Source organism: Salmo trutta, chromosome 38 (genome assembly GCF_901001165.1).
Source record: "Salmo trutta chromosome 38, fSalTru1.1, whole genome shotgun sequence".
Taxonomy (NCBI): domain Eukaryota; kingdom Metazoa; phylum Chordata; class Actinopteri; order Salmoniformes; family Salmonidae; genus Salmo; species Salmo trutta.
In genome coordinates, this window is record NC_042994.1 from 24,699,293 (window position 1) to 24,770,876 (window position 71,584).

Genomic DNA, 71,584 nt, shown 5'->3' on the forward strand with positions numbered 1-71,584 from the left:
CATGAAAAACAAGATTATCTGGTCTGATGAAACCAAGCGTCACGTCTGGAGGAAACCTGGCACCATCTCTACGGTGAAGCATGGTGGTGGCAGCATCAAGCTGTGGGGATGTTTTTCAGCAGCAGGACTGTGAGACAGGCCTTTTTGCTTTGTCATTATGGGGTATTGTGTATAGATTGAGGGGGAACAATTTAATAAATTAGAATAAGGCTGTAACATAACAAAATGTGGAAAAAGTCATGCTTAAATGATCTGAAGAGACTTTGCCTACCAGGAGAGGCCGAAACTGTGGTTTACAGGTAACTAACTACATTAGAAACCTTACTCACCAGAGCTCTCACATTATGAAAACCACCCAAAAAGTTCAGGACAAAGACACACAACATATATACATATATATATTTATACACACACACACACACACACACACACACACACACACACACACACACACACACACACACACACACACACACGCAACAACCTGCCAAATAAATTCTATACAATGTTTTGTTTAAAACAGTGGAACAGGCCAATGGGCACCCTCTGCTCTATATATCTTTGACCTTTGACCCGGTAGTGCACCATATAGGGAACAGGGTGTCATTTGGGACATAGTATGGAAAGAGGAGTGTTGAGGGCGGAGCTTCACAGGGGAGCTTCCCTTACCCTCACTCTCTCAGGACTTTTACCATGTCTTTTATTTTTCGTTCTTCATCCGTTTCATTGTAGTTCATGATTATATGCAAATAAAATATACTTCAGTAAGCTCATGAGTGTGTCCCGTGTGTGTTTGGATATGTGTGTTATCCTAAGTGTTGTTTTTTGGTATGTGTGTTTTCTGGTGTCTTCCGAGGTGCCCGGATAGAATAAACCTCTTGCCGCAGACGGGGCAAGGGAAGGGTCTCTCTCCCGTGTGAATGCGCCGGTGTATCTTTAAATAGTTAGAATGGGCGAAGTTGGCCCCGCAGTCAGCACAGCTGTAAGGCCTTTCCCCCGAGTGAGACCGTTCATGAGCCCTCATGTTCCCCCTCTGCGCGAAACCCTTCCCGCACACGGAGCAGCAGTGTGGTTTCTCTCCGGTATGGGTCAAGTGATGGACTTTCAGGTCCCCAGAGCTGAAGAAGCTTTTCCCACAGTCGGAGCAGAGGTATGGTCTCTCTCCCGTGTGGCTTAGCCAGTGAGTCTTTAGGCCTCCTGACCGAGCAAAGGTCTTCCCACATTCGGTGCAGCAATACGGTTTCTCACCTGTGTGTGTGCGTTGGTGCCGTTGCAGCTTGGACTGGTTGAAGAAGCCTATCCCGCAGTCGTCGCAGGTGTATGGTCTCTCTTCATTGTGCGTCAGCTCGTGGCTCTTCCGGTGTCCTGGCTCGGCGAAGCACTTCCCGCACTTGCAGCAAGAGTAGGGTTTCTCTCCGGTGTGTCCTCGCTCGTGCCGAGCCAGCTTTGACGGTTTAGCGAAGATCTTGCCACAGTAAGAACAAGTGTAGTCGGGGGCCAGCTTCTTGATTCTGGTGTGGGTATTCTCATGTCTCTCTAGGTGTGATGGTCTGTCAAATGTCTTCCCACAGTCAGGACATGGATGAAGCTTCTTTGCGGCCTTCTTCTTCTGGTGTTGTGGTTTCCCTGTTGCTACGGTCACTTTTGGAAGATAGTCTGGGTCCGACTTTATCCTCTCTCCTATACAGATTGAATAAGACAGAGAAATAGATAAATACTTCATTTTTATTGAAGACCGTTCAGCAAGAGGAGACAGACAAGCACCTGGGGAGAACACTGAGAAAGGATTGTTGCGGGTGGGGATTAAACCCTGGTATCCATTGGGGAGAACAGTGAGAGGGGATTAAACCCTGGTCTCCATTGGGGAGAACGGGGAGAGAGAGGGGATTAAACCCTGGTCTCCATTGGGGAGAACAGGGAGAGAGAGGGGATTAAACCCTGGTCTCCATTGGGGAGAACAGGGAGAGAGGGGGGATTAAACCCTGGTCTCCATTGGGGAGAACAATGAGAGGGGATTAAACCCTGGTCTCCATTGGGGAGAACAGGGAGAGGGGATTAAACCCTGGTCTCCATTGGGGAGAATTTAGAAAGGGGATTAAACCCTGGTCTCCAGTGGGGAGAATTTAGAAAGGCGATTAAACCCTGGTCTCCAGGGGGGAGAACAGTGAAAGGGGATTAAACCCTGGTCTCCAGTGGGGAGAACAGAAAGGGGATTAAACCCTGGTCTCGAGTGGGGAGTCATACATGTGAGGTCCCGGGAGTTTTGCCACTCAATCACAGCTATGCACAGATTATTACTTTATTGTTCCTAGAGGGGGGTAATGTTGTACGGTGAACAGAAACATCTGTACTATATGAAAAACGGTTCGGTACTAGAATTTTTGGACCTTTCGGTACTTCTGCCATGTGTTTCATGTGTGTACTGATTGAGAGGGTTGAGTAGTAATGTGTCTGAATCTTCTCACGGCCTCAGTAGCTAGCTAGGCTACTTGCGCATGTGATGGGGAGTCACCTAACACCGCTCAAGCCACTTTTGAGAAGTGGAGAGAGAGAGAGAATGCCAACAGCATGGCTTCTTTTAACAAAAACATCAAACCGGTATCTCCACGCCCACAACTTGTTGACAAAACTGACTCTGGACTCAAACTATGGGAATCCTTTGTTTACAGAGCAGATGAGGGCCAGCCCAATGAAACATCTATGCAAAAAGTATTACAAAACAGAGCAGTGCAAGGGAGGTTTACTTCCAAAATGACCAGGGGTTGAATTGGGCTGGGTCCCACCTATGATCCAAATGAGAGCCAGATGGAGCTGAGACCCTTGGGTACCAGGGGACAACTGGCCACCTGGGGTAACTGGCCCCGTCCCCTGTAATTCACATTAAGACCATAAGATGTCACCAAATTATTTTCCCACTGCTCTTGCTCAACAAAAAATGTCCTCTGTCATCACAACTTTGAGATACTTAAACAAAAATGATTTTGTGGTAAGTTGATCTAATTTTTGTACATTTTTTTAAAAGTTGTAGATATATTCCAATGTTAGATCTATAATTGTTTTGAAAAAAATACAAGTAGGAAAGCCTTGAGATATAGTGCCCTCCACTAATATTGGCACCCTTGGTAAATATGAGAAAAGCGGGCTGTGAAAAAAAATAGGAATTGTTTATCCTCTTGGTCTTTCATTAAAAATATTCAAAAATCTAACCTTTAAAGTAAAATAATTGAAAGAAAAAATACAATTCTTATCATAAAACAAATATTCTCAAATATGTGTGCCACAATTATTGCCACCATTTCATTCAATACTTTGTGCAACCTCCCTGTGCCAAGATAACAGCTCTGAGTCTTCTCCGATAACGTGTAATGAGGTTGAAGAACACATGGCAAGGGATCTGAGACCATTCCTCCATATAGAATCTCTCCAGATCCTTCAGATTCGAGGTCCACGCTGGTGGACTCCTCTTCAGCTCATCCTACAGGTTTTCTATGGGGTTTAGGTCAGGAGACTGGTATGGCCATGGTAAAACCTTGATTCTGTGGTCAGTGAACAATTTGTGTTGATTTTGAGTTGTGCTTTGGTTCATTGTCCTGTTGGAAGATCCAACCACGGCCCAGTTTAAGCTTCCTAGTAGAGGCAGTTAGGTTTTGATTTAATATCTGCTGGTACATGATGGAGTCCATGATATCATGTATCCTAACAAGTTGTCCATGGCCTTTGGAAGAAAACCAGCCCCACAACATCAAAGATCCACCACCATACTTCACAGTGGGATGAGGTACTTTTCTGCATGGATATCTTTCTGTCTACGCCAAACCCACCTCTGGTGTTTGTTTCCAGAAAGCTCTATTTTGGTCTCATCTGACCATAGAACTGAGTCCCACTGAAAGTTCCAGTAACTTTTGGCAAATTGTAGGCGCTTGAGTTTGTTTGATGACAGCAAAGGCTTTTTTATGGCAACTCTCCCAAACAACTTGTGGTTATGTACAGTAAGGGAAAAAAGTATTTGATCCCCTGCTGATTTTGTACGTTTGCCCACTGACAAAGAAATGATCAGTCTATAATTTTAATGGTAGGTTTATTTGAACAGTGAGAGACAGAATAACAACAAAACAATCCAGAAAAACGCATGTCAAAAATGTTATAAAATGATTTGCATTTTAATGAGGGAAATAAGTATTTGACCCCCTCTGCAAAACATGACTTAGTACTTGGTGGCAAAACCCTTGTTGGCAATCACAGAGGTCAGACGTTTCTTGTAGTTGGCCACCAGGTTTGCACACATCTCAGGAGGGATTTTGTCCCACTCCTCTTTGCAGATCTTCTCCAAGTCATTAAGGTTTCGAGGCTGACGTTTGGCAACTCGAACCTTCAGCTCCCTCCACAGATTTTCTATGGGATTAAGGTCTGGAGACTGGCTAGGCCACTCCAGGACCTTAATGTGCTTCTTCTTGAGCCACTCCTTTTTTGCCTTGGCCGTGTGTTTTGGGTCATTGTCATGCTGGAATACCTATCCACGACCCATTTTCAATGCCCGGGCTGAGGGAAGGAGGTTCTCACCCAAGATTTGACGGTACATGGCCCCGTCCATCGCCCCTTTGATGCGGTGAAGTTGTCCTGTCCCCTTAGCAGAAAAACACCCCCAAAGCATAATGTTTCCACCTCCATGTTTGACGGTGGGGATGGTGTTCTTAGGGTCATAGGCAGCATTCCTCCTCCTCCAAACACGGTGAGTTGAATTGATGCCAAAGAGCTCCATTTAGGTCTCATCTGACCACGACACTTTCACCCAGTTGTCCTCTGAATCATTCAGATGTTCATTGGCAAACTTCAGACGGGCATGTATATGTGCTTTCTTGAGCAGGGGGACCTTGCGGGTGCTGCAGGATTTCAGTCCTTCACGGCGTAGTGTGTTACCAATTGTTTCCTTGGTGACTATGGTCCCAACTGCCTTGAGATCATTGACAAGATCCTCCCGTTTAGTTCTGGGCTGATTCCTCACCGTTCTCATGATCATTGCAACTCCACGAGGTGAGATCTTGCATGGAGCCCCAGGCCGAGGGAGATTGACAGTTATTTTGTGTTTCTTCCATTTGCGAATAATCGCACCAACTGTTGTCACCTTCTCACCAAGCTGCTTGGCGATGGCCTTGTAGCCCATTCCAGCCTTGTGTAGGTCTACAATATTGTCCCTGACATCCTTGGAGAGCTCTTTGGTCTTGGCCATGGTGGAGAGTTTGGAATCTGATTGATTGCTTCTGTGGACAGGTGTCTTTTATACAGGTAACAAACTGATATTAGGAGCACTCCCTTTAAGAGTGTGCTCCTAATCTCAGCTCGTTACCTGTATAAAAGACACCTGGGAGCCAGAAATCTTTCTGATTGAGAGGGGGTCAAATACTTATTTCCCTCATTTAAATGCAAATCAATTGATAACATTTTTGACATGCGTTTTTCTGGATTTTTTTGTTGTTATTCTGTCTCTCACTGTTCAAATAAACCTACCATTAAAATTATAGACTGATCATTTCTTTGTCAGTGGGCAAACGTACAAAATCAGCAGGGGATCAAATACTTTTTCCCCCTCACTGTAGGTGGTGTCTGATCGTAATTTGAGACTTTCTGACCCCAAGACCCAATTAAGGTCTGCAATTCTCCAGCGTTGATCCTTGGAAATTTTTGGGCCACTCGAACCATCCTCCTCACTGTGCATGGGGTCAATTTAGAAACACGTCCTCTTCCAGGCCGATTTGTTAACATCTCCAGTTGCTTTAAACTTCTTAATTATTGCCCTGATAGTGGAAATTGCCATTTTCAACCGTTGAGCTATTTTCTTATAGCTATTTCCTGATTTGTGCAGCTCAACAACCGTTTGTCGCACATCATTACTGTATTCTCGGGTCTTTCCCATAGTGGTGGATGACTATGGGAACTTGGCCTGTGTGTCACCTCATATTTATACCCCAGTGAAACAGGAAGTCATGGCTTACCACTTAAGTGTTCCTAATCACTCAGGTTAACTTAAATGTAACATATGAATGGGAATATACTTCTGTTAGATTTTACTCATAAGAATTTCTAGGGGTGCCAATAATTGTGGCACACGTTTTGGAGCAAAATATTAATTTCGCATTTGAATTTTTATTATTTTACTTCAATTAAAAGGTTTTTGTGAATATTTTGAATGAAAAACCAAGAGGAAAACAGCAAATAAATGTTTCTCAAAGCCCCTTTTGCTCATATTTACGCAGAGTGCCAATATTAGTGGAGGACACTGTAAATAATCCACTTGTTAAAGAGAAAAATGTAGATAATAACAAAAACTGTTGCGTTAAATAGCAAATGTGTCTACTCTGGAATTGGCATGTGCGCTCTAGCCAACAACTAGATACAGTGCAGGTAAACTGTGTGAGTAGGGTAGTCTACAAGATTAAATTATTATGGATAACCTGTTTGGGATAGGGGGCAGTATTTTCACGGCCGGATGAAAAAACGTACCCAATTTTAAACTGGTTACTACTCTTGCCCAGAAACGAGAATATGCATATTATTAGTAGATGTGGATAGAAAACACTCTGAAGTTTCTAAAACTGTTTTAATGGTGTCTGTGAGTATAACAGAACTCATATGGCAGGCAAAAACCTGAGAAAATTCCAAGCAGGAAGTGGCCTGTCTGAGAATTTGTAGTTCTTATTTTGATTCTCTATCGAAACTACAGTATCTGTGTGGTTATGTAGCACTTTCTAAGGCTTCCATTGGCTCTCTAAAGCCTTCAGAAAGCGGATTGAGGCGTCTTCTGTCTCTGGGCAGAGTATAGTAGCTCAGTTTGTCAGTGGTCTGCCTGGTGACAAAGAGATTGGATATGCGCATTCACGTGAGCACGCTGTTTTTTATTTTCCTCTTTGAATGAATGCACTATTGTCCGGTTGAAATATTATCGCTATTTTACGAGAAAAATACCATAAAAATTGATTTTAAACAGCGTTTGACATGCTTCCAAGTACGGTAATGGAACATTTTGAATTTTTTTGTCTCGAAATGCGCGCACACGTTACCCTTTGGATAGTGACCTGAACGCACGAACAAAACGGAGGTATTTGGACATAACTATGGATTATTTGGAACAAAAACATTTCTTGTGGAAGTAGCAGGCCTGGGAGTGCATTCTGACGAAGATCAGCAAAGGTAATACCATTTTTCTAATAGTAATTCTGAGTTTAGTGAGCCCCGAACTTGGCGGGTGTCAAAATAGCTAGCCGTGATGGCTGAGCTATGTACTCAGAATATTGCAAAATGTGCTTTCGCCGAAAAGCTATTTTAAAATCTGACATAGCGATTGCATAAAGGAGTTCTGTAGCTATAATTCTTAAAATAATTTATGTATTTTGTCAACGTTTATGATGAGTAATTTAGTAAATTCACCGGAAGTTTTGGGTGGGAATGCATGTTCTGAACATCACATGCCAATGTAAAAATATGTTTTGGGATATAAATATGAACTTGATTGAACAAAACATGCATGTATTGTATAACAATGTCCTAGGAGTGTCATCTGATGAAGATCAAAGGTTAGTGCTTCATTTAGCTGTGTTTTGGGTTTTTGTGATTTTTTTTGTTTGCTTGTCATTTAGCAGACGCTCTTATCCAGAGCGACTTACAATAGTGAATGCATACATTTCATTTCATGCATTTTTTTTTTGTACTGACATATATGCTTGCTTGGAAAATGGCTGTGTGATTATTTGTGTCTATGTACTCTCCTAACATAATCTAATGTTTTGCTTTCGCTGTAAAGCCTTTTTGAAAATCGGACAATGTGGTTACATCAAGGAGAAGTGTATCTTTAAAATGGTGTAAAATAGTTGTATGTTTGAGAAAGTTGAATTAAGACATTTTGTTGTTTTTGAATTTGCTGCCCTGATATTTCACTGGCTGTGTCCCGCAGGTGGGACGCTAGCGTCCCACGTAGCCCATAGAAGATAAGAGCGAGAATATTTGTATTTGTCAAATGGCAGTCAAGTATTCACCAGGATAAGACCCTCTACATGTATTGGAAAGGAGCTCATCACCGTGCACTTTCACCACCCTGTTCATAACTTACCTCGCCTAATAAATTGCATTGTTTCCTGAGTCATAGTGAGAGGACCACACACCATATTATCACGTGACTCCAAGTTTACTACGATATGGTTATTATATAAATATTTGCGCATAAAGGCGTTTCCACTGCCATTTCTCACATAATTAACTTTACCGACACAAAACGATCCCACCATGTCGAAAGAACAAATTATCTGTCTGCATTTATAAAATTGTAACAAAACTTCCTGTTTCCATCAGAGCTGTCGTGGGGCTAAATGTAACAAGGGTCAGGTGTAACAGGTAGAAGGGTCAGGTGTAACAGGTAGAAGGGTCAGGTGTAACAGATAGGTCTATATTATATTCACTGTCCTTGGTTGGCTGAGTGCCAGTGGACATTTTTTGGGGGGACATTCAAGTCATCAATATTTATTTATTTTACCTTTTTTTAACTAGGCAAGTCAGTTAAGAACAAATTCTTATTTACAATGATGGCCCAGGCAAAAGGCCTCCTACGGGGACCTAGGCTGGGATTAAACATTTAAAAAAATATAGGACAAAACACACATCAAGACACCACAACTCTACATAAAGAGAGACCTAAGACAACAACACAGCATGGCAGCAACACAACATGACAACAACATGGTAGCAACACAACATGGTAGCAGCACAAAACATGGAACAAACATTATTGGGCACAGACAATACATCACATGTAGCAACAAGACCCCTTGACTTTTTCCACATTTTGTTATGTTACAACCCTAAAATTGATAAAATAAATAAAAACCTCAGCAATCTACACACAATGCCCCATAGTGACAAAGCGAAAACAGGGTTATACATTTTTGCAAATGTATTAAATAAAAAACAGAAATACATTATTTACATAAGTATTCAGACCCTTTCCTATGAGACTTGAAATTGAGCTCAGGTGCATCCTGTTTCCATGGATTATCCTTGAGATGCTTCTACAACTTGATTGGAGTCCACCTGTGGTAAATTCAATTGATTGGACATGATTTGGACAGGCACACACCTGTCTATATAATGTCCCACAATTGACAGTGCATGTCAGAGCAAAAACCAAGCCATGAGGTCGAAGGAATTGTCCGTAGAGCTCCGAGACTGTGTCGAGGCACCGATCTGGGGAAGGGTACCAAAAAATGTCTGCAGAAATAAAGGTCCCCAAGAACACAGTAGCCTCAATCATTCTTAAATTGAAGAAGTTTGGAACCACCAAGACTCTAACTAGAGCTGGCCACCCGGCCAAACTGAACAATCTGAACAATCCTCTGTGGAGATGGGAGAACCTTCCAGAAGGACAACCATCTCTGCAGCACTCCACCAATCTGGCCTTTATAGTAGAGTGGCCAGACGGAAGCCACTCTTCAGTAAAAGGCACATGACAGCTCTCTTGGAGTTTGCCAAAAGGCCCCTAAAGACTCTCAGACCATGAGAAACAAGATTCTATGGTCTGATGAAACCAAGATTGAACTCTTTGGCCTGAATGCCAAGCAACACGTCTGGAGGAAACCTGGCACCATCCCTACGGTGAAGCATGGTGGTGGCAGCATCATGCTATGGGGATGTTTTTCAGTGGCAGAGACTGGGAGACTAGTCAGGATCGAGGCAAAGATGAACAGCGCTAGGTACAGAGAGATCCTTAATGAAAACCTGCTCGAGAGCGCTCAGGACCTCAGACTGGGGCGAAGTTTCACCTTCCAGCAGGACAACGACCCTAAGCACACAGCCAAGATAACGGGGGAGTGGCTTCGGGACATGTCTCTGAATGTCATTGAGTGGCCCAACCAGAGCCCAGACTTGAACCCGATCGAACATCTCTGGAGAGACCGGAAAATAGCTGTGCAGCAATGTTCCCCATCCAATCTGACAGAGCTTGAGAAGATCTGCAGAGAAGAATGGGAGAAACTCCCCAAATACAGGTGTGCTAAGCTTGTAGCGTCATACCCAATAACACTTAAGGCTGTAAATCGCTGCCAAAGGTGCTTCAACAAAGTACTGAGTAAAGGGTTTGAATAATTATGTAAATATGATATCATTATTTAAATTTTTTACATTTTGAAACAGTTTTCTTTGTCATTATGGGGCATTGTGTGTAGATTGATGAGGGGAAAAAAAGAGTAATACATTTTAGAATAAGGCTGTAACCTAACAAAATTTGGAAAAAATCAAGGGGTCTGAATACTTTCCGAAGGCATTGTATGTGCTTTTGTCAGTATTATATTGTTTAGGCTAGTATATTATATCATGAAAATAAAGGAGAGCCGCACACTCTAGGAGCTCAGATGCAAAAATTGAATTACCAACGTTTCGACATCCAAGCTGTCTTCATCAGGGTATAGTGCATGCTCTTCAACCGATCGCTGCCTGCACCTGCCTGCCCGTCCAGCCTCACTACTCTGGACGGTTCTGACTTAGAATATGTGGACAACTACAAATACCTAGGTGTCTGGTTAGACTGTAAACTCTCCTTCCAGACTCACATCAAACATCTCCAATCCAAAGTTAAATCTAGAATTGGCTTCCTATTTCGCAACAAAGCATCTTTCACTCATGCTGCCAAACATATCCTCGTAAAACTGATCATCCTACCGATCCTCGACTTCGGCGGTGTCATTTACAAAATAGCCTCCAATACCCTACTCAATAAATTGGATGCAGTCTATCACAGTGCCATCCGTTTTGTCACCAAAGCCCCATATACTACCCACCACTGCAACCTGTTCGCTCCTGTTGGCTGGCCCTCGCTTCATACTCGTCGCCAAACCAACTGGCTCCAGGTCATCTACAAGACCCTGCTAGGTAAAGTTCCCCCTTATCACAGCTCGCTGGTCACCATAGCAGCACCCACCTGTAGCACGCGCTCCAGCAGGTATATCTCACTGGTAACCCCCAAAGCCAATTCCTCCTTCGGCCGCCTCTCCTTCCAGTTCTCTGCTGCCAATGACTGGAACGAACTACAAAAATCTCTGAAACTGGAAACACTTATCTCCCTCACTAGCTTTAAGCACCAGCTGTCAGAGCAGCTCACAGATTACTGCACCTGTACATAGCCCATCTATAATTTAGCCCAAACAACTACCTGTATTTATTTTTTTATTTTGCTCCTTCGCACCCCATTATTTATATTTCTACTTTGCACTTTCTTCCACTGCAAATCTACTATTCCAGTGTTTTACTTGCTATAGTGTATTTACTTCGCCACCATGGCCTTTTTTGCCTTTACCTCCCTTATCTCACCTCATTTGCTCACTTTGTATATAGACTTATTTTTCTACTATATTATTGACTGTAGGTTTGTTTTACTCCATGTGTAACTCTGTGTTGTTGTATGTGTCAAACTGCTTTGCTTTATCTTGGCCAGATCGCAATTGTAAATGAGAACTTGTTCTCAACTTGCCTACCTGGTTAAATAAAGATTAAATAAATAAAATAAATAAAAATAAATCAAACACTGCGGGATGACTCATTTTTATAGTGTCAAAAGACACACGGGTGTCTAATCATGGCCAAGTGTGGCCTAATATCATTGGTTAATTCTCAAATATTAAAATGGCATACAAACAACAGCATACAAAAAACAAATGGATAGCATACGATCGTAGATTCATTTTAGACTACACAAGCTTACAAACAATTACAATGGCAAAGTCACAATAATCACAAGAATGGCATCAGATCAAAGTCTATGTTGAGACCGAAGGGTGCAAGGGTCTTTAAATTAAAGATCCAGGCAGCCTCTCGTTTTAACAATAAAAACGAGAGGCTGCCTAGGGAGGGTGACATGTTCGATGCCAATATAACGCAGAGACGAAATCGAGTGGTTTGCTTCCAAAAAGTGGGCCGCAACTGGGTAAGTCGAGTTTTTGCATCTAATGGTGCTACGATGCTCTGAGATACGTACTTTTAATTTGCGCTTTGTTTTACCCACATAATTTTTACCACAAGGACAAGTTATAAGATAAATAACTGCCTTAGTGGAGCACGTAATAACACCTTTTGATAGGGATCGATTTCCCTGTTTGTGAGTGTTTGAAGGATCTACATTTGTAAGTGCCATTTGTAATGGCATCCAGTAGGGGCGCAAATAGACGTTGTTCGGGAATATCTTGGGGTGGTAAATCAGAGTGTACCAATTGGTCTCTGAGATTTCTGCCCCGCGAGAATACAACCAAGAGAAGGTCAGAAAACACATTACCGAGACTATCATGGGATTTTAGAATGTGCCAATGTTTGTGAACGATTCCCTTAATTTGTTCAGAGCACTTTGAATATCGGGTAGTGAGAACGCAAGAATGCGTCTTTTTGTGAGACTGATCTTGAAAAAGGTCATGTCTCGTTTTGTTTTGAATTTTCTCAATGGCAATATTAATCTGATCATTTTTGTAGCCCCTCTCCTTGAATTTTCTTTGTGTCTCAGCCATATTTCTGTCGAAATCTGATTGTTTAATGCAAATTCTTTTGATTCGACAGAATTGGCTGTAGGGCAAACTATTTTTCAAGGGAAGTGGGTGACAGCTATCAGCCCTCAACAAACTGTTACGATCAGTAGGTTTCCTGTAAAGATCAGTGGGTGACATCTATCAGCCCTCAACAAACTGTTAGTATCAGTAGGTTTCCTGTAAAGATCAGTGTATAGAACATAGTCTTCACACAAGATCAGAAGATCAAGAAAACTGATTTGACGTGTATCAGATTGCATAGTAAATCTCAAATGTTCAGAACAGGAGTTTTATGAAAAGCATAAAACGCCTGGAACTGTTTTGCATCACCCCTCCATAGAACAAAAATATCATCAATATACCGTTTCCAAATAATGATGTTAGGCAAGAAAACATTTTTGAGAGGATTAAAAATAGACTGTTTCTCCATGTAACCCACATACAAATTAGCATAGTTAGGAGCCATGGGGGATCCCATAGCAGTACCCTTTGTCTGAATAAAGAAGTAATTTAGAAACATGAAGTAGTTATGTGTGAGTACTATTTCAGCCAATGTTATAATGCAGGCACTGGAAGGTAGTTCATTCGGGTCACGTTGCAGAAGAAAATGTTCCATGGCTTCAATACCGCCCTCGTGTGGAATATTTGTGTATAACGACTCAACATCAAAAGTAACTAACAAAGTATTCTCAGGGAGAGGATCAAGAGATTCAATGATAGAGATCATACTGCTGGTGTCCTTTACAAAGGAGGGGAGCTGTTCTGAGACCATACTGCTGGTGTCCTTTACAAAGGAGGGGAGCTGTTCTGAGATCATACTGCTGGTGTCCTTTACAAAGGAGGGGAGCTGTTCTGAGACCATACTGCTGGTGTCCTTTACAAAGGAGGGGAGCTGTTCTGAGACCATACTGCTGGTGTCCTTTACAAAGGAGGGGAGCTGTTCTGAGATCATACTGCTGGTGTTCTTTACAAAGGAGGGGAGCTGTTCTGAGATCATACTGCTGGTGTTCTTTACAAAGGAGGGGAGCTGTTCTGAGATCATACTGCTGGTGTCCTTTACAGAGGAGGGGAGCTGTTCTGAGACCATACTGCTGGTGTCCTTTACAAAGGAGGGGAGCTGTTCTGAGATCATACTGCTGGTGTCCTTTACAGAGGAGGGGAGCTGTTCTGAGATCACACTGCTGGTGTCCTTTACAAAGGAGGGGAGCTGTTCTGAGACCATACTGCTGGTGTCCTTTACAAAGGAGGGGAGCTGTTCTGAGATCATACTGCTGGTGTCCTTTACAAAGGAGGGGAGCTGTTCTGAGACCATACTGCTGGTGTCCTTTACAAAGGAGGGGAGCTGTTCTGAGACCATACTGCTGGTGTCCTTTACAAAGGAGGGGAGCTGTTCTGAGATCATACTGCTGGTGTTCTTTACAAAGGAGGGGAGCTGTTCTGAGATCATACTGCTGGTGTTCTTTACAAAGGAGGGGAGCTGTTCTGAGATCATACTGCTGGTGTTCTTTACAAAGGAGGGGAGCTGTTCTGAGACCATACTGCTGGTGTTCTTTACAAAGGAGGGGAGCTGTTCTGAGACCATACTGCTGGTGTTCTTTACAAAGGAGGGGAGCTGTTCTGAGATCATACTGCTGGTGTCCTTTACAAAGGAGGGGAGCTGTTCTGAGATCACACTGCTGGTGTCCTTTACAAAGGAGGGGAGCTGTTCTGCGAGTGGTCTAATAAAAAAGTCAACAAAAGTAGATAGAGGGGCCGTTACTGCATCAATGCCCTCTACAATAGGGGCCGTTACTGCATCAATACCCGCTACAATAGGGGCCGTTACTGCATCAATGCCCGCTACAATAGGGGCCGTTACTGCATCAATGCCCGCTACAATAGGGGCCGTTACTGCATCAATGCCCGCTACAATAGGGGCCGTTACTGCATCAATGCCCGCTACAATAGGGGCCGTTACTGCATCAATGCCCGCTACAATAGGGGCCGTTACTGCATCAATGCCCGCTACAATAGGGGCCGTTACTGCATCAATGCCCGCTACAATAGGGCGCCCTGGAGGGTTTGTAACATTCTTGTGTAATTTCGGCAAAGTATAGAAAGTGGCAATTTTGGGGTGTTGAATAGCCCAAAAGTTGTGTTCTTTTTGGTTATCTGACCAGAATTTAAATAACCATCTAGGACAGTAAAGATAGTATTCTGAAATTGGGAAGTGGAATCACTTCTGAGTTTCTTGTAAAAGCTGTTGTCAAGTAGTTGTCCATGACACTCATTTACATAAGCTGTCCTATCCATGAGTACAACCGACCCACCCTTATCAGCAGGACAAATAAGGACTGATGTATCAGATTGTAAATCAAGCAAAGCTTGTTTTTCATCCTGAGGTAAATGATGGAAAGATGTGGACTCCTGTTTGTTAAGGAGATGAGCAACATCTTTTCAACAAGTCTGCAATACGTTTCAATAGAGTGACTGTGATTGGCTGGAGGTACAAAATAACTCTTGCTTCTAAAAGGAGTCGGAGTATGTGCAGGTGAGTAACCTACTGGTTCAATAGAAATGTCAGGATTAGGGGAGCTAAAGTATTCCCTTAAACGGATGTTTCTAAAAAAAGTTGAACATGTCTACCTTAACATCAAAATCGTTGCACTGGGTTGTAGGCACAAAAGATAACCCTTTTATTAAGCAAAGAGACATGGGCAGGGCTCAATATCTTGCTTGATAAATGAAAGACACTCAGTCCCGTGGGTTCTGGGACCGTGTGAACGGTCTCCTCTGTCTCGTCGTTTCTTCTTACCCCGTCGGGTGCGGCATCTCGTCGAGGCGCGTGTCCACGGCCACCTGCGCCCTTCCGTCGGCCCAGTCTCTCGTTGAATAAAAACCTGCCACTGGAAGCCGATGAGGCGCTGGTTGTAGACTGTTGGTCAGACGGGGGTGGATGGAAGTAAGCGTCATCCCTCCTGCGTCTGTCATGGAGAGGAGGAGCAGGACCTCCTCTGTCAGGGTTTCTCCAGAAGTAGACTTTATCCTCGGCCTTGTCTGTTTTGTCTTGGTTGAATTTCTTGATTTTAAGTTCCTTTATTTCTGTAGAGAACTTGTCCTGGAGCGCTTGGTTAGTTTTCATCAGTTCATTGAATATGCCATCATCATTAACAGCTATTTGTAGAGCTGTGCGTTTGTCTTTAATCGTGTTATCCATTTCAATAAAATCCACCAGTTTTTTTTTAAATTGCAGACAGCACATTGCCGTTTGTATTTCAACGAACATTGCATGGAAAATATGGGAAAATCCAACTGACAAATCACACTGTCATTCAGTGGAGGCTGCTGATGGGAGTACGGCTCATAATAATGGCTGGAACGGAGCCAATGGAATGGCATCAAACACATAGAAACCATGTGTTTGATTTATTTGATACCATTCCACTGATTCTGCTCCAGCAATTACCACGAGCCCATCCTCCCCAATTAAGGTGGCACCAACCTCTTGTGCTGTCATCGTATCTTTGGACTCCCTGACGATGGCCATGCTGCCGAAACACGCCAAGGTTTTAAATCTTTGTTCTATTGAACATGCCGTAACAATAAATGCATTTTAATGATATAAAGAGTGCCTTGGTCCTTCTTGTTTCTTTGATGACAAATTAACCGCTCTACCAAAGAGCGCCCATCTAACCGCTCTACCAAAGAGTGCCTATCTAACCGCTCTACCAAAGAGCGCCCATCTAACCGCTCTACCAAAGAGTGCCTATCTAACCGCTCTACCAAAGAGCGCCTATCTATAGAGACCTACTATTGTGTATCCTAGCAACCCTTCCTTCCTTCGTCACAAATCACACTGTATCGATCATGATGTTGTTGTGATATGAACATTATTATGACACTAGCTTTCTCCCGACACCCCACAGGCCCACCTACAACGGGTGGATTCAATGACCATAAAACAATCTGAACGTTGCAGATAGAAATGGAATGAAAGGAGCTGACGTGATTCCCTATTCCCCCTCAAGGTCAACTCTGGATCTCGAAGCCAGTTCCACTGCTTGTTTTCATTTTCCCCCTCTAACCAGGGTAGTTGAATTATCCGGTAGAACAGAAGACCAGCAGGCTCCGGACCTCGTAGGGTAAGAGTTGAATACCCCTGCTTATTCAATCTGACAGGCAATCATTTCTGTTCGACACCATAGATTTCTACCTGATCCGAACTTACATCCTCTGAACAGGCCTCTGGACTTACCTGGGTAAACCATTTCATCTTCCTCTGCTTCTGCTTCATCATCTTCCTCCTCCTCTTCTTCTTCTTCTTTGATAATCATATTAAATCTGGGTCTTTCTGCCACGGTGAGACCTGGGAGGTGGTCTGAAATAACCAAACCAATATAATTAATTGCCAGCTAATACTGTAATGCTGGAGATGCACCGTTGGGGCCCTATGTTCAACTAGCAACTGAAGGGAATAAGTAAGGGAGAATCTCAGTTTAATTTGCTTGATTCCTTGTGTCCTCCTTGCTTCTTTCTCAAAACCCATTGGATGAGGTCAGAGGTCCCTCCCCTCTGACCTTTCCTTCTGAAAAATTATCGGATGTAGAGAGGATGCGAGGAATCAAGGAAATGTAATTGAGATTCTCCCTAAGTCAACATAATGCTCTGGTTAGGCCTACCTCTAGGTGGGATTCTCCCTAAGTCAATATAATGCGCTGATTATTTATTTATTTATTTAACCTGTATTTAACTAGGCAAGTCAGTTATGAACAAATTCTTATTTACAATGACGTCCTACACCGACCAAACCCAGACGAAGCTGGGCCAATTGTGTGCCGCCCTATGGGGCTCCCAATCACGGCCGATTGTGATACAGCCTGGATTCAAACCAGGGTGTCTGTAGTGACGCCTCTAGCACTGAGATGCAGTGCCTTAGATCGCTGCGCCACTCGGGATGCCAAGTGGTTAGGTTTACCTCTAGGTGCCTCTACTGTTATCTTTGATCAGTCCCGGATCCAACTCTTTTTTTCATAGTATTCCATTCATAATCATTTTGTTCACTGCTTTATATTTTTTACACTACTAACCTCTCTCCCATAGGTACAGATCTAGGATTAGCCTAATCTCCCCCAAGCCTCTCTCGTTGGTGTGAGAAATGCAAAACTGACCCAAGATCAGTGTCTAGGGCCAACTTCATGCAACATGGACTCACCTGGGTCAGCCATGTCACTATCTCCCTCCTCTTCCTCTTCCTTCACAGTCACACTGGGTTCAGGTTCTGGGGCAGTGGGACTAGGAAGGTAGTCTGATTCTGACTCAGACCCGGGGTTCTCGACAAAATCCATTTCTGAATCCTGCTCTGCTTTTGGGTTTGTAATTGTGTATTCTAGTGTAGATCCATGATTATCTGTGGGTTCAATGACACGTACACACAATGATGTGAGGTTATTTAACACAGGCTTTCCCAAACTGGGTCCTGGGGCCCCCCATGGGGGCACGTTTTGATTTTTTTGCCCTGGCACTACACAGCTGATTCAAGTATTTGTGCTAGAGCAGAACCAAAACCTGCATCCGGGGGGCCCCAGGACCCAGTTTGGGAAACCCTGGTTTAACAAGCATGCACTCTTAAACCACAGCCTCATGGCCTGTTAACACAGGTGTGCCTTATTGTTAATTAGGGGCGTGGCATCAGGTATAAATGTTTGGCCATCAGTTCAGTCAGGGGATTCCCTTGCTGGTGTCGGTTGGTGCGCCCTGGAAGGATGGGAGTGGTGATGGCATGCATGCATTTATTTATTTATTTAAATCAGTTGTTTTATAGCAATGCTCTTATTCCACCTAGAACCGGTCTTCTGTGGACACGCCCTGGACACTGTCAAGGCTGCTAATAAGGACTACTTGCATTGACTGTTTTTTTTAAACTAACACCCTTTCACTGACTATACACACACTCACCACATAAGCTGCTGCTACAGCTCAGTCTTATGTATCTTGATGCCTAGTCATTTTACCCCCTTACCAGTATGTACATAATTTACATGGTATCCCTGCACATCGACTTGGTACTGGTACTCCCTGTATATAGCAATGTTAATGTTATTCACTGTATTTATTCCTTGTGTCACTATTTTTATAGGACCCCGTAAGTAAGCATTTCGCTGTTAGAGGCAGGTGACAAACCACATTAGGATGTCTTGTTTGTTGATTAAAGCAAATTGTCAGCAACTGTCTCTAACCTTGGTCATTGTCTTATAGGCATACTACAAAAATGGATTTATTTTTATTTTACCAGGTAAGTTGACTGAGAACACATTCTCATTTACAGCAACAACCTGGGGAATAGTTACAGGGGAGAGATGAATGAGCCAACTGTAAGCTGGGGGTGATTATTGTGCATTTGAGAATGAACAAAAAACGAAAATAGTTTTTGCAGCATATCTTTGACTTCTCATGCTCCACCCCTGATGAGAACCTGTTGTGCAATTGCTTAGTGCTAGTTATTTACCAGAGGACCTCGCCTCATTAAACAGGGGGCGTAGATCGGCTAGCTTCAAAGATTCATAGTGTTACAAATGCAGGTTTTTGACCGTCACACTCTAATTTACATGTGATTGTATTATCATAGACACAAGGAGAGAAAAGACGCTAAACAAGATTTATAGTGGTGATGCTACACAATAGTAGCTAACTGAGCTAGCTCTCGCCGAAACTGACCCGTCCTTTTCGTAGCATTAGCCATCTAGCGTTGTGGTATATAGTGGGTTGGGTGAGCACCTTTTCAATATAGCTGCGTACATTTAATTGCCCGTTAAAACAAAATTAGTTAACTAGCCAGCTAGCTGTTACTCACCTCGACTTCTATAGCGGATGTTTAGACTGGAGATCTACGTCGACATTCGATTGTTCTGGCCTGAGAGCGCAGACAAACAGGAAGTTGTTGCCTTATCGTCGATTCCTCTAGACTGCAACTGTGTTTTTCTCTCAATATACAATGTAAAACACAAAAACTTGAGCAACAAGACAACTTTATCTGGACGCACAGAAGAACCACTAAGCGAAAATAAGGTGATAATATTTTAATGCCACGCAATATAGTCGTAGAGATAATTGCTAGCTAGGCTGGCTAGCTATCCAGCTAACGTTAGCCAGCTAGCTATAACTATCGACAATGGGTCCGGGTAGCTATAGCTACCAACGTTTATAACCGATATCTAGCTCGAACCCTACATTGAATCCCGAATTAACCCATAGCTCATTATGCACTTAGCTATGTAGCTAGAACGGAGAGGATTGGATAGGAGTCTGTTTGCAATACAGCAATAATTCCACCAGCCTGGCCTTTCGAAGGGCGAGAGAGTACAGTAGTAGAGCTACTAGGCTATATTGCTTTGCTACAACACCTATCGGATCAACACACGTCTAAGGGGTATCTTGTCTAACAATCACCTGCAGTTGAGCCCATGACAAAGTATTTATTTAATGGTAATTAAAGGAGTATCAAATTATTTTATTCTTCAGGAACAGAGGACAACGAGTGAAAGACCTTGGAGTAGCTTACTAGAGAGCACCGAGCGAATTTCAGCTGTTCAACAACTTCATCGTTTCTGATACCGCGTGAGCAGGACAATATGAATCATGAAAGAGAAACGTTGATGGATGAAATCGAAGAGAGTTTATGGACTTTAACAGAGGACAATTTACGCTCCCTTTGTGAACGCAGTGGAATAGGTGGCAAGGATGGATCCGAAATGAAAAGAAAGAATCAACGAGCACTACGGCGTAAAATCATGGAGGAAACATGGGAAAATGAGGATTTAATGAAATCTGAGGATCGGGGAATGTCATGGTTACTCCAACTGAAAGAGGACATCAAAAGGATACAGGATGCTGGGGGTGTGGCCTCCAGACAATCAGCGTCAGCGCATGTGGACAACGGGGCACAAGGAAGCTGCGATGCAGAACGTAAAGAGGATGGAGGGAATCTTTATAGTTACCAGAACAACCCTCACCTGTCCCCCTTCCCAGAGTCCCCGGGTAGTGCTTCACTTGGACTCGAAAGCAGGAAAACACCGGGGCTGAGTGGAACGGTGAAAGGAGGAGAAGAGGAGGAGGAGGAGGAAGAAGAAGATTTGATTGAGGCAGCAGAGAAGAGTGTTAAAAAACGCCAGCCGAAACGCACAGTGAAGAAACCCCACTGCTGCTCAGACTGTGGCAAAAGCTTTAGTCACAAAAGTCATTTGACTGTCCACCAGCACACGCACACCGGAGAGAAGCCTTACCACTGTACGCAGTGCGAGAACAGTTTCTACTGCTCGTCTTATCTGATATCACACATGCGAACACACACCGGTGAAAAGCCCTACCGCTGTTCCGACTGTGGGAAAAGGTTTGGCCAATCAAACGCCCTGAAGCTACACCGCATGCGAAGGCACACCGGCGAGCTGCCATTCTCTTGTTTGGAGTGTCCGAAACGTTTCGTCACGTCGGCACACTTGAAATCCCACCAGAGAGTCCACACGGGAGAGAAGCCCTACCACTGCTCGGACTGCGGGAAGAATTTCTCCCACTCGAGCGCCCTGAGACTCCACCAGAAAACCCACAGCGGAGAGAAACCTTTCATATGCGAATGTGGAAAGAGCTTCATTAACTGGGCCCACTTAAACTCCCATCAAAGATCCCACACTGGTGAGAAGCCTTACTGCTGCGAGCAGTGTGGCAAGTGTTTCTCTGAATCCGGCACCCTGTCAAATCATCAGAGAACCCATACTGGGGAGAAGCCTTACAGCTGTGATCAGTGTGGGGAGAGGTTCGCTCAGTCGGGATCTCTGACGATCCACCAGAGGACACACACAGGAGAGAAGCCCTACGCCTGCGATCAGTGTGAGAAGAGGTTCATTACCTCTAGCCACCTGAGACGCCACCAGAGGACTCACACTGGAGAGAAGCCTCACCTCTGTGATGAATGTGGCAAGAGCTTCACGCGGGCCGGAGCCCTGGCGAGCCACCGCAAAACACACACCGGAGAGAAACCCTACAGCTGTGATCTGTGCGGGAAGAGTTTTGTTCAGTCTGGGCAGCTGACAAGCCACCAGCGCACACACACAGGAGCCAAACCGTATGGCTGCGATCAGTGTAGCGAAAGATTCACTCAATCAGCCACCCTGGCCAATCATCAACGAACACACACGGGAGAGAAGCCCTACGGATGTAATCTGTGCGAGAAGAGCTTCGCTCAATCGGGGCACCTAAAAAGTCACCAGAAAGCCCACGCCAGAGGAGGAATGTGTCCTCTTCCAACCCTCTCCTCTCCGGCGTCTGTTCCGGTACCTTCTGTAAGTTCTAAATGGTCCAAAACTCAGCTGCCGGACTCCTCAGCCACACCAAGTTCTGAAACCACATCGCCAGTGTTCTATGTGAACACTGGCTACCCGCTACACACAGCACCTTCTACTGCTAAACCCCCTTATTGACCTGTTTTCTGCACCAGTGGTTGTCAAACCTCTCCTCAGGGACATTTCGTGTATTTGATCTATTCCAGAACTAGTACATCTGATTCAACTAGTCAACTAATCATCAAGCCTTTGACTAGGTGAATCAGGTGAGCTCGTTCAGGAATACAACAAAGTTGTGAAACGTCTGGGGGTGTCCAAGGAGAGGTTTGAAAAACACTGCTCAACACTGTGGACACTATGGGGCGGTTTCCCGGACACAGATTATAATTTAAAAAATAATTTAATAGAGATTCTCCATTGAGCTTGTTTTTTTAGTTTAGGGCTAGTGTAGTGGGGTAATATTTATCATATATGCATATATTATATATACCTCACATGCGACTCGTAATAAGACCACAACAACAACAACAAAAAACATTCAATTAGTTATGACTCCATAAGATAAATGGCAATATGCAAGAGACTATAGTTAGTGTTACAAGACATTCTTCTAGGCATGGTCAGAGAGAGAAAGAGGGAGACAAAGAAACCATGGCCCATAGCTCATGGGAGAGAGAAATAAATAATTGAGAGAGTATCTCACCACAGCAGTTCAGGAACCAAAAAAGAGAGAGGCAATGAATGTAAGACCTTTTATAATGTCAGAGTTGTTTGAATTCAAAATCTGAGTTGTTCATCATTAAAGGAAACATATTCACTTCCTCAATGCTCTTTATTAAAGAGTGTTTCTTTTAGCTTTTTGTAAAGCTAACCTCCAATCAGATATCATACCTACAGACCTGTAAAGACAACAGAACCTCTGCTTGTCAGAGGTCTGACAATGGGGTTGGAGAATAACAGAGAAGGTGACACAGAGGACATTCTGGCTTGCAGTTGATAAGAAGGGTCTCTTCTGGGGCTGGCCTGCCCTGAACTAGTATTAAGCGTTGTCTCGGAAACCGGCTCTATGGGCTCAACAACATCATACTGACCTGTTTCAATGTCATAGACCATGTCATAGTGAACTGTGTGTGGAGTGGTGGATGTTTGGGTGAGTGAGTGGGGTGGGGGGGTTTGAGGGTTGTATCTTTCATGTACTCCCATTATCAATTAAATTGTTATAATGTAGAATGTTTTAACAATAGTAGGTATGTATTCATGTATTCAATTGATCAATCAATTCAACCTTTTATCTTCTCAACAATGTCAGCTTATCACCTTAATTGTTTAGTATACTTAAAAAATATATATCTGTTTTAATATAAGTGCATTGAGTGTGGGAAATGTGCTCTACAAAATAGAATTATTGTTATTAAAAAATTATGAAATGACTCATAAAACTGGAATAAAGGATTCATCTCATAATACTATACAAGGTCAAGCACTTTTCATGCTTTGTCTTCACCCGATAAAAACGTCAGGACTCTGAGACATTCATGTTCCAAGTGGGTGTCAGGTAAAAGTAGACGATGGCAGACAACAGGATTCTTAGTGAAAGGGCTGTTGTTGAATGTGTTCTTGACTTATAGATCCGGTAAAATCTTATCCAGGATGTTTCTGAAGTAAGATTAGCCTTTATGAGACGCTTATTTATCACTACTTTAGTCAAGTTTTTATATCTAAATCAACGTTTGATTGCTCTGCTATTTGAGCGCATCAGACTTGAGATCAAGGAATTATTTCCCAGAAACCCCCTAATCTTTATCTAAAGGCTGTGACTAACAAAGTAAATGTAGCATACTTACTTCTTTGTCATGTGAATAAACTCTGAAGAAACAGTATCTTCCACAATGGATCAGGTGAGTTTGTATGCTTTTCAACAGCATAGGCATGCTGTTCTGTATAAAATGTTGTTTCAAATATGTTTATTTGTAGAGCAGAGGAAAAATGGATACAAATGTACATTTTGTTGTGAACAATTATTTTTACATAAATGGCATGAACATACAAAACATCAGTATAATACAGCTGGAGATCAAAGTTAACACATTTAAACAAAATGGATACATCAAAAACAGTATGAAGAGAAAAGGACAAACTGAGACTCAAGACAAAGTCACTGAAAAGAAACCTCCTGCACCTTGTTCTGTGGACAATAAAAGGCCACTCTACAATGTGCAGTTTTCACATGCAACACAATGCCACAGATGTCTCATGTTGAGGGAACGTGCAATTGGCATGCTGACTGCAGGAATGTCCACCAGAGCTGTTACCAGATAATTTAATGTTAATTTCTCTACCATAAGCCATGGTAGAGATGACGTTTTATATTTTTGTTCAGTATTCAATAACATTTTCGGTAACGGTTACAAAAATATTTTTTTCTTCTTAACTGTGATGCTGTTTATCTACATTAGTTGAATGCACTGACTATGTCACTCTGGATAAGAGCTCCTGTTGAATGACCAAACTGTAAAAGTAAAAACAAACATGTTCAAAGTGTGCTGGGTATTATTCTAATGAGCTCCGCCCCTAAAAAGCTAAACATTTGTTCGGTCTGGACCAGACCAAATCTGAACTAATTATAGACGTCTTGGCTATGTTTCACAAGTTTCAACAGCACAGCTCAGTACGGTACAGGACGGTAGAGTTTTAGTCAGTAGAGTACAGTACGGTACAGTAGAGTTTAATTCAGTTGTGTACATTAGAGTAAAGTAGTGTACAATACAGTACATTATACTGGACTATTCTACTGTACTGAACTATACTTTACTTTCCTGTACTGTGCTGCTCTCTACTGGACTGTGCAGTACTGTGCTGTCCAAACTTGTGAAACATAGATGTCTATGTTTGGGTCAAATCAAGGCCGTACCGTACCAAAAACACATGGCCGGAAGACATTGGCGTCGGTCCGTGCTTAGTGGAATAATCTATCCAGCCTTGTCTAGCGTATTTTGTTTTGTTGACATTTGGAAAGTCTACAGACAAATTTTCTGTTTCCATCAGGCTTGTTATTACATGCATTTTATTCGCATAAGGTTAGATAGAAACCTGGTTACTGACTTGCAGTGGCAACCCATCATTCAGGGCAGAGCCCCACATTTTTAGCAACATTTCATTATATTTTTGGGACTTGCCTGTTTTGCATGTTGTTTTGCTATTAATATGTGTTACATATCTGTTTGCAAACAATGTTAAAAATATATATATATAATTGAGTTAATAAAACCTCATACAAACATGGTCTCTTTTTTGTTTTCTTGAGTAAGGCAGCTCCAAAATGCAGGAGTTTCAGCCTAGCTCAGTGCTTTCTGTGGTGGTGGCGCAAGTGTTCTGTCGCTCAGTGTTCTGTCACTCATTGGGACACTACGTCACCACCAAGTCTAAGGGGAGAGCTCGAAAATTCAAGCCCCTTGGAGGCTACCATAGAGTTACATTAGAAGTGGCCATCCAAGAAGGCTCAAGGTCATTGACCACAGAGATAATGACATTAAATCACATTATATCTATAGTAGCTTTGATTGGACTGATCATGTCAACATCATACTTTCGAAATCTTAGCTAGCAGTCATCATCATATATCAAGTCGACAATCTACTGGCAAATCCTTTTTAATCCTTGTCATATGAAGAGAAATAATGAAGAGAAATTATAGATAAAACGTATTGGTTCTCATCGGCTATTGGACATAAACATTACACAACAAGTTGGAAATCGCAAATTCTACAATGAGTGCTTTGGAAGGAATAAGTGGCTAACTGCAAGCATTACAAAGCAATCATTAGCCTGCTATTTAGTGGAGTGGCTGTGTTGTCCCAAGTCTAAGATTAAGGGTCTCTTTTCCTAGTTTAAAATTATAAACATTCAACATTGGCCATGCTGTCAATGAAGCATGATTTGTGCCACGCTCAAAACAACTGTTAACTCTGAACTACAAAATCTGACTTTAGTGAGTTCAAGACAACTGGGAACTCGGGGAAAAACGAGCTACGACTGGGAAAATACGTTTTGAACTTTCATCACCTCGGAATTGTAAATCGGGAACTCTGACTCTTTCTAGCGCTACGACCTGAAGATCACTGACGTCATTATGATTCAACCTTTTTTTCTTTCTTCGAGTTCCCAGTTGTCTTGAAAGCACCATAAACCCAGAGAATGCCAGACTTTGATTACAAAGTTTGATGACAAAATTTGCCCACGAAGGACCGCCGCGCCACCTTCCTGTTCAAGTGAGCACAGCACAAGGTGAGTCCAAAAATGTATTGTATGCTGCTGCATAAATGATGTAATATGCCAGGGAGATATGTATACTGTAGCTAAGAAAGTAATACTAAGTGTATGTTGTGTAGTAAGCTGTTAGTAGACCATGTGCCTCACCCTAATTTGGTCTATCTTCACCTCTTAATTTCGCCTACTGTTCTGACTTAGTGGTGCACATGTAGCCTATAACCTGTTTTTGAGAAATGTAATCATTGAATATTGTAAGAGCTTTCATTGTCTGCTTATGTGCCCCCTTTACTTATCCTACGGTTCTGACTTAGTGTACAGGGAGAACACTGTAACAACGGCCCATGTTCTGAATTCTGTCACTGTACATTTCAAAAGTGCTGAACAAATAGTTATATTGACTACGTCCGTCCTAGCTCACTCAGTATTGTCTAAATCGAAATTACGGATTGCCTCTTATCCACTTGTCGTCCGCTTATGCCATAGTTTGTACATCTCAATTGCCTGTATAACCAACATTTGTTTAAGCAAGTCAGCCATATCAGCTATGTTTTTTTAAAAGGCAGTAAATGAGGCTGAATGTTTTGCTGCCAGACAAGGCTCCGCTGATAGCCAGGTGTAGGAGTGGTAAGGTGTTGGGACTGCTGTTGGGACTCTGTTGTTGGGACAGCTTTATGTAGGCCCTAACAGTTTGTGGGAACCATTTGTCACCGTTACAGTGCAATTAATGTATTGTTTAGTGTTGTGTTGTATTGTGTAGTGCCCCACCAAGATGTACATGCTAAAATCGCCACTGCTGGAAAGGTAATGATTGGTATTTAAAATAAAAAAATAAAAACTCCCACTAGCCCATGTCTCCACCAATCCAATGATTTTAGATTTGTGGGAAGTAGAATGATTGCACACTTAAGGAGATATTATAACAATGCACCCAATCAAGCAGAGGTTTGAATTCTTCCTGTGGTCTTCAATCTTCACCCAATGAGAACATCTGTACTCTCAACGAGAACTTTGTGGTCCAAGTATATGGAAATATAAACGCAACATGTAAAGTGTTGGTCCCATGTTTCATGAACTGAAATAAAAGATCCCAGAAATTTTCCAGACACAAAAAGCTTATTTCTCCAAAATGTTGTTCACAACTTTTTTACATCCCTGTTAGTGAGCATTTCTCCTTTGCCAAGATAATCCATCCACCTTACAGAAAACACCTAGTGGTCGGTTCCAGATCTCTAAATAAAGGATCTATAGAAAACATCTAGTGAAGAGGTTCGTGATCTCTAAATAAAGGTTCTATAGAAAACATCTAGTGAAGAGGTTCCAGATCTCTAAATAAAGGTTCTATAGGAAACATCTAGTGAAGAGGTTCCAGATCTCTAAATAAAGGTTCTATAGAAAACATCTAGTGAAGAGGTTCCAGATCTCTAAATAAAGGTTCTATAGAAAACATCTTGTGAAGAGGTTCCAGATCTCTTAATTAAGGTTCTATAGAAAACATCTAGTGAAGAGGTTCCAGATCCCTAAATAAAGGTTCAATGCACTGGTTTACAGGACACGTTGAAGGGGGTTTGTGCTCCCGATGGGTTATCTTATTTCATATACTTTCCCATACGTAAAAATAATATATTGACATATTTTATATGTTTAATTCAATTTTATTTAAATATTCCAATATATAATTTTTCCATATGGGTTTATCATTTGATGTATGCTCTAAAGTTGAATTTAGTAATATATGTTAGTGTTTTGATTACATTTTTTACCTATGCACGCCTTTTTTCATGTTAAGAAGTACGTAGTAAGCCTTAGACAAGTAAGCCTCGTAATGTTAATAAAATCACAGAAAAAGCTCTCTCCTCTGAACTTCAAAATTCATTTTTTTCACACTTTATATTTGCCTGAGAACATTCTAAATGCAGCAAAAAAGTCTCCTGAAGTGAGATTACACGAAGCATCATCAGTCATATCTGCTCTAGCAATAGAGTTTAGCATTGGTGGGGAGAAAGAGAGTGTCCCAGCTAATGGTGGATGACGTACAGAGCTGGTGGAAGGAAGTCAAAATTGGAAAGTGTCGCAGTAGCTTAAAATAAAAAATAACATCAAGACTAAGCAGCTGCATTATTAGTGGGATGCGCTGTTGAGCGCTACATCCCGAGGGGTTCGTGCTGATTGTACAGAGATTGTGACAGCCGGTTAAATGGCGTCCCTTGAGAAAGCAAGAACAAGATGTATGTCAGGACAAGTGCAGTATTATCATAAGGAGACGTATACTTGGAATAAGGAGGAGGAATGCAGGGGAAAAGAGAGGCAGGGGAGGTCTAAGAAAGAGAGAGGGAGGAAGATGGTGAGCTTGAGTCAATCACCACCTTCCGGAGACACCTGAAACCCCACCTCTTTAAGGAATACCTGGGATAGGATAAAGTAATCCTTCTAACCGCCCCCCCTAAAAGATTTAGATGCACTATTGTAAAGTGGTTGTTCCACTGGATATCATAAGGTGAATGCACCCATTTGTAAGTCGCTCTGGATAAGAGCGTCTGCTAAATGACTTAAATGTAAATGTTAAAAATGGCGGAAAAAAGGGAGATTCTTTGGTAAAGAAGAATGGTAGAAAGTGTAAGCAGAGGGAGCTGAAGACAGGAGGAGAATTGGAAGTGAATGAGGGCGAAGTATCGGAGGTGGTAGGTGTGGTGAAGTTCTCAGGCGCCCGAGGCTTGAACCGAGGGTCAGGATGAAGATGAGTCTATGACAGTAGGAGTGAAGTTTTTGGAGAAAGTGGACCCTTGCCTTTTTGCTGATCCATTTGTGGTTTCATTGTGGGTGAAAACAGAGTTGGGTGCCTTGAAATCGTTGAGGGTAATGAGAAGTGGTCTTGTGATAATTGTTTGTGTTTCTGCTGGTCAGAGGGAGAAGGCGCTCGGAGTTAAACGAATGGGGGCAAGAAATGGGAATTGTTTTGCTCTCAAGAGAAGGGTGCCATTGAAAGGAGTGATTACTGGGGTAGCAGTAAATGTAAAAGTTGACCAACTGAAGGAGAAGATTCCCGGTGTTTGTGATGCTCGTTGTTTGCTGCGAGGCAGAGTGGTGAAACAGAAGAGTCATTGTCGGTTCTTTTGAGTTTTGATGTTGAGTCTTTGCCCGACAAAGTGATGTTAGGATATATAAGTTAACCTGTGCAAGCTTTTGTACCGAATACATTATGTTATTACAGGTGTCAAGCTTATGGGCATGTGGCAGCAGTGTGTAGGAGGGAGGTTCCTAGGTATGAGAAGTGTGCAGACGGGCATGAGACAAAGGAATGTGTAGCATTGGGGAATGTAGTGGTATGTGTTAATTGTAGGTGTCCCCATGTGGCTGGGGATCAGAAATGTCCCATGCGAGAGAAATATTTATATTTTATTTATTTGTAGATTTTTTTTCGTGAGTCTGGTGTTAGATGGTTGGGTATTTGAAAATATTATTGAATTTTTTTTTTTGAAATCAAGCAAAGTATAAAGAAGTTGTACTCCAGTCTAGTAAGTTGCGGTAATGCAACATATTGGATGCCAACCGCCGTTAAACCTAATCGAATAAGACGTTTACCATTGATATATCGATACTCGATTGGTCTGGTCTGTGTGTGATGACGGCATAGCATACATTGGAACCAAGTAAAGAATGAGGAGCTAGCCCTAACTAGATTAGTCTTCCAACATTGTGGGAATTCCTACATTCAATCTCCAAAATACAGCTTAAAACTGATCTCAGAACAACGTTATCGAAGGAACGTCAAGCGAAAGTCACGAGGTATACTTCTTGTTCAGGTTGGACAGAGACGCGCTAGCCTGTTAGCTAGCTAGCCTTTCTACTGTACCTGGTAGGTAGCAAAGGTTACTAGCACTTCTACTGGAGCCAGTTTGATGTTTTTGTACACCGCCAACCCTGTGAACGATTAGCTAATTTAGGGCTTTGGTTTGATAATAACTTGCTTAACCCTAAAGTGGAACCGACAGCGTTTTAACTACTTTGCAGATATGAAACAAACAGAATCATATCAGTCTAAAATATCAAATTCCCAGTGTATGCTACACAACCAACTTTATAAGAGGTTTTATAAATAGGTACGATTTGACTCAATTCAATGACGTATAGTAAGAATGCAATTCAATGCATGATCGATATAATTCACCAATACATTTCTTGCTATTCCAAAAAATATTGATATCAGGTTGTAAATCACAGCTGGACTGGTACATTGTTTGCTGCATCCATTCGGAATGCACCGTTTCAGTTTCAATGACTCAATATTTCAGACAAAAACGGACGAATGTAACAAAGGCTGGGAATGTCAATACAATCAAACTGGCAATGATCACAAATCAGTCATTACGTGGCTAATAGGCTAGCGCATCTATTTATTTAACAAGTTAAAAGCACGGAACCTAACATTAGCTAGCTGCTGGGAGGATGTCATGTCATTGGAGGAGTGGGTGAGTGACCGACTTTTCCCCCGCATATCGTTTTTCGGTTGCAACAACAAGATGCAGGTGTCATTTGGTTAGCTAGAAATAAATATGAATCGCTTTGCTAGCTAGCTATGATGAACTTGAACGGCTCTTATCCAGTTACCATATCTCTTGCGGTCGTAAAAGTCATTCTTGCAATCTACTCCGATTTCAGAGCACTCTGGTCTGTGTGCGCCTGATGCAGAATAGGTGAATTTACCAATACGCAACACCAGCTGAATATATTACTTTAGAATTTTAACAAATGCCTTGTTCTACACCAGGAGTCGCCAAACCGTCGATCGTGGTCGACAAGTCGATATTGGAAGCATTCCAAGTCGATCGGGAGGAGTTTTCAAAATCAGAGAAAGAAAATCATAAATGTTTTAATTAATTCATTATTTTTTAAGGAGGCTTTTATCACCTTGTTACTATTGAAAGGGAGGACAAGAGGTGAGAACATTTACAACGAGTTTAAACGTTAGGTGCATGATAACAGCATTCCCATTCATAAGCTGGTAGTGAGTTCACTACAGATAGGGCACCAGCAATGCATGGGGTTCATTCGGGCTTCGTTGCAGTGTGCCGTCGTGATTCCGATTTCTCAGAGTTTTTGAACTATCACTGTGTGATCCATCAGCAAGCACTAGCTAGTAAAGTAGTGGACTTGTCTCATGTCATGACACTTGTTGTTATGATTGTTAATTCGATTCGCGCAAATGGACTTCAGCACCGCTTGTTTAAATCTTTATTAGATGAGCTTGACGCCGCATATGGTGACTTGATTCTCCACGCTTGCGTAAGGTGGATGAGTCGCGGGAAAGTACTGCAGCGATTTGTTGACTTGCTGCCCGAGATCAAATCATTTCTGGAGTCACGAAATGAGGAGTATGAGGAATTGTCTGATGATGCATGACTGCTAGACTGAGGTTGCCTCACGGATATTTTCTATTGTATTTCACCTTTATTTATTTCACCTTTATTTATTTCACCTTTATTTAACCAGGTAGGCAAGTTGAGAACAAGTTCTCATTTACAATTGCGACCTGGCCAAGATAAAGCAAAGCAGTTCGACAACATACAACAACACAGAGTTACACATGGAGTAAAACAACATACAATCCAATGATGCAGTAGAAAAAAATAAGACTATATACAATGTGAGCAAATGATGTGAGATAAGGGAGGTAAAGGCAAAAAATGCCATGGTGGCAAAGTAAATAAAGTATAGCAAGAAAAACACTGGAATGGTAGATTTGTAGTTTGAAGAAAGTTCAAAGTTAAAATATAAATAATATGGTGCAAAGGATCTAAATAAATAAATACAGTAGGGGAAGAGGTAGAAGTTTGGGCTAAATTATAGATGGGCTATGTACAGGTGCAGTGATCTGTGAGCTGCTCTGACAGCTGGTGCTTAAAGCTAGTGAGGGAGATAAGTGTTTCCAGTTTCAGAGATTTTTGTAGTTCGTTCCAGTCATTGGCAGCAGAGAACTGGAAGGAGAGACGACCAAAGGAGGAGTTGGCTTTAGGGGTGACCAGAGAGATATACCTGTTGGAGCGCGTGCTACAGGTGGGTGCTGCTATGGTGACCAGTAGGCGGAGATAAGGGGGGACTTTACCTAGCAGGGTCTTGTAAATGACCTGGAGCCAATGTGTTTGGCGACGATTATGAAGCGAAGGCCAGCCAACGAGAGCATACAGGTCGCAGTGGTGGGTAGTATATGGGGCTTTGGTGACAAAACGGATGGCACTGTGATAGACTGCATCCAGCTTGTTGAGTAGGGTATTGGAGGCTATTTTGTAAATGACATCGCCGAAGTCGAGGATTGGTAGGATGGTCAGTTTTACGAGGGTATGTTTGGCAGCATGAGTGAAGGATGCTTTGTTGCGAAATAGGAAGCCAATTCTAGATTTCACTTTGGATTGGAGATGATTGATGTGAGTCTGGAAGGAGAGTTTACAGTCTAGACACCTAGGTATTTGTAGTTGTCCACAAATTCTAAGTTAGAACCGTCCAGAGAAGTTATGCTGGACGGGCGGGCAGGTGCAGGCAGCGATCGGTTGAAGAGCATGCATTTAGTTTTACTTGTGTTTAGCAGCAGTTGGAGACCACGGAAGGAGAGTTGAATGGCATTGAAGCTCGTCTGGAGGGTTGTTAACACAGTGTCCAAAGAAGGGCCAGAAGTATACAGAATGGTGTCGTCTGCGTAGAGGTGGATCAGAGATTCACCAGCAGCAAGAACGACATCATTTATGTATACAGAGAAAAGAGTTGGCCCAAGAATTGAACCCTGTGGTACCCCCATAGAGACTGCCAGAGGTCCAGACAGTAGGCCCTCCGATTTGACACACTGAACTCTGTCAGAGAAGTAGTTGGTGAACCAGGCGACGCAATCGGTTGAGAAACCAAGGCTACTGAGTCTGCCGATGAGGATGTGGTGATTAACAGAGTCAAAAGCTTTGGCCAGGTCAATGAATACGGCAGCACAGTATTGTTTCTTATCGATGGCGGTTACGATGTTGTTTAGGACCTTGAGCATGGCTGAGGTGCACCCATGACCAGCTCTGAACGAGCTCAACTATGAGCTTCAGGGAAAAGACAAAGACGTGGTACACATGATCAGCGCTGTCAATGCCTTTAAGGCCAAGGTGGGTGTGTGGGGTTCTCAGCTGAGGAATGGAAGGCTGGTGCACTTCCTAAACCTGGAGAAAATGTAGCAACACATCAGAAACAAAGATGCTTTTCTCCAGCAAGAATTCTGTTCCCACCTGGAGAAACTGGCATCTGAATTCAGGAGTTCAATGACGTAGGAGAGGTTGTTGCATTCATCTCAAACCTTTTCCTCCCCATTGAGATTGAGGGGGTGTCTGCCAAATTCCAGCAAGTATTTGCTTTACCAATCTGAGTTGACATGGAGATAATTTAATTGCAAAAGGACATAGAGTTGAAAGCAAGATCAAGAGACAGTGACTCTTGGGTTCTTGTAAACACTGAAAAGTTTCCCCTCCTTTCATCCTGCACACTTAAGGTGAAGGCCTACTTTGGATCAACATATCTCTGAGATGGCCTTTTCACAGATGAAAATGATCAAGTCAAAGAGCAGGTCTTGTCGAACTATTAGACGTCTCATGCAGTGTCAGACTTGCTGTGTCAAACTATGAGCCAGACTACAAAGCACTTGCTGATCGTGTGCCATCACATTGAATGTGTGTGTGTGGGGAGGGGATCTCATCCACAGCCATCAGTGAGTGAGTTTTGCCAGTTTGAAATCTATTGTAGGCTATATTGTTTACAAAAGGTTATGATCTGTGTTGTATGCTGTTCAAAAAAGGGAAAGTGAAACAGTACTGTACATGATTGGTTTAAGCCTGTAATTGACTGATTATTGAGGTTATATATGAATGGTAGTAGGCCTGTAATTGACTGATTATTGAGGTTATATATGAATGGTAGTAGGCCTGTAATTGACTGATTATTGAGGTTATATATAAATGGTAGTAGGCCTGTAATTGACTGATTATTGAGGTTATATGAATGGTAGTAGGCCTGTAATTGACTGATTATTGAGGTTATATATGAATGGTAGTAGGCCTGTAATTGACTGATTATTGAGGTTATATATGAATGGTGAATGGTAGTAGGCCTGTAATTGACTGATTATTGAGGTTATATATGAATGGTGAATGAGTAATAGGCCTGTGGAAATATTGAACAATGTAATATGACTGTTATAAAATGTTGAATGATAGTTGCACTTCTGATTATACTATTTGCATAATTAAATGAATACTTTGCTTGTGACTGACAGGTAACAAAATAAAGAATGTCAAAGTGGAACTATATTGTGGCCTTGTGTTTTCGTAATTCTTTTGCAAGTGGTAGATCTTGGTTTACATTTGGACTTGGGATGTGATCTTAGGCTTGAAAAGGTTGGGGACCACTGTTCTACATCATTCCCAAACATTCTATGAATTCAGGAAAATGATCATATCTAAGTGCTCGCTTGTCAAATGTGAAGAAAAAAAAAACAGTGTCATTCTTCCTGGGGGTGTAGTGAATACTACATGAATAAAACCATTTGGCAGCATTTGCATATGCATTTAGATCTTCTTGAATTACTGTTTTGTGAGAAAATTAGAAAAGATGGTGTAAAACTAAACAGCCTTCCTGTATTTTGTTTCAATCAAAGCACGTTCTGCCTGCTGGTGCACACTGTTATCTAACCTTACTAGGAGCACCATTGTGAGAAGTGGCGGAGCTCTGGCAGCACTACACACCCGCAGCCTGCTGCACTGAACCAGCAGGTGAAGTCTAGCCATTTATTTTGCCTTGTGCAAAATTTGGGGATGCAGAAACGAGACCACACGTTTAGCTGTTATATGAAAATCTGGGAATATTTGTCCAAGGAAGTATTTCTGGTTTGTCTCAGGGAATGTAAAACAGTTAGGATGGGAGATGTTTAAAATTGAGTGAAGTAGCAGAAATGTTAAATGACAACTATTGAGCATGGAGAGCCTCTCAAGTTTGACAAAATGAACTTATATCTTTCAGTCTAATATGGCTTTTTGTAGCTCTTACTCAGAAGCTTGCTTTTTAGGAGGCCTACCTGTCCTCTCCAAGTTCAGCTGGAATTTAGCCCGAATAGATAGGTAGAAATATTGTTTGACGATAGGCCTATATACAGCATCCTATGTACATAAATGGACATTATAAAGAGACATATTTTTTGCAAATACAGCAATGGCAGTTGGGATTGCATGCAGGTTTTATTTACATTTTTACCTAATAGGATATGTCTGGCCTGCGAATTCGTAGTTTTTTTAATATGGCCGTGTTCTGATTGTTTGACAAGCCCTGGTTTAATTTAGCATCTGAAGCCTTAGACCCACCCATCTCTTAAATAATTCATTTGGAAGCATGTGACTGTGGCCATGTGCTAAAGCAGGGAGGTAGTGCTTAAAAAACTGAAAAGATTTCAACAATAAAATACTTTATTAACTTCACGTGCTAAAGGTAGTAGTCTACAATTAGGAAAAAATTAAAACACAAAAGGTAAAAGCACTATCTAGTCCTAGGCCTATATCATAAACTCCTGAGTAACTTTGGTTCATGTTATGATGTGGACAAAGCAATCTAGCCTGTGAGCATATTTCTGTCCTGCCCTTTTGGAGCAGGACATGTAATGTCCATGGCATTTTCATTGCAAAAGTCCTGATCTTCTCAAATGTTTGCCGGGTTGTGTCCAGTCCTGGGGATGTTTTCACATCTCTGGGAGGAAGGACGTCAACATTGCACAGCAGCTGAAACCTGGTTCCATCTGAGGGAAAGCTCATTGGCCACAACAACACCACGCTTCAGACAATTAAACCTGTAAAGGACGAAAGCAGACTAAAATAGACAAGACATTCAAACCTTGCATACCATAAATAACACTAATTGACCCCCAAGTCCAAGAAATAAGCTCAAAGACAAAATAGCTGAAGTGTTTCTTGTTCACCCTCGATCATCTCCTTGTACTGATGGTGGAGAGCAGGTTTATGCTGAAAGACAAATTACAGAAAAAGGTGTTGAAACATCTATGAATTAATCTCTTATAGATTGTTTTTTCCTGTTGACCTCTACAGCTGTAATAAAGCACCCTTTACACACTTAACCTGCTTTCTGTCCAATAATGGCAATGCAGACACAAGATTACTAGCTAGATTTACCAAACATTTAGCTTCATAATTACCAGCTGGCTAGATGTAAGTGGTATTCATCTAGCTGGCCAGCTAGTTGAACATGGGAAAAAAAATACCTTAATCTAAAATCTAATAGCTAGCTATTTAGCTATCATTTTATCGTGGCTCGCTAACTAGCCAACTTAGCATGTGTACCTAATCACTTAAAATGGGGTTTGATTAACTTGATAATTGATTAGCATTCGCACCACAGTGGCTATTTTCGGTAGCTAGCTCGTTGATCAAACATTAAAAATATTTTCATAATGTCATGCGTGGCTTAGCACATCAGCAATCAACATTAACAGCAGAATGCAACTGGTCAGCTCAGCTAGCTAGCTGGCTATAGCTTTACCTGTATGCAACTGTCTATCTAGCTAGCAATATAGCTAACAATTAAAAAAAAAAAAAAAAAAACAGTTTGCATAACATATGTAGAATTATGTATATGTCTTAGCATTTTAACTGTAGACTCTTACCGGTGTATGGATAATGATAATTCACGTCAGACTGAAACACTTTCAAAATAATCCTTCCCACTCAGCTTCAACCAGTCCAGACTGCTTTAGCCACAAAAGACAGAGCTGCATCGATACCAGCAGCTGTATTCAGGACAACACTGGTATTGAAAGCTGTAGCTACACGTTACATGTTGTCCATGATGAAAATATGAGTAAATCCAATGGACCTTTCAAATATCTGCTGCAGCAGAGAGCAGGAGGAGCCATTGACAGAGAAGCTTTCCACCCTATTAAGCGCCATCAACAGCTCGATTAACAAGTCTGGTTGTGCTCTAGACTTCCCTTCTCTCAGCGTGACCAGGGCAGCGGCAGTCTGAACACAAAGTAACCCTTTTAGGCCCCACTTCATCCACCCACCCCAATGCCCAGACTAGTGCCAACAACACAGCAGAGAAGACTGAAACTGTATCAGACATCTGCCTCCCCTGGTGTATCTGAAACCGGGGAACATGTATACCAAACCCTGCTCTCCCACTGCCTGGGCTCCTCTGTGAAGGTCTGCAAGTAGGGACCCCATGCCCGCCGTAATTGAAATGGCTCCCTTCCACAGATCTCCCTATATGATGTCATCTTAGTTCCTAGGTATTGATCCAACTAAGGCAAAACACAACAGACGTTAACCACGATCTCATCTTGACATGCATAGCCTTTTCATGTCATTTTGTGACTATACCAACATTAATATTTAATTTTAAAGATGCCTGTATATTCCTAAACCAATTTAACACTCAAAGTAAAAAGAAACAACATTTTAGGGTGAAATGACGGATGCAATCGTTAATGTGTTCTAATCTTTCATTTTCATTACAGGTCATCTAACTGAACTATATCTGTCTTGACATTGACTTCATTGCTGTTGTTGCCACGTGAGCAGGACAATATGAGTGGAGAGAGGGAAACGTTGATGGAGGAAATGGAACAGCGTTTATACACTTTAACCAACGACAGTTTACGCTGCCTGTGTGAACGCAGTGGAATAGGTGGCAAGGATGGCTCTGATGTTCAAGGAAAGAATCACCATCACTCATTGTGCCGTAAAATCCTGGAGGAACTTGGGAAAAATGCAGATTCAATGGAATCGGAGGAGCAGGGAATGTCTTGGTTACTCCGACTGAAAGAGGACATCAGAAAGATACAGGAGGATTGTATCGGTTCACCTTTGAGTCCCAGCCAATCCATTGATGATGATGCTGTAGACTGTGATGAAGAAGGGAACCAGAAGGACATGGATTGGTTACCTAGCAAAAGGTTGGAGGGGGAACCCATGAGTCCCAGCCAATCATTTGATGACGACGCTGCAGACTGTGATGAAGAATGGGATGAGGAGGACAGGGATTTGTTGCGTAGCAAAGGGCTGGAGGTGGAGTCAGCTCCAGAGAGACAGACACCAGAGCAGAGGGAGGAGAGCGTGAGTGGGTCCCCCTCTCTGTCCTCTCCTGGTAATGCCTTACTGCTGGGTCTGAAGAGGGTGTCTGTGCGGCTGGTTGACTGCAGGAAAACACCAGGGTTGAGCGGAACTGCTGGAGGAGACGAGGAGGAGGAAGGAGACGTGATTCATCGAAGTAAGTTTAGCAGGATACCTTTTGTTTTGGTTCTAAGTACCATTGTGAAGTTTAGTTGTTATCTAACATTACAGTGCAGTCCAGGGGCCTCTGATATCAACGTTTTGTAAGTTGCATCAACACATTTTTTCATTGTAGAATCCTTAAACATAGAAGAGAGCAACATGTTGCCAATGGTTTTGATACAATTAACGTATAACCGTGTATCTGACAGTTGTGGCTGAAGACCGAGACCCAGCATGCTTTGAACGTGTTTTGTTTTTACTTTTATATTTTGGTCATTCAGCAGGAGCTCTTATCCAGAGCGAATTTAGTCAGTGCATTCAACTAATGTAGATAAACAACATATCACAGTTGTAACAATAAAAATATATTTCTGTAACCGTTACTGAGAATGTTATTGAATACTGAACAAAAATATAAAATGCAACAGGCCCTGCCAGTCAGAGTTAGTTTTTCCCCATAAAAAGGCTTTATTACAGACAGAAATACTCAGTTTCATAAGCTGTCTGGGTGGCTAGTCAGACAATCCTGCAGATGAAGAAGCCGGATGTGGATGGCTTGGTCTGGCATTGTTACACATGATTTTCACTTGTGAGGCCGGTTGGACGTACTGCCAAATTCTGTAAAACGACTGTAAAATGCCTAGAAGGCTAGCATCCCGGAGTCGCCTCTTCACTGGTGTCGTTGAGACTGGTGTTTTGCGGGTACTATTTAATGAAGCTGCCAGTTGAGGACTTGTGAGGTGCCTGTTTCTCAAACTAGACACTCTAATGTACTTGTCCTCTTGCTCAGTTGTGCACCGGGGCCTCCCACTCCTCTTTCTATTCTGGTTAGAGACAGTTTGCGCTGTTCTTTGAAGGGAGTAGTACACAGCGTTGTACGAGATCTTCAGTTTCTTGGCAATTTCTCGCACGGAATAGCCTTCCTTTCTCAGAACAAGAATAGACTGATGAGTTTCAGAAGAAAGTTCTTTGTTTTTGGCCATTTTGCGCATGTAATTGAACCCACAAATACTGATGCTCCAGATACTCAACTAGTCTAAATAAGGACAGTTTTATTGCTTCTTTAATCAGGACAACAGTTTTCAGCTGTGCTAACATAATTGCAAAAGGGGTTTCTAATGATCAATTAGTCTTTTTTTAAATGATAAACTTCGATTAGCTAACACAATGTGCCATTGGAACACAAGAGTGATGGTTGCTGATAATAGGCCTCTGTACGCCTATGTAGATATTGCATTAAAAATCATCCGTTTCCAGCTACAATAGTCATTTACAACATTAACAATGTCTACACTGTATTTCTGATCAATTTGATGTTATTTTAATGGACAAAAAAATGTCCTTTTCTTTCAAAAACAAGGACATTTCTAAGTGACCCTAAACTTTTGTACGGTGGTGTATAAGTCAAGCAAACGTTCAACAACAGCCCTTTCGCTAAGAATCCTGTTGTCTGCTATCGTCTACTTTTACCTGACACCCACTTGAAACATAAAGGTCTGAGTCCAGATGTTTTTATCGGGTGAAGACTAAACATGAAAAGTGCTTGACCTTGTATATTATGAGATGTATCCTTTATTCCAGTTTTGTGAGACCTTTTATAATTTTTTAAATCCTAATTATGATTTGTAAAGCTCATTTCCCACACTCAATGCGCATACATTAAAACATATTATTATACTTACAAAATATATACAGTACCAGTGAAAAGTTTTAGAACACCTACTTATTCAAGGGTTTTCGTTATTTTTACTGTTTTCTACATTGTAGAATAATAATGAAGACATCAAACCTATGAAATAACACACATGGAATCATGTAGAAACCTAAAATGTGTTAAACAAATATTGATGACAGCTTTGCACTCTTGACATTCTCTCAACCAGCTTCATGAGGTAGTCACCTGGAATGCATTTCAATTAACAGGTGTGTTTGTGGAATTATATTCCTTCTTAACGCGTTTGTGTCAATTCAGTTGTGTTGTGACAACGTAGGGGTGGTATACAGAAGATTTGGTAAAAGACCAAGTCCATATTATGACGACAACAGCTCAAATAAGCAAAGAGAAACGACAGTCCATCATTACTTTAAGACATGAAGGTCAGTCAATCCGGAAAATTTAAAGAACTTTAAAAGTTTATTCTAGTGCAGTCGCAAAAACCATCAAGCGCTATGATGAAAATGGCTCTCATGAGGACCGCACAGGAAAGGAAGACCCAGAGTTATCTCTGCTGCAGAGGATAAGTTCATTAGAGTTAACTGCACTTCAGATAGCAGCCCAAATGAATGCTTCACTAGTTTCAAGTAACAGTCAGATATCAACATCAACTGTTCAGAGGAGACCGCGTGAATCGGGCCTTCATGGTCAAATTGCTGCAAAGAAACCCCTACTAAAGGACACCAATAATAAGAAGAGACTTGCTTTGGCCAAGAAACACTATCAATGGACATTAGACCGGTGGAAATCTGTCCTTTGGTCTGATGAGTCCAAATTTGAGATTTTTGGTTCCAACTGTTGTGTCTTTGTGAGACGCAGAGTAGGTGAACGGATGATCTCCGCAGGTGTGGTTGCCATCGTGAATCACGAAGGAGGAGGTGTCATGGTGTGGGGGTGCTTTGCTGGTGACACTGTTGGTGATTTTTATTGAGAATTCAAGGCACACAACCATTATGGCTACCACAGCATTCTGCAGCAATACGCCATCCCATCTGGTTTGCGCTTTGTGGGACCATCATTTGTTTTTCAACAGGACAATGATCCAAAACACACCTCCAGGCTGTGTAAGGGCTATTTGACCAAGGAGAGTGATGGAGTGCTGCATCATATAACCTGGCCTCCACAATCCCCCGACCTCAACCACTTTTAGATGGTTTGAGATGAGTTGGACTGCAGAGTGAAGGAAAAGCAGCCAACAAGTGCTCAGCGTATGTGGGAACACCTTCAAGACTGTTGGAAAAGCATTCCTCATGAAGCTGGTTGAGTGTGCAAAGCTGTCATTAAGGCAAAGTGTGGCTACTTTGAAGAATCTAAAATTACACTTTTTTGGCTACTACATGATTCCATATGTGTTCATAAATTTGATGTTTTCACAATTATTCTGCAAATATAGTGTCCCGTGTGGCTCAGTTGGTAGATCATGGTGTTTGCAACGCCAGGGTTGTGGGTTCAATTCCCACGGGGGACCAGTACGGAGAAAAAATGTATGAAATGTATGCATTCACTACTGTAAGTCGCTCTGGATAAGAGCGTCTGCTAAATGACTAAAATGTAAATGTAAAATAGTAAAAAATAAAGAAAAACCTTTGAGTGAGTACGTGTGTCCAAACTTTTGACTGGTACCGTGTGTATATATATCTTTGTTTTGTTATAAAAAAAAATGTTTTTAACGGTAACCGTAGTCCTTTAGTCGGCCTATAACCGTTATTCAAAATTCCATGAACTATTTGATAACAATACTTCTCAAGGACTGGTTTTGCATGAAGAAGATTTTTTTTAAATCCTAAATTACAGTGCAGTCTAGGGAATTCTATTATCTGATGAATGGTTTTGACAATACCTCAATATGATGTAACTTCTCTAGGACGATATTCAATGTTTTGATTGTTTTTCATTGTTCACACAGGAAAAAGACGTGGCTATTGTCGATCCTCTGGGGAGCCTCAACAACATCATGATGCTGATGACCCAGACTGGAGTCTCTCCAAATCAAAACACGTCAACAAACAACTGCAGAGACGTAAAGGGAAGAAACCTCACTACTGCTGCACTCAGTGTGGGAAGAGTTTAGCTGGTCCAGCGCAACTTAAAATGCACCAGAGAATCCATACAGGAGAGAAACCTTACCGTTGCTCACAGTGTGGAAAAAGTTTCAGTCTAAAAGGTTATCTTGAAATGCACCAGAAAACACATACAGGGGAAAAAATTCACCACTGCTCTGACTGCGGGAAAAGTTTTGCACAAAACTCCACTTTAAAAGCACACAAGCAAACACACAAGCCTGCTGCAGAAAGGCCTTACCAATGCTCCTTCTGCGAGAAGAGGTTTTGTATTTTGGCAACCTTTAATTTCCATATGAAAATGCACACCGAAGAGAAACCGTTCCGATGTTCTGACTGCGGAATGCGGTTCATTCATTTCAGTTTACTGAAATCACATGAACATAAACACAAGCCCTCCACCGAAAGGCCCTTCCACTGCTCTGAATGCGGGGTGCGTTTTACTACAAAAGGAAATCTTAAATTTCACCAGCTGACGCACAACCGGGGAGAGAGACCTTACCGCTGCTCTGAGTGTGGGAACTCTTTCTCTCATCCGGTGTATCTGAAGAATCACCAGAAAAGGCACAGTAAAGAGAAGTCTGTTGTCTGCGACCTGTGTGGAAAGATCTTCAACCATCCTGACGACTTCAGAATTCACATGAAGATACACCGAGGAGTGAAACCATACAACTGCTCCGACTGCGGCAGCAGCTTCATATTCCACCGCCGTTTAATAACACACCAGCGTGTGCATACTGGAGAGATGCCTTATGTTTGCAATCACTGTGGGAGGAGGTTTTCACTGTCTCGTACTCTGGTGAATCACCAGCGAACGCACACTGGGGAGAAACCTTACCACTGTTCTTTCTGCGGGAAGAGCTTCAGTCGGTCACAAAACCTAGCTGCACACAAGAGAACTCATACTGGAGAGAAGCCTCACGCTTGTGATCAGTGTGGGAAGAGGTTTTCCCGAACCGACGCATTGGCTGTACACAAACGCACCCACACCGGAGAGAAGCCTTACAGCTGTGATATATGCGGGGAGAGGTTCACATATTTAGTAGCCATGTTGAAACATAAGAAAGGACATGGACATCCTGCCGATGCACTCTATGCTGAACAGCCTTAGAATGATCGAAGCTCTATGAATAGACTTTTTTGTCCATTGTTTTACTTTTAAACTAAAGTGATTTGTCTTTTTGCTTACAATCTACCCCTCTAGAGAGACACAAGCCCACAGTGTGGCAGGTAGCCTAGCGGTTAGAGCTTAGGGCCTGTAACCGAAAAGTCACTTGTTCTAATCCCCGAGCCGATAAGGCAAAAAATCTGTTGCTGTGCCATTGAGCAAGGCACCTAACCCTAATTGCTCCTGGGTCGCCGTTGATAATGGCTGACCCTGGCCGCGACTCCACTCTGCGATGGCATTTCAGGGGAAGTTGGGATATACAAAAAACACATGACCAATTCACACGTGTATATAAGACACACTTGTACATGTGTGAAATAAGGACAATATAAACACCAAATTATTATTATTGTTACAAACACACAGGAAGACACACACACACACACATGGGTTGGGAGCAGAGGGTCCGCAGCTTTGCATTTGAGAGTGGTTACTTAAGGTTACGTTTCCTCAGCCCCGTCCCACAGCTGCCGTTGGACTGAAACACAAAGCCAGGATTGTGACTTTAAACTGCCTGAAATTACAGGGTTGTGTACATACATTCAGTATCTGACAGGGAGACCTAACCTCTGAGGCTCTCCTAGTCCTGGGTGGAGTTTCCCATAGCTACAGATCTATATAGGATCAGCTTCTTCACCACAAATCCTAGCCTTAAAGCCCCTGTCAGTCTTTGTAATTTTACACTATGAGGTCGAAAGAACACTCTGAAATTGTGAAAATTATGATAATGCCCATTTTGTGTAAGTGCATTTTATTTATTTATCAAAATGCCTTTTTGGGCAGAAATGCCTTCTGGAACATGTGAACTTTCATGTGCCTTAATAACAAACTTGTATTCCATCCATAAATATGAATACAATTGTTAAATTACGAGCCTAGTTGGTTCAACCACGGAAAAGACAGGAACCTTCCCGGTAGCCATGATTGGCTGAGGTAATGGATGGGCTGGACATGCCGGGAGATGAGTGTGGATTGGTCTGCCATGTAGCATGCTTCTGTCTATAACGTGAGCTGTTCAGTATGTCTTGATAGTCCTTTCTACCGTGCCGTTTTTGAAAGATATAACGTTAGCCATCGAGAACTACGAAAGTTTTGCTACTTTTCTCAACAACATTAATGCCCTGAATTTAGCAGGTGCTATCGACAAATCAGTTGGAAAAAGTGATGGGCTACTTTCTGCACACGCCATGGTCAGTGTGAACCAGAGTGACTTGACACAACGCTGGCCAAACAGGATGTAGCTACAAATAAAAGGGAGTTAAATGGTTCCAGTCTGCCGTGAAGCGTCTATGTATACGGGTAAGAGTCTAGCTCCATTTTCAGACACAAGTTTCTAATTTTGTCAGAAAGTCGCTTTATTGCAAGTTAAAGCGTACCGTTAGTTAGCTAGCGAACAATAGCTTGCTGGCTCTCTAGCTAACGTTACGTGTATGATCTGTGAAGTAACATTATTCTAATCAGAAAACCATTTGCATTGCTAGGTATAGCCTAATGCTACCTAGCTAACATTGAACCTAGTTTGTTAGCTTTAGCTACCTGCCGATTCATACCACAGCTAGCTACATGTCTGAACAAAAGACTCCACTTCAGCCGGATTATTACACGACCCATCAAATTAGCCAGGTGTGTCTTGGGGTGATTATGGCCATCTATTGTATTTCATAAACATGTGTACATGTCTAGACAAAAGTGACCCATCCACTTAGCTAGATGTGGCTGGGGAGTGGTTTGGCATTTCTTTCACATGACCCATCAATTTAGATAAATGTGTCGAGTAAGCTTCATCTAACAATTACAAAATATTTAAAATATTTTTATCTGGACACTTCCTGTTTTTGATATTGCTACTATGCAAGTAACCATTTCACTGTACCGTTTACACCTGCTGTATGCTGTGCATGTGACAAATAAACTTTTTGATTTGATATAGCGTGTGTTAAGGACATGGTCCACCCATCCTTTATAAAGAGCACACAGTGCCACCTACAGAACAGAAACAGATTAACTGACAAAAGCATTTCCAACGCGCTCCCCTCGGTTGAGTTAGATACAGTTATTTAAAAATATGCATATATATTAAAACATCTTGCATATCTTAATTTATTCCCACAATTAACAAATAATATGCATAATAAAGTTGGCAGTTCATACAAAGGATTGTTACCTATAACCTATAGTGTAAGGAAACCAATGTTATTTTGTCTTTCTTAACTACGTCTTTGTTGATTGTAATTGTGTGTTATCCTAATCTGATGGCAGTGCAAGTGATGTCCAATGTGATGGTTGATGCTGCTACTCTCATAGCTACAATAATATTGGTTTACACTTCAAATGTTGCATTGATATCAACTGTATGCAGATATGACCTGTATTTACTGTTTGTCTGATGTTCTCGTTCATTAACAAAGAACTTCAGTTAGTTTCAGAATGGGTGGCGAGGAATAAGTTAGTCCTAAATATTTAAAAACTAAAAGCAATGTATTTGGGACAAATCATTCACTATACTCTAAACCTCAACTAAATCTTGTAATAAATAATGTGGAAATTGAGCAAGTTGAGGTGACTAAACTGCTTGCAGTAACCCTGGATTGTAAACTGGCATGGTCAAAACATATTGAGTCAACAGTAGCTAAGATGGGGAGAAGTCTGTCTATAATAAAGCGCTTCTCTACCTTATTAACAACACTATCAACGAGGCAGGTCCTACAAGCTCTAGTTTTGTCGCACCTAGACTACTGTTCAGCCACAAAGAGGGACTTAGGAAAATTGCAATTGGCTCAGAACGGGACATCATGGCTGGCCCTTGGATGTACCCAGAGAGCAAACATTAATAATATGCATGTCAATCTCTCTTGGCTCAAAGTGGAGGAGAGATTGACTTCATCACTACTTGTATTTGAGAGAGGTGTCTGTTTAAACGACTAGCACACAGCTCAGACACCCGTACATACCCCACAAGACATACCACCAGAGGTCCCTTCACAATCCCCAAGTCCAGAACAGACTATGGGAGGCGCAAAGTACTATATAGAGCCATGACTACATGGAACTCTGTTCCACATCAGGTAACTGATGCAAGCAGTAGAATCAGATTTAAAAACAGATGAAAATACACCTTATCGGGCTCCCGAGTGGCTTAGCGGTCTAAGGCACTGCATCTCAGTGCTAGAGGCGTCACTTCAGACCCTGGTTCGATTCCAGGCTGTATCACAACTGGCCGTGATTGGGAGTCCTATAGGGCGGCGCACAATTGGCACAGCGTCGTCCGGGTTAGGGTTTGGCCGGGGTAGGCCGTCATTGTAAATAGGATTTTGTTCTTAACTGACTAGCCTAGTTAAAGGTTAAGTAAGGAACAGCAGGGACTGTGAAGCAACACAAAAAAGGCACAAACACATGCATACACACATGATAACAGATTTTGTGTCAGAGATATGTGGTAGTGGAGTAGGGGTCTGAGGGCACACACTTAGTGTGTTGTGAAATCTGTTATGAATGTATTGTAATGTTTTTTAAATTGTATAACTTCCTTAATTTTGCCAGACCCCAAGAAGAGTGGCTGCTGCCTTGGCAGGAACTAATGGGGATCCATAATAAATACAAGTACAAAATAAACGGCTCGGGGTAAGGCTTGAAATTGACATGCATATTTAGCCAGTGTCAGATTTTTACACACTAGAGTCATTATTTCCAATGGCAATCTACCAGCATTACCTTGTATAGAGAAGCAGCTTAAATGCCGAGGCTGGCTGAACTACATTGAATTCAATAAGTGTGACTAAGCAAGAACAAAGTTGCAGTCCTTGCATCCATACCTCAGTCTGATAATTTGAGAGTGGTTACATTTTTCCAGCCTCATCCCTCAGCCTTTTACACAAAAAACGGACTGCTTTTTCAGGGTGACCACTTTTGCTGTTGGAATCCCAGATTGCTCCATTATTTAAAGTACAATATTTGATGGTATTAAAAAGCTGTTTGCTGAGTAATAAGTCCACAGTCACAAAGGAAGTGTATGTAGATCCACATGTTTTTAATCAATGCTCAACATTTCAACATGAAAATCATATTTTATGCAACACAGGAAAATGGTAAGACTTTGATCTTCACTACTTTGGTCTTGTTTATTCAGCAACTTCTTTTCCCTGTAAGAAGAAAGATAGAATATAATGGAACAGTAATAATAATGAACATGATAGATATATGGATAGAATATAATGGATCAGTAATAATAATGAACATGGATAGAATATAATCGATCAAGTCTTTAATGCTCAGTGCTCAGCTTGGATTTTAGATGTTGAAGTACAAACTGAATTACTCTTATTAGATTGTTTAGCCCTTCCTGAAATGTTCTTCTTAGAGATCTTAAATACAGTTGAGTGTAAAAGGTCAGTATTGACATCTGAGAAGACTGAATCATAGGTAGTGTTGATGTGGTCATATCTGAACATGAGTCAGGTACAGGTTTAGAAGCAGTTCTGTACCTTTCCAGAGTCACGGGTCTTGGCTCTGAGCTTGTTGACCTGAGTCTCAGCGATGTCAGCACGCTCCTCAGCCTCCTCCAGCTCATGCTGAACCTTCCTGAACTTAGACATGTGCTGGTTTGCTGCTTCCTCCTGGGTGAGGAAAAGAGAGGGAGAGCAGAACATCAGCATTTAAAGTTTGAAGCTTCAGGTAGCAAATTAATAATCTGTTTTTAAAGGTATTTAAAAAACTAAATACAAAAAAAGACAGCTTTAGGATAGCAATGTATACAGGGAGATAGATGATACAGTAGAGTAAGTGAGTTAGCGGAACGGGGGATCAAACCGTTGCCTCCAGCACGATCACGAGACCAGCCCCCAGCGCAGCAAACACTCAGAAATGTTGATATTTTCTTAAGCAATTACTTGTAATATCAATTGAGTCATTGCTGACTGGTGTGCTGTAGCAACACTTCAACTAAACCACATGGACATTACGTTTTGTACGGAAAAATATTTTTTTCCCAGAGTATTTGACTGTGACTCACCGCTTCCTCAGAATGCCTCTTGTAGGCCTTCACTTTCATCTGCAGCTTATCTACCAGGTCCTGAAGTCTGTTAACGTTCTTCTTATCCTCCTCAGTCTGTGGGAGAAGAGCAAAGAATCAATGTCACAATAGTTTTATACACAAACCTGTCTGTTAGTGTCAAGTGTGTGAAGAAGGCACTTTCTCTTACCTGGTAAGTGAGCTCCTTGACTCTGCGCTCATACTTGCGGACTCCCTTTACTGCGTCTACACCTCTTCTCTGCTCTGCCTCCACCTCAGTCTCGAGCTCACGCACCTTTGTGGAGAAATACATTTAGGCATTTGTTTGAGGTGGTGAAACAAATCTTTGTAAAACAGAGGTAGAGTCTTCTACTCAGTCAAGTCATTTTATTATTTTAATTCAAGGGGTCTGTAATAATAACATCAACTTTTCAATATCTGGGTCAGTGGTTCTCAAAGTAAATCTAAATTTCAATGTGTTTATGAATTGTTATAGCAAGAACAGATTAAACAGCCAGGGATCTTTGGAAAACGTTTAGAGGGTGCAATACTGTACAATGTAATATTATTAATCCACAATTTATGTTATTAACTCTTAGATAAACAACGGGCCTGGGAGGCTCACAACTCAATTCTTCTTGTATTTGTAACATGACTATTTATCGATGTTGTCATGCGTTTAGTGGTGTATGGTGCAGTACCAGTAAGGCGACTAGAGGCCGCCACTCGCATGTTTTAATGTTGTGACATTTCTTCCATTATGGAGCTCGCGCTATGGCAGTTGAGAGTAGTTTGCCAAGTGAGCCAACAGCAAGAGAGAAGCACCGACATAAATACATTTGTATATCTTTATTTTGAAAGTAAGCGAGTGGAAAAGCACCATATTTAAGACGGCAATGTTTCTGGAGTGTGTACATATGTTTGTTAAGATGTTATGTTGTATTTTCAGGTTTTATGAACTTATTAAAGTCCGCTAGCCTACAAGCTAATTCAGCCATTAGCCCGCTAGCTGGTAGCCCCGCATAGCAACGCTAGCTTCCCTAGCAACGGCCAGTGAATGAGAGGTAACAAGAGAAATTATTACTATGACATTAATCGGATGAATGTATATTATATTGTGTGTTGATATTCATTGTGAATTATTATTATGAATGAAATGGCAGATTAGAAGAAGTCTGCTGAGACAACAATTTAAGCCTGAAGGAAGCAACTAGAGTAATACATTTGCGTTTATTTAAAGGTCTTGGATCAACTCCACTAAATAAGTGTAAAATTGTTATAATTGGTTTTGTTGTGATCATGAATGCACTGTAATGTAAGCTTTAAAACTGCAACATTTTCTCTCTGATGCAAAGAGGGGGGACTTAAAATGTTTATTTCCCAGGGCCTGAGACTTGATTAGTCCAGTCGTGGATGCTATTTGCTATTTTTATTGCACTTTAAAGTAGACGTTGTGTTCTGATATTATGAGGGGGGTCCCTGATGAATTCGCTATCACAAAAGGGGTGGTCCCCGATGCAAAGAAGTTTGGGAACCCCTGATCTAGGTGGGTTATTGAGATAAAAAGTAATTACAAAATGCTCCAGTGTATTTTTACATGATCAAATACATTTCCAGCAATCAGTCTTTCAATCCACCCTAATCCCCCCTGCTGATAACTCACCCTGGACTCCAGTTTCTGGAGCTGCTTCTTGCCTCCCTTCATGGCCAGATTCTCCGCCTCATCCAGGCGGTGCTGCAGGTCCTTGACTGTGACCTCCAGGTTCTTCTTCATCCTCTCCAGGTGAGAGCTGGTGTCCTGCTCCTTCTTCAGCTCCTCAGCCATCATGGCCGCCTGGAATAGTAGTTTGTTTAATTTATGCACCAATTGGCACCGATCATAACGTTCCTCTGAGATCTTTGTTGTTCTTAACCAGCCCAGCTACCATTGGCCCTTAGGAGCAAATCAAGATGATGTAATTCAAGGACTCACATCAGTGATTGCCTTCTTGGCCTTCTCTTCTGCATTCCTGGCCTCCTGGACGATGTCGTCTACCTCTCCCTGCACCTGCACCAGATCAGTCTCCAGCTTCTTCTTGGTGTTCAGAAGGCTGGTGTTCTGAAGAAGGAAACAAGATAATTTGTTTGTCTCTCAAGAGAACTTGCAAGTCACAAGGCTGAAATTATGAAAATCTAAGACACATTCCAGGTGTGTTTAAACTGTATGCTTGGTTGAGTTTCATTAGAAATGGCTTTGACCCATACCTGGGAGTGCAGCAGTCCAACACGCTCGCTGGCATCTACCAGCTCAGTCTCAGCCACTTTGCGGCCTCTCTCTGTCTGCTCCAGAGCAACTCTCAGCTCCTCGATTTCAGCCACCATCAGACCGTTTCTGCGCTCCACCATGGCTGCCTGCTCCTTCATGTCTTCTGCGACACGGACGGCGTCATCAAGGTGCAATTGGGCATCCTGTGGTTCACAATGACATACGTTCATTAGGACTTGTGGAAGTAGGGGTGATTCACAAACAAATCCCTAGCCATGTTCAGGTTTTTGAGCCTGATGTCCCAGTCCCTTTACCTTGAGCTGTCCCTGGACGTTCCTCAGTTGTTTCTGGGCCTCAGCGGCCTGCCTGTTGGAGTGGCTCAGCTGGATCTCCATTTCGTTCAGGTCTCCCTCCATCTTCTTCTTCACCCTCAGGGCATCATTCCTGCTCCTGACCTCAGAGTCCAGGGTGCTCTGCATGGAGTCAACCACCCTCTGGCTGTTCCTCTTGATCTGCTCCATCTCCTCGTCCTTCTCAGCGATCTTCCTGTCCACCTCACCCTTGATCTGGTTCAGCTCCAGCTGCACACGCAGAATCTTGGATTCCTCGTGCTCCAGTGTTCCCTGGATAAACAGAAGCAGTCAGGAAAGTTTTGTTCAGTACATTTGGATGTAGGAATTAAATATATATGACTACAATAAACACCAATACAGAGAGCCTTTCACTGTAGCTGGCATTGGTTAGTTAACACTGCTTTTCCCATCAAACAGCTGTAGTTTGTACCTCAGCCTCCTCCAGAGCGGTCTGGATCTCAGACTTCTCTGTCTCCACGGTCTTCTTGGCCTTCTCCAACTCATGGATGCTCTTGCCAGTCTCTCCGATCTGCTCAGTCAGGTCAGAGATCTCCTCTGCACACACACACACACACACACGAGCAGTTTAGACTTGGGGGATTTTAAGTGGATATGTCAATGTACTGAAGTTGATATTGAATCATGATTACACTTATTTAATTAACAGCAATTCATCTTGCTAATCAAACATAAGCCAAATAGAATCGCTGTCAAATAATCACGTTGCAGGTTCTTGTTCTCTCTCTTCAGAGTCTCCAGATGATCCAGAGCCTCCTCGTAGGAGTTCTTCATCTTGAAGAGTTCAGTGCTCATAGAGCGAGCCTCCTTCTGAGCTCCTTCCAGCTCAGCCTGGCCCTCCTCATACTTCTGCTTCCACTCTGCCAGAACCTAGGGGAATCCATGGGATTTTCATCAGAAGTCTTTGGTGAAGAGTTTTGATTTATAAATATGCAACAATTATAAAATTGATAAAAAATATAGCTTAATTCATTTTCACCTTGTCAAAGTTCCTCTGCTTCTTGTCGAGGTTGGCGGCCAATGCGTTGGCTCTCTCAACATCAATCATGAGGTCCTCCACCTCTCCCTGCAGCCTCTGCTTGGTCTTCTCCAGGGAGGCGCACTTGGAGTTGGTCGCCTCAATGGTCTCCTCGGCATCCTGCAGACGCTGGGCCAGCTTCTTCCTGTTGCACAACAGAGGGTGGTTTTGTGGAGTGGGAGATATGTTACAATACATATTGATGTGACATTTTGTCAGAGCCACCTACCACCCTCACCATCCACACCATATCTGAGTTTTTTCTGTTGCGTGTGACTCACTTGGCCTCCTCCAGCTCCTCTGTGCGCTGGATGGCATCAGTTTCATACTTAGTCCTCCACTGAGCCACCTCACTGTTGGCCTTGGACATGCCGCGTTGCAGCTCTGCCTTGGCCTCCTGCTCCTCCTCAAACTGCTCCCTCAGGAGGTCACAGTCATGGCGGGCAGACTGGACACCGTGGGCCAGTGCGTTTTTAGCCTGTGAGAGAGAAATACAAAGAGAGATTAGAGAGATAGTCAAACAAATTATGGTCGAAGTCTCTGAGTGTGGATAGACATTAGGAGTCTCAGAGGGTGGCGTAGTCACCGTCTACATGAAGATATAGCTCTAAACTCTGTGGACGTGGAGTCCGTTTTGGGTCCCTTACCTTGACCTCCTCCTCAATAGCCCTCTTCAGCTCCTCCACCTGCTGGGTGAAGGCCTGTTTTCCTCTGGTCAGCTGAGACACCAGGGCTTCCTTCTCCTCCAGCTGGCGACCAAACTCACCTGCAGGGACAGAGGGACATTTTGTTAATAGGGTCTCTGTTCTCTAAGATTGAAAATCTATTTTGAGGTATTTTAGGGCAATTGGGCAGCGAATAGTACAGTAGAATCTGTGTGGATACAGCCCACAACAAGTTTTGTTTTCTACTAAAGGAAAGCATTGTCTTGTTGTTCATTGTTGATGGTACCATTTTCTGTCAGGAGTCTGGCTCTCTGTCCGCTGATGTCGTTGACCTGGCGAACATTCTCATCATTCTTAGTCTTGAGCTCGCTCAGCTGGTCCTCAAGAGTACGGCACATCTTCTCCAGATTTCCCTGTTAGTGAAACATGTACCATCATTACTTTATATATGTGACTCCTGTCAACTTCAGTTCACTTGAATGGTAATGTAGTTGACCATCCTCAACACTGCTTGATCAAAACATTACTACTCACCTTAGCCTTGGCGACAGCCTCCATGTTGCTGGAGAGGTCATCAATCTCCATCTTGTACTCGCTCTTCTCCTTCTCCAGCTTCTGCTTGACGCGCTGCAGGTTGTCGATCTGCTCCCCGAGCTCAGCCACACTGTCGGCCTGCTTCTTGCGCAGAGCGGCAGCTGTGGCCTCATGCTGCAGGGTGGACTCTTCAAGATCACGACGCAGCTTCTGGAACTCAGCCTCACGCTTCTTGTTCATCTCAATCTGAGCAGCAGTGGCGCCTCCGGCCTCCTCCAGCCTCTCGCTGATTTCCTCAAGTTCCCTGGAGAGATCGGCCCTCTGCTTCTCAACCTTAGCCCTGGCAGCACGCTCAGCCTCAATTTCCTCCTCTAGCTCCTCAATACGGGCCTAGAACAGGGGGTAGGAGCAGGGGGATGAACACTACAATACAGTTGAAACAATTGAACCTCACAAAATAATAATAGTATGTATATTTTGCATAAATGTTGTTTAATACAAAGCCAGTTACACTAATGTATTCAGTAGATAGTGTCCCATGCAGGAGCCAAAACCACAATGTTAAGAAACACCATCTTCCAACCTACTCAGCTATCAGAAGCCACCTGGAAAAATGTGTGGTACCAGAATAATGTTTTTCAAGAAATGATTCAAGTCTGTGCTTTTCTGTACTGGAGCTTATATCCTCTACTGTACCTGGAGTTCCTTGATCTTCTTCTGCAGCTGAGCTCCCAGAGACTGCTCATCCTCAACCTTGCTGAGGAGCTGGGTGGTCTCAAACTCCTTCCTAAGAAACACAAACACGTTGATTGCAGAGTTGGTTTTGCTTTAATGTGTAAAGGGGGAGGATCATACTTTGCTTTTAAGAATCACATGTAAATGCTAATTCATAATTACAATAATTAGTCAAGAACAACCATTATAGCAGCTAATACTGTAGTCATTTGTTTGTGTTTACTTCTTGATTTTCTCATCAGCTTGCTGCTTGTCATTCTCCAGGTCCATTATGGACTCCTGGGCCAGTTTCAGATCTCCCTCCAGCTTTCTCTTGGATCTCTCAAGGTCCATACGGAGCTTCTTCTCTTGCTCCAGAGAACCTTCAAGCTAGAAGATAAAACACATATATTGTTCAAATCTAAACAACTGAAGATAATATCATCTTACATGCTATCGTGGCCAAAATGTCCAACTCCACTCACGTCGTCCACTTGCTGTTCCAGCTTGGTCTTGGCCTTGGTCAGAGTGTTGACTTTGTCCTCCTCTGCCTGCAGGTCATCCAGTGTCTGCTGGTGGGCCTCTTGGAGGGCTTTCTTCTCCTTGGTCAGCTTGGCAACACTCTCATCCATAGATGCCATCTCCTCAGTCAGGTTTTTAACCTGAAAACGGCAAAATGTGTCTTTTGTCACTTCACCGTAAATGGGAGGTTTAGTTTAATATACCATATATTGCATTAATTTCATTTAAATTAGAAATGTGTCAACAGTTACTGTACTATAGATTCAACACTAGATGGAAGTGTACACCATGCCAGTGTACTGAATTGAAGTCATAAATGTGGGCTAGCAGAACATACAATGAATGTGGGGAGTACCCCGCAACTGAAATTCCACTATTTTGTCAGAATTTTTTCCGCACCCACAATACAACTTGAATTCCATTTCTGTTAAGCTATGTTTCGAGTTGATTATTGTTTGGTTTGGCTGTCTATGGCAAGACACAAGACCTTGTTTTCAGTGGCATGCTTCTCCTTCTCCACTTTGGCCAGGGTGAGCTCCAGGTCATCAATGTCCTTCTTCAGCTCAGAGCACTCATCCTCCAGCTTCCTCTTCTTGGCAGTCAACTCAGCATTGATCTCCTCCTCATCCTCCAGCCTCTCGGTCGTCTCTTTGAGTTTGGCCTCCTGCTGGATCTTGCTCTTGATGAGCCCCTCGCACCTTTCCTCAGCATCGTTCAGACTCTCTCCTTCCTGATTTCAGAACAGGAGAAAAAAAATCAGAGGCCTCACTTTGTGTATTGAAGGTCAGAGTAAATCAATAGAAATTCATGGAATATATAACATGGGCAATAAAAATGTGTTAAACACATGCTTCACAGTGTGTTCATATGGGTTTGTATGTATGTCTGTGTGTGGATTTGTGTGTGTAGATGTGCCCTTATGAAGCTTGTTGCTGTCTCACAGATGCTACTTGGAGCGCCAGGTCGTTCTTCTCCTGCGTCAGGGATACCAACTTCTCCTCCATTTGCTTCTTTGTGGCCAGAGCCTTGGCCAGGTCTGCTGTCATCTTATCATAGTTCTCCTTCATGTTGGCCAGCTCCTTCTCAGTCTCAGCGCTCTGCAGCAGGGGCTTGATCTTGAAGTACAACTTCATCCATGGCCAGGTTTTCACATTCATGAATGAGCGGATGTTGTACTGGATGGCGTAAATTGATTCTCTGGTTGACAGAAAGGATAGAGTGGCATGGTGAGTGACATGCTTAAAGGTACATTCTGTGATTAGATGAACAACATAATGGGGCCCCACACCACTGTTTGTTTACAGCTGAGGAATGGGGCTAGGGAAATGTAACCCCTATTAAATTCATAGTGAGTGACCTAGATGCAACGACTGACAGTCATGCTAAGCTCATGAGACATTTTATATTCTTCAACAATTAATGGATCAATACCACAAATGTAAATGCCAATTGAACAGCTAAATCCCAAACTGCAACTATAAAGCTAGAATCCTTAGTTGCTACATCCATTTCTGGACTTATAAATGAATTAACCCAAAAGCTTTAGTAGACCATTATAAGACGTACTTTCTCATTCTGAACAGCTCACAGCATATACAGTATGTAATCATAATGCATTAGATACAGCTGGTTGACAGAAAGCTTTGCCAAGATGTCTACTATTCCTCACCTCCTCTCCATCATCTTGCTAAACTCTCTCCTCATGAGGAATCCACGGCTGAGAGCCTGGACCATGCCGACTAGAGAGGCCAGCTTCTCATCTCTCATCTCCTCTAGGACACCCAGCAGACCGGCTTTGAAGAAAACCTGAGACACAGGTTAACATGGTCAATGGAACCACAGATGGTGACAGATAGAAATGTTGGAATCAAAAGAGGGGAACAACACAACTAGATTGATTTAAACAACATTAACTTTGCTTTGGCTACAAACAAACCATGTGATATGTTGTTTCTAAGTTGTTAGTTATTGTACAGTTGTAGATTAATAATGTACACAGAATCAGATAACTGCAGCCATACCACTCTAACACAATGTACATGATAATGAGTTTAGTTTCTCATCTATACTTGTGATGAATGACTGACGAAAAAAAAACTACAATGTTTTTCCACCTTTTCCATTAGTGAAATGAAGAAGAAAGAACAAAAGGATGGATAGATCACCTGGAGAGATTTTATATGGTACGGGTTTAAATTATCATTGAAGTTGTGTTTTGTTGTCAGCTTTTGCTGGGGGTATTTAACTGACCTTGGTGTGTCCAAACTTGTAATCCTCGTGATTCACATCAATGGACCCAAGCAGCTTCTCAGAAGCCTTCTTGTTGTCCATGAACTGGCCCTCAGGGATGACACTGGCATTCAGTACTTTGTACCTGAATGAGGACAAATGTGTAATATATGTCAAGTTGTTTTTGTTTGGTTATATTACGTAAAAGGTAAGCCTATTCTGATGCTGGGAAAACCCTTGGAGCAGATATTTCTGTGGTTGTGTATGTATGTGTGTGTGTGTGTCAGTGTCTGTGTATGTGCGTGCGTGTACCTCTGCTTGAAGTCAGCATAGATGATTCTGCTAGGGAAGCCCTTTCTGCAGATCCTGATACCCTCCAGTACACCATTACACCTGAGCTGGTGGATAACCAGGAAGTTCTCCATCAGACCTGGTAAAACAAAACAAGTCTCTTTTAATACTCATAAACAGGTTAAAGATTGGAATGGTTGAGGTTACTGGTACTGTACTGATAAGATGACATATTTAACTCAATATTTATTGTACCTGGAGTCTTTGACTCGTTGGGGATCAGGCAGCGCACAAAGTGAGGATGAGTGCTCCTCAAGTTGGTCATCAGCTTATGTAAGTTCTCCTGTAAGAGGGTTACAAACCATTTTCTCAGAAACCATTTATAATAATTGCACCTTTGAAAGGACTGAATATGCAGATTTCAAAAGCTCACCCTGAACTGGGAGGACACAGTCTGCATGGAACCACCCTTCTTCTTGCCTCCTTTCTTGGCTTTATCTGTTAAAATGGGGGAAAGTAAAAGATAACTAGAAAAGTACATTTCCTAGAGTGGGTGGAATAAATAGAATAATAACACGATTATGTAAGAAATCTATAGTGGTCTTGTCTTCAGCAAGCACACTAATTATAAACCAGAGAATCTCTGGTTATGTCACGACTACCTCCGAAATCGGCTCCTCTCCTTGTTCGGGCGGTGTTCGGCGATCAACGTCACCGGCTTTCTAGCCATCGCCGCTCCATTTTTCATATTCCCATTTGTTTTGTCTTGTTCCATACACACCTGGTTTTCATTCCCTAGTCACACTGAATGTATTTAGTCCTCTGTTCCCCTCCATGTCTTTGTGTGAAATTGTTTTGATGTTATGTGGGTATTGTTATGCGCCAGACTTTTGTCTGTGTTCCGTGTTTTGGACACGTTATATGTACTTATGTGCTTTCGTTTGGACCGGAATAAAAAGTGTGCCTGTTAACTACACTCTGCTCTCCTGCACCTGACTTCGCTTCCAGTACACACCCTTAACAGGTTAACTTCACACTTATCTAGAGGCAAATGCTGCCAATGTCATTGTGTAAAATAACACCTATTGTATGATTTGAAAAAACAAGTGTATGAATAAATTAACCTGGTGAAAACACCCTGAGAAATTGGTATACATTCAAAGACTTTAAAGAACATTTGGTCTAAGTTATAAGTAGTGCTTAATTAAATAATTTGACGCGATGCTATTCTTACCCTCAGGTGGGGGAGCAGGATACAGGGCAGCCAGAATTTTGACTCCGGACTTCTGGTACAGCTGACAAACTGAGTCGTTCAGGGGGTCCTTGTTCTTCTCCAGCCAGCCAGTGATGTTGTAGTCCACAGTTCCGGCGTAGTGCACCAGGGAGAAGTGGGCCTCTGCCTTGCCTTTGGCAGGCTTGGGCTTTTCAAACGCCTTTGTTTTGCCAAGATGCTGGGCGTACAGCTTGTCCTTGAAGGTAGTGTCTGAAGACTTGGGGAACATGCACTCCTCTTCAAGGATGGAGAAGATGCCCAATGGCTTTACGAAAAGAGATGTATATCAAATTAGTAATATTTACATTTAGTTAACATGCTATTATAGGATTATATTCATTTAGGGACACATTATAGGAAACATATTGAGTTCTCAACAGTCAGTGGCATATATTAATGGGTGCCAAGGGAAGCGAGGTTTCCCACAAAAATTGACATATAATATAATGTATGTTTCGTCTCGCTTAGCAAGAGGCTGAATGTGTCTCACCAGGTAAAGCAAAACTGCGCTCCTCTGTCTCTGTATTTGTAGCCTTTCTATCTGATGCTGTCTGGTCAAAAAGAGTATGATATTGTAGCATTGAATGCAAGAGAAGCCAGAGAGCATTTGGCCTCCATTTATATTTTTTTAGGATGACATTTATTCCATTAGTAAACATGCTATTATAGGATTATATTATTTTAGGGACACATAATAGGAAACATATTGAGTTCTCAACAGTCAGATAACTTGTCAGTGGCATGTATTCATGGGTGCCAAGTGAAGCCAGGCTTCTCCCCCAAAAATGACACGTTATTTTATATATTTCGTCTCGCTTAGCAAGAGCCTGAATGTGTCTCACCAGGTAAAGCAAAACTGCGCCCCGCTTTCTCTGTATGTGTAGCTCTTCTATCTGATGCTGTCTGTCAAAACTAATATGATATTGTAGCATTGAATGCATGGGAAGAAGACGACGAACATTTGGCCTCTGTTTTTTTTTTATATACAATAACAGCGAATCAGAGTTGAGCTAAACTGAGCTTATCTGTGAATGGTCCTGGTGCACCAAAAAATTTGTGAAATGAAGCCAGTTTGAATTCGGCTTCACATCAATCCAAACATCATTGACAAAAAGAAAAACTTTATTTGTTGCATCTCATTGTTGTTGTCCTCCGGTGGATAGCTTGCTAGCTAAAATGGGCCCTTTCCTAAATTAGCCATGGATAGAGATAGGGATTTGTACTCGAAGTATTACTTAATTTGCTGTCCTGGCCAATGATTCTAACAGCAATTCTGATCCAACCATAAATTCATACATTGTTATTTTGGTCTGAGAGTATGGAAGTTCAATATGTAGCAAGGTGTAGAAGGCGAATGTTAACTAGCTGGCTAATCGTTGCCCAGGAAAGGAAGTTAGAATAGCGAGCAATGGTTTTAGCCAGGTAGCCTAGGACAACAAAAATGTAAAGCGTGTACTGTATGACAGAGACTGTTTCAGCAACATGAAAGACAGGAGGTTGGCATTGGCATTTCTCTACAAGTAGGGTGAGTCAACATGTTTTTTCTACTCGCATAAATTAGTACCATGGACACCCACATAATATTTAGCTGACATTGATTGGAATAAATTCGTTTTTGGAATCTTTTAGTTGTCACTGTATTAGACTAAGCATAGGTTATTTGATGACATTGAAAGGTTGAAGTTGAAATGGTGCCAGAATAGTGGAGGGAGGCAGGTCCTGTTTTCTTTGCAACTTGCAGTAACTCTCCGTGGTTCTAAATCAATAGATGTTTAGTGGTCCGAAAATGGCAGAGAAATGTACTTGACTGACCATGCTGTAGGTCATGTAACTGTTTGTTACATGCATTATGCTTTGTGGACTCCACGGGACAGATGTTGCTCTCCGGTTTTGTGATGAATCAAAGATGTGGTTGAATTTATTCTTATTCTATTCTTCTTATTGTCTCAGCCTTAGGCCTATATATCATGGTGGCAAGGCATATAAACTAACAGGTTATAGAGCAAACAATGCAATTATCACAACACATAGGTTGCAATATGGATTTATTTTGACTGGTTTGGCTTTCCCAGTAATTTAAACGCTACGCTGCTACTGTACGTTGTACCACAGTGATAATATATCACACAGTGCTCCATATGAGCTTTGCTGTTATGGTCCATTAAAATCCCCACAGACAGCTTACCTTCTCAATAAGCTCAATGCAGGCAGCCAAGTCCATGCCGAAGTCAATGAAGGCCCAGACGATTCCTTCCTTCTTGTACTCCTCTTGCTCCAGGACGAACATGGTGTGGTTGAAAAACTGTTGCAGTTTCTCATTGGTGAAGTTGATGCACAGCTGCTCCATGCTGTTGTACTGTTGATGGAGTTTTCAAAGGGATCATTTCATCATACAAGACTGTAATCAATCTGAATCACAACTAATTGTCTTGTTCTGGTCTCATACTCACATCAAAGATCTCAAACCCGGCAATGTCAAGCACACCGATATAGAACTGCCTTGGATTCTTGGTGTCCAACATCTCATTGATACGGATGACCATCCACAAGAACATCCTCTCATAGATGGACTTGGCCAGAGCCGAGACTGAGTTATTAACCTGCAATGATAATACCTCAAATTAATATGTGAGATATTGACCATGTCTAGTGATAAGGTGATACAAGCTTTGGAAAAACAAAAACAATGCACTCGCCCCAACAATAATTCCGGTGCTCAGAAAATGGTAGATTCTGTGTTTGGCCACCTTACCTGAGGCACAGTCTGTCCTTTGGTCACATACTCGTTGCCGACCTTCACTCTTGGGTAGCACAGAGCCTTCAACATCTCAGCTGAGTTCAGGCCCAGCAGGTAGGCGATTTTATCAGCCACTGGAGAGAGAACCAACAACAACAGACTCAGGGACACAAGATCACTTGTTTCTGATTTCACACTGACAAAATAGTTTGGTTAATTTCTTTGTGGCTTAGGTTTTGATTTACCCACATTTGTGGAGGTTGTAATTTGTTCTCCAAAAATGATCTCCTGCCTCACTTTCATGTGGCACTGTCTGTCTTAGGTGTTCTATTTCTATGTTGGGGACTGGGAATGGGACTAATGCTCTACATATTGTATATCTATGAGTGGGACTCACCCTCTGTGCCATCTGGCTCGGCCTGCTCCTCACGCTGCTTCTGCTTGAATTTCAAGTTTCCATGGTGCAATACAGCTCCTGTCAGCTTGTAGATGCCAATCTTCTCTTCATTAGTGAAGCCCAGGATGGTAATGGCATCCTGGCATTAAAGAGGAAGTACAACAGTGATGAACTGAACGGTAGTTTGCTCAGTTACACTACATTTCTGTGCTGCTCACTGCAGAACAAATGGGATGGATAGATTTGACTGGCTTCTCTGTTCCACATGATAACACTTGGCAAACACATTAGTAGATGGCAGCACAAAATTAGTTTTACACAGTTCCACAGGGCACTTAGTGGTGCTCTCTTGTGGAAGGCACGAAGAGTTCCTTGAGGCACATGCCTTAACTAACAAGACATTTAGTATCAAACAAAAACATACATGAACATTCACAGCTGCCACCAAGTTGGAATTGCACAGTACATTCGGTGTGTATGGTGGTCCTATCAATTCCATATCTAGAGTTTGTTTAACCCTTTGTTTTACTCACATCTGTGGCATCCAGCTCTTCATTGTCATTGATGCTGGCCACAGTGATCTGTCCCTGGCTGCACATGGGGAAGTCGTAGGGGTTAGTGGTGATGAGCGCCATTTCTGTGGACAACAGAGAACAGCTTGTCAGTTAAATCTCTTAGAATTCTGCTGTCCTACCTTTACAGTATCTCTCCCTCCTTTACTAAGTAGATGGACTCAATGATACATGTAGTATATATTGAAGTATATATAGCATCAAAAGAGGAGACTGAGACTTGTGGACTAGTGCATCACATTGATAGATCTTTCCCAAAGACCTTCCAAATGTCTAGATGCCTTGTTACCTTGGATGTACTCATTGTAATATTATTATTAGTGTGGATTATGAATATTGTATATATATTCCATAAATGGGGATGGGAATAATTTCCTCTGGCGTACCAACTAGCTCAGGTTTGTGGCCTGTCATCATCTGGAAGAAGATGTGGTAGCCTCTTTCATCGGGCAGCTGGAAGGATACTCTGGACTTCTCCAGCAGGTCTGAGGGAGAGGGAGAGAGCGTGAATGACACAAATAGAAAGAGTAGAGACAGAATGACACAAAGAGAAAGAGTAGAGAGAGAATGACACAGAGAAAGAGCAGAGAGAGAATGACACAAAGAGAAAGAGTAGAGAGAGAGAGAGAATGAGAGAGAGACACAGAGAGAGACACAGAGGGAGAGAATGACAAAGAGGAAGAGTAGAGAGAGAGCGAGAGAATGACACAAAGAGAAAGAGTAGAGAGAGAGAGAATGAGATCATTTGTTGGATATCATTACATTTAAATGTATCTGTGTGAATTTAGGAAAGCATTGAGAAACAGTCAAAACCAACTCACAGGTTTCAATGTCAGCTTTAGCCAGTTTGCCAGCTTGGAAGTGAATCCTGATGAATTTACCCTGTAGTAGAGCATGGGGGTTAGAAATAGGTCAACAAATACATCTAAACTTTTACTTTGATAGACCCCTTTAAATGTTACAGTTTGTTGGACAGATGTTGGATCTATTGATACAGATGTAGGATATTGATGTAGGATCCAGTTTGCTACAGCAGGAAAACAAATCCTGCAGCAACAGGAAATGTGAATTATTATGTGGTTTATAAATAATGGATTTGATGTTTTTTTTTTGTTCTTTTGTAGGGGTTGATGAAACAAAAATAATACAGCAAATCAAATCTGACATTTTAAAGAGGAAATTGCAAACTTTAGAACCTTGAAAACACAACAAGTTTGAATTTCAAATTTTCAGCAATGGAAAATATCTTAAATGTGTATAACAATAGGGAACTACTGAATAATAATTTTCCAATGTAAGGTAACTTCCACAGTTTGCCCTTCATACTTACAAAGCGAGACGAGTTGTCGTTCCTCACTGTCTTGGCATTACCGTAAGACTCCAGCAGAGGGTTAGCTGCAATGATCTGATCCTCAAGAGACCCCTGATTGAGACAAACACAAGTTGCTCAAAAACTGGTAACATTGTCAAGTTAGTTTCTCTCAATTGCTTGAAAGAGGATTCACCACTGGAAAACAAGTTTACACAGCCAACCAAACTGAAATGTGCTAAAAAGGCAAACATAAGAACAACCTACCTGCATTTTGCCAGGTTCTGCTTCCTTCTTGGCCCCAGACACTGCAATGGTGGCAAAGTACTGGATGACACGCTTGGTGTTGACAGTCTTTCCTGCACCGGATTCTCCACTGGTTTATATGACAGAGAAAGAGGGGTTTTAGTGAAAGCCAATCTGACACTCAAACATGTAACTAAGAAATAGCATAGAACAATACACTGTTAACCTGTGTTCTGACACAAGTCTTTAACAAATACTCCTTCTCATCGACTCGTTATTACACATAGCCTAATGCTCTAATCCATTCATATTGTCATGTATTTCATCACACCAAGTGACCCAACTTATTACAATAGAAACACTTTCTCAAGTGACATTTTAGTAAACAACTTACGTAATCAGGACGGACTGGTTCTCCTTATCTGGAACCAAAAAACACATTGCTTATCATACTCAAGCAACATTATGGGGACATTATTTAATTCATAGCATCATCATGAATTTCACTTTGGAACATTTTCCATACAAGGGTTAGTGAGATCAGATTTTCCAAGCAAACTGTTCTAACCTAGACTAGAAAACAGTAGATACCTCTCAAAAGCATATTTGAAATTTTATTGATACATACATCCATCCATCCATCTATAAGCACTTATGGACTTTGAGATCCATGCGCATTTATGGACATTCATCCCTCCCTCCCTCCCTCCCTCCCTCCCTCCCTCCCTCCCTCCCTCCCTCCCTCCCTCCCTCCCTCCCTCCCTCCCTCCATCCAATCATCTGTCCATCCCTCCATCTGTCCATGCCTCCCTCCATCCATCCAATCATCTGTCCCTCCCTCCATCCAACCAACCATCCATCCATCCATCCATCCATCCATGAGATATCGTACCAATCATCATGAACTGAAAGGCGTTGTCAGAGACGGAGAAGATATGGGGTGGAGCCTCCACTCTCTTCTTCCCTCTGTAGGCGTTTACAACCTCTGCGTCGTACACTGGGAGCCACTTGTAGGGGTTCACCGTGGCACAGAAGAGCCCAGAGTAGGTCTGGATGAAAGAATAATTAAATTAGGAGATTAACAAAGTCAGATTGACTTTTACCTGGATTTATGTGAGAATGTGGGTGTACTTTGGTATACTAATGTGGGTCTACTGTATTGATATGTTTTGGTTTCTACCATTCATTTATGTGTAGTACTGTATGTGTGTATTTCTTATGTTCATGTATGTGTGTGTTTGTATGTACAGGTTTCTTACATAGATCATCCATGCTGCATAACGCTCTTTGAGGTTATACAACACAGAGGCTTCATTCAGGTAGGTCATCATGGCCATGTCCTCAATCTTGTCGTACTTAGGGGGGTTCATCTCATAGATGTCTGCATCTTTGAACTCTTTTCCTTCCTGAAACAGTCAGAAATCTAGATTACACGCAGATCAAACTGGACATGACAGAATACTTTTTGCTGACAGAATGTATATCCACATTAATCCAACTACTTAGTTATCACCCACTGACACACAACTGGTGGTTCTTGACTAGTCAACATTCTATGTCATTTTTAATTAGCAGCAATAACAATGATGTGTTTGAAGGTTATATAATGTCTGCAAAAAACAATGAAATGCTTCTTTATATATTTCCTGTTAGTGATTTCTTATTGCCTATAGACATTGTTTGGATCATTTCAATGATTTTTCAAGAATTAGAGTAATTGCACAAACTTGAAACTTTTCAGATCAGACTTACCTCCTTACTGCCGTCAGGGTTGGTAACTGTCACAGTACACTTCCCGTCGGCCCTGGCAGTGACCAGACCCTTAAGGTACAGCTCCACCTTGTCTGCCACATAGCAGGCGTTCTTTGAATCAAAGGGTGCGGCTTGTGCCTCCATCCTCTCCTTCTCAGATTTACGGAGGTATATGGCAGCCTTGCCGTAGATTTGCATCTCAGCGTCCGTACTCATGGTGACGGATAACTAGGAAAGAGATGAAACAAGAAACATGATTTGACTCTGTGGTGCTTCCTCCCCAGTCAACAGAGTTAGGTGAGTGGTATCTCTAACAGAATATTCACATCACTTTTTATGTGAAGACTCAAACCATGTCTCACCTTCTTTTTCCCCTCCTACAGATGAATGTGTACTTCTTGGAGGACCCTGTGAAACATGAGAGTGTTGTGAAAACACACATATCTAAAGCCTTATCATTTATCCCCTAAAGGGCTAGAAAACATTGAACTAAATAATTACCGCAGTGTCAAATTCAACTACAGGTGTAACTGATAACCTTCGTTTTCCAAGTGGCAACTCACTTTACTACACACTCTGTAAATAATTCAAATAAATACCCCTGAAACCCCAGTTACATTCCAGAACACCACCTCAATTTACAAACAAGTGCAGGACTTTTGACCATAAATGGAAGTCACAGATTTAAGGTAAAAAATATGTCATTTTTATTTATTCTTTACTTATTAAACCAATGGCACTTGATTGCATATTGTCAAATCTTACAAGAGACATGCAGAAGTCAATTCAAACAGGGCAGTTAGCTGCTGCCTCAGTTGCTGAGTGCAAAGATGAGACAAATATACAACTTTAAGGAGGTGGAGAGGTCTTACCACAGAGGAAGAAGGTATCTGACTTATGGATGCTGGGGCCTCAGCCTCCTTATATCTGGTTGGAAGTGCCAACCAAGCAAAAGTTAATTATGGACCACTCTGGGAAAGGAAATGATTTGGATGAGAGACCTGTTTATTTCTGTGTATCACTAGCACCTCCCACTTCCAGGAACACCACACTCCCATTACATTACTTTTTAATGTCATATTTGTCTCTGAATTAAATTTCACAGAATTTATGTAAATGAGAGATGTCGTTTCCAATAATTATGACATTATCAAAAGTTTGATTCATCCCAATGTTACTTCTACTGAACCTCATATACTGTAATGGAATGAGTCCATGTTGCCCTACTACAACTAAAATAGTTTTCATTAAACCTAATCTGGCCTTATTTAGTTCCATTTGAGTGGCATTAATCCTGAACAACAACTTTATATATATGTTCACCTGTTATTTATAATATTTAGCTTGTAAACACATCTGAACTGTCTCCTCACCTCATAACATAGATGGCCATTACCTCGTGCTTTGCTCACTTTGATTTATCACTCTGGTGGAACCATATTAAATTAATATTTAAAAGCTAGAACAGAAACATTTAGGCTTTCAATAACAGCTTATAAAACTGTTCAATCTAATGTGTTATTTATCTACAGTATGATCTAATGAATTCTGGAGGCGCTTTTATTTGTCTCACATTTCAGTTGGCTAAAACGGTCCACTAGATTCTTATTACTTACATAACTCCAGTACAGTATTTCAATAATCTTATCCACTCATATTGCTGACAGTGATATAGCTGCCTCAAACTTTTATTACACTTTAAAGTTAACCACTTAGAAGCTGAGCTGGCGTCAATAAAACGGATATAAAATGAATAGTTACAATAAAGTCATTCCTTTACATTTACAATACATTTAAATGAATCCGTTACATTACAGTGTTTATATCCTTCTAAAAGACAGCTCTAGCAACTTGTAGAGAAATTGGTTTATATCATTTTTAATACATGTAATTGAACAAGTTTCACATTGTTCAGTGTCGATCCCATGTCTTCTGCTTTCAAACCTTTGCATTCAAATCATTGTTTCAATGCTATTTGGGTCTAATATGGTGCAGCCAAATTCAACTTTAATATGGTGAATCCTTACAGAACAACATTCAGATAGAAATGTATTGTGAAGAACAGATATGACTGTCTGTTAGGTAGAACAAAGAATCGTGTCAGCTCTATTTAATACATTTCTATCAGCAATGTTCAGAACATTTCACCTCCCTGAATACACCCTGTTTGTTCAGGTTCGGTGTCCTCCCAGCACATCAGTACAAGAAGCCCCATATCTGCTGGATACACTAGTTGAGCAGGGTGACCATCTGGAAGGATCCCATCAAGGCCTTTTCATTTCTTGGACTGTGCTCTCATCTTCACTGCAGCCAAGGTTTATTGTTTGGTATATCTGCCAACACAGCCTAATTCTGGCACCGATACCACTGTTATTAGACAATATATTTACTTGCCATGTTTGTGGGTGGAGGGAACATTAGCACCATGCAGATATTCAAGTTATTTTAATGTGCAAAGATCTTGCATGATATATGATCTGTGTTTTTGTATTTGAGGGACATGTTTAGCTCCAAACTTTCTCTGGGCAGAAGTTACCCTCCGGGATATAACTGACCTTAGATCAGTGTCAGAAGAATATGTACAGCTGTCATACCCAACTAGACAACTGTGCATTTCCCCCCAAAGACCTCAACTGACTTTACAGCCATGGTCTCCTCACAATGCAGTGATCACTGTATCGAGATCAGGGCTGGGGTCATTCCAGGTCAGTTCAGGAACCAAACTGAAATTATTTCTCATTTAAAAGCCTAGTGAACATTTTTCATTTCAGTTTACTTCCTGAATTAACTGAATTGTATTTCTTCATCTTCAGCACTAACATACTGGACTTGATTATGATCAGTTGTAAAATGAAGGAAGTATTAGGATGTTTTCTATAGAACTGACTGGTTTAGGATTTCTGCTGGAGTTGGGGCTTGTAAAGGAAACATATACAACACTCCTTCCGTGGCCTCCAACTGCTCTTAAACGCTAGTACAACCAGCTGCATGCTTTTCAACCGATCGCTGCCCGCCCACCTGACTAGCATCACTACTCTGGACGGTTCTGACTTAGAATATGTGGACAACTACAAATACCTAGGTGTCTGGCTAGACTGTAAACTCTCCTTCCAGACTCATATTACACATCTCCAATCCAAAATTAAATCTAGAATCGGCTTCATATTTCGCAAAAAAGCGTCCTTCATTCACGCCGCCAAACATACCCTCGTAAAACTGACTATCCTACCGATCCTCGACTTCGGCGATGTAATTTACAAAATAGCTTCCAATACTCTACTCAGCAAACTGAATGCAGTCTATCACAGTGCCATCCGTTTTGTCACCAAAGCCCCTTTTACCACCCACCACTGCGACCTGTATGCTACATATTCGTCGCCAGACCCACTGGCTCCAGGTCATCTATAAGTCTATGCTAGGTAAGCTCCGCCTTATCTCAGTGTAACCGATGTGAAATGGCTAGTTAGTTAGCGGTGGTGCGCGCTAATAGCGTTTCAATCGGGTGACGTCACTCGCTCTGAGACCGTCACTCGCTCTGCAAGGGCCGCGGCTTTTGTGGAGCGTTGGGTAACGATGCTTCGTGGGTGTCAGTTGTTGATGTGTGCAGAGGGTCCCTGGTTCAAGCCCAGGTTGGGGCAAGGAGAGGGACGGAAGCTATACTGTTACATCAGCTCACTGGTCACGATAACAACACCCACCCGTAGCAAGCACTGGTCACCCCCAAAGCCAATTATTCCTTTGGCCGCCTTTCCTTCCAGTTCTCTGTTGCCAATGACTGAAACTAATTGCAAAAATCACTGAACCTGGAGATTTATATTTCCCTCACCAACTTTAAGCACCAGCTGTCAGAGCAGCTCACAGATCACTGCACCTGTACATAGCCCATCTGTAAATAGCCCATCCAACAACCTCATCCCCATACTGTATTTAGTTATTTATCTTGCTCCTTTGCACCCCAGTATCTCTACTTGCACATTCATCTTCTGCACATCTACCATTCCAGTGTTTAATTGCTATATTGTAATTACTTCGCCACCATGGCCTATTTATTGCCTTACCTCCCTTATCCTACCTCATTTGCACATACTGTATATAGACTTTTTTCTCCTGTATTATTGACTGTATGTTTGTTTATTCCATGTGTAATTCTGTGTTGTTGTATGTGTCGAACTGCTTTGCTTTATCTTGGCCAGGTCGCAGTTGCAAATGAGAACTTGTTCTCAGCTAGCCTACCCGGTTAAATAAAGGTGAAATAAAAAAATTGTATAGGATACAGTATATACATATGAGATGTGTAATACAAGATATGTAGACATTATTAAAGTGACTAGTGTTCCATTTATTAAAGTGGCTAATGATTTCAAGTCTATGTATATAGGCAGCAGCCTCTATGTGTTAGTGATGGCTATTTAACAGTCTGATGGCTTTGAGATAGAAGCTGTTTTTCAGTCTCTCGGTCCATATGCTCTTGGCTGAGGTCTATATCAGAATCTTGATATGCATTTTGATATGGTAGATAAGGACAATTTCTGCTGCTTATTTGAGTTTTGAGGACATGCTCAATAATTTGACAAATATTAAATCCATATCATTCCTTCTAGATAAAGGTGCACGCAAACCGCAAGCTATAAGCAATGTAACTGATTTATACATTGGATTGTTTACGGACATATTCAATCTTTCCCTATCAAAGTCTGATGTCCACACTTCAAGATGTCCACCATTGTTCCTGTATCCAAGAAAGCGAAAGTTACTGAACTAAATTACTATCACCAAGTAGCACTTCTGTCTTCATGAAATGCTTTGAGAGGCTAGACCATATCACCTCCACCTTACCTGACACCCTAGATCTACCATTTGGTCCTATGTCTGAACCCCTTCATGTGCTACTGGGTCCTAGACTTGCTGATGGGCCGACCCCAGGTGGTGAAGGTAGGCAACAATACCTTCACCACGCTGATTCTCAACACAGGGGCACCACAGCGATGAGTTCTCAGCCCCTCCTGTACCGTCACATGACTGTGTGGATACGAATGACTCCAACTCAATCATCAAGTTTTCTGACAACACAACAGTGGTAGGCCTGATTACCAATAACAACAAGATTACAGGGACGAGGTGAGCGCCCTGGCAGAGTGGTGCTAAGGAAATAATCTCTCCCTCAACATCAACAGAATGAAGGAGATGATCGTGGACTACGGGAGACAGCAGAGAGTGCAGGACCTGAAATGGTCCCTCAACCCGACACCAAAATTCAGCTTTGTTCCTACTCACAGACTTCTACAGATGCACCATCGAGATAATTCTGTTGGACTGTATCACTCCCTGGTACGGCAACTTCCCCTCCCGCAACCGCAGGGCTCTCCACACACCACGCATTTATATCCCAGACTCTGACATTGCTAGTTCTGATTTTTCTTTTTCTTTTTTTCCTTGGGATTATTTGTGTATTAGTATTGTACTGTTAGACATTTACTGCTGGAGCAAGAAACACAATAATTTACTGCACTGCTGGAGCAAGAAACACAATCATTTAGTGCACTGCTGGAGCTAGAAACACAATCATTTACTGCACTGCTGAAACATAATAATTTACTGCACTGCTGAAACATAATAATTTACTGCGCTGCTGAAGCACAATAATTTACTGCACTGCTGAAACATAATAATTTACTGCGCTGCTGAAACACAATAATTTACTGCACTGCTGAAACATAATAATTTACTGCGCTGCTGAAACATAATAATTTACTGCGCTGCTGGAGCTAGGAACAAAAGCATTTTGCTGCACTTACTTAAGCATCTGCCAATTTGAGTACACAACAAATAAACTTAGATTTTCATTTGATGGGATTTAGAAGACAACGATACCAAAACAAACATTTTTTTCCATTGGAATTTGGTTGTCCTTTTTGATGCATAGTGATAACACATTGGGAATTCAACAAAATTCTGTCTGTGTTTTAGATTGGGCGAAAAGAGGTTGAAATAGTGTTACTCGACACCGGTGTTACCGTCACTGGTGTTACACAATAGACCATTACACATATCTGTTTTAAAGTAAATTATTGCTAATCAAAACATTTTCTTAATATTATCATTAACCTTTCCTGTCTTTGATTATACAGTGCCTTTACGTTATAGCCTTATTCTAAAATTGATTAAATTGTCTTCCATTTAATAATGATGGAGGCCACTGTGTTCTTGGGGACCTTAAATGATGCAGACATTTTTTTGGTACCGTTTCCCAGATCTGTGCCTCGACAATCCGAGACAGGATAAAATGAAATTCTTAAATGGAATTGTTTTGGAACCACTAAGACTCTTCTTAGAGTTGGCAG

General features: G+C 41.9%; 4 protein-coding genes across 6 annotated transcripts; 2 read left to right on the top strand and 2 right to left on the bottom strand.

Annotated features, from left to right (window-relative positions):
* Positions 1–703: 703 nt before the first annotated feature.
* Positions 704–19,439, bottom strand: LOC115177981 (zinc finger protein 239). Its single transcript, XM_029738994.1, has 4 exons — positions 19,378–19,439; positions 17,740–17,934; positions 16,783–16,905; positions 704–1,680 (listed from the first exon to the last, which is right to left on the bottom strand). Exons 2-4 carry the CDS (start codon positions 17,870–17,872, stop codon positions 812–814), a joined length of 1,125 nt encoding a protein of 374 aa, XP_029594854.1. The 5' UTR covers positions 17,873–17,934; positions 19,378–19,439; the 3' UTR covers positions 704–811.
* LOC115177977 (zinc finger protein 883-like) lies at positions 19,436–23,328 on the top strand. The gene is made up of 2 exons (XM_029738989.1): positions 19,436–19,592; positions 20,046–23,328. Exon 2 carries the CDS (start codon positions 20,156–20,158, stop codon positions 21,995–21,997), a length of 1,842 nt encoding a protein of 613 aa, XP_029594849.1. The 5' UTR covers positions 19,436–19,592; positions 20,046–20,155; the 3' UTR covers positions 21,998–23,328.
* A 6,413-nt stretch (positions 23,329–29,741) lies between these two features.
* On the top strand, positions 29,742–43,693 carry LOC115177975 (zinc finger protein 883-like). 3 transcript variants are annotated; one of them, XM_029738984.1, is made up of 3 exons: positions 29,742–29,911; positions 37,662–38,413; positions 42,039–43,693. In XM_029738984.1, the coding sequence occupies exons 2-3, from the start codon at positions 37,732–37,734 to the stop codon at positions 43,301–43,303; spliced, it is 1,947 nt and encodes a 648-aa protein (XP_029594844.1). In that variant the 5' UTR covers positions 29,742–29,911; positions 37,662–37,731; the 3' UTR covers positions 43,304–43,693. The 3 variants fall into 3 exon arrangements, with proteins under 3 accessions (XP_029594844.1, XP_029594843.1, XP_029594845.1); XM_029738983.1 differs by having other exon boundaries at positions 29,896–29,981; XM_029738985.1 differs by lacking the exon at positions 29,742–29,911 and adding an exon at positions 37,308–37,433.
* Positions 43,694–47,366: 3,673 nt separating this feature from the next.
* LOC115177968 (myosin heavy chain, fast skeletal muscle) lies at positions 47,367–66,169 on the bottom strand. The gene is made up of 41 exons (XM_029738970.1): positions 66,116–66,169; positions 65,606–65,651; positions 65,244–65,471; positions 64,751–64,897; positions 64,384–64,540; positions 63,886–63,913; positions 63,513–63,621; positions 63,267–63,359; positions 62,758–62,818; positions 62,323–62,421; positions 61,898–62,001; positions 61,365–61,503; positions 60,983–61,101; positions 60,681–60,830; positions 60,416–60,586; positions 58,192–58,495; positions 57,391–57,455; positions 57,213–57,300; positions 56,979–57,096; positions 56,688–56,811; positions 56,107–56,243; positions 55,379–55,634; positions 54,925–55,167; positions 54,401–54,577; positions 54,160–54,305; positions 53,898–53,988; positions 53,202–53,591; positions 52,954–53,080; positions 52,650–52,768; positions 52,284–52,480; positions 51,964–52,147; positions 51,689–51,854; positions 51,397–51,521; positions 50,928–51,236; positions 50,613–50,816; positions 50,341–50,466; positions 50,032–50,202; positions 48,559–48,663; positions 48,369–48,464; positions 47,842–47,973; positions 47,367–47,499 (listed from the first exon to the last, which is right to left on the bottom strand). Exons 3-41 carry the CDS (start codon positions 65,457–65,459, stop codon positions 47,479–47,481), a joined length of 5,814 nt encoding a protein of 1,937 aa, XP_029594830.1. The 5' UTR covers positions 65,460–65,471; positions 65,606–65,651; positions 66,116–66,169; the 3' UTR covers positions 47,367–47,478.
* Positions 66,170–71,584: the final 5,415 nt, after the last annotated feature.

Bases quoted from the DNA above. Each gene is read 5' to 3' on its own strand.
- LOC115177981 (XM_029738994.1), bottom strand. From the start codon at position 17,872: ATGGATTTTGTCGAGAACCCCGGGTCTGAGTCAGAATCAGACTACCTT. The intron at 16,906-17,739 runs GTGAGTCCATGT...TGGTTATTTCAG, and splicing joins TAGTGACATGGCTGACCCAG to ACCACCTCCCAGGTCTCACC. The intron at 1,681-16,782 runs GTAAGTCCAGAG...CAATCTGTATAG, and splicing joins AGATGAAATGGTTTACCCAG to GAGAGAGGATAAAGTCGGAC.
- LOC115177977 (XM_029738989.1), top strand. From the start codon at position 20,156: ATGAATCATGAAAGAGAAACGTTGATGGATGAAATCGAAGAGAGTTTA.
- LOC115177975 (XM_029738984.1), top strand. From the start codon at position 37,732: ATGAGTGGAGAGAGGGAAACGTTGATGGAGGAAATGGAACAGCGTTTA. The intron at 38,414-42,038 runs GTAAGTTTAGCA...TTGTTCACACAG, and splicing joins AGGAGACGTGATTCATCGAA to GAAAAAGACGTGGCTATTGT.
- LOC115177968 (XM_029738970.1), bottom strand. From the start codon at position 65,459: ATGAGTACGGACGCTGAGATGCAAATCTACGGCAAGGCTGCCATATAC. The intron at 57,301-57,390 runs GTGAGCTTTTGA...ACCCTCTTACAG, and splicing joins CTGTGTCCTCCCAGTTCAGG to GAGAACTTACATAAGCTGAT. The intron at 48,465-48,558 runs GTAAGAGAAAGT...CTTCTCCCACAG, and splicing joins TCAAGGAGCTCACTTACCAG to ACTGAGGAGGATAAGAAGAA.